The sequence below is a fragment of the Onychostruthus taczanowskii genome, unplaced genomic scaffold (assembly GCF_017590055.1).
Source record: "Onychostruthus taczanowskii isolate IOZ18803 unplaced genomic scaffold, ASM1759005v1 scaffold23, whole genome shotgun sequence".
Taxonomy (NCBI): Eukaryota; Metazoa; Chordata; class Aves; order Passeriformes; family Passeridae; genus Onychostruthus; species Onychostruthus taczanowskii.
Genome location: NW_024499573.1, coordinates 4,010,477 through 4,082,565, shown reverse-complemented (window position 1 = coordinate 4,082,565; position 72,089 = coordinate 4,010,477). Strand labels below are relative to the sequence as shown.

Genomic DNA, 72,089 nt, shown 5'->3' with positions numbered 1-72,089 from the left:
GATTGTATGACACACTTCTACTCCAGAAAAATGACCTTGATCAGAAGGTGTCTGATTTCCTGAATGTTTACAGCAAGTATGAACACATGAATCAAGTCACCAGCCCCTGTGTGGCCCTAGACTAGCAGATCATGTGTGCATATGGTGATCTTAAGCCTGTGCAATTCTTTTGGCTTTAAGAGGCTACTTAGGTGTATGAAGCAAAACAATCCTGTGTTTGTAGTCTTCATGGGAGTTTTGCAGGGTCTTTGTTCCCAAACTGGCTTAATGCAAGTGAGCCCTTGAGCCCTCATGGAAATTGGATCTTGAGCTGCTTCTGCATGTACACACTTTCATACAACTTTTGCTATTGTTGTAGGTAAAAGCTCTGCTCATGCTGGGTGACAGATTTCACCTGGGGCCATGGCAGGGATTGAAGAAAGTGTTCATAACCATCTTCAAAGTAACATCAGTTGAAAAAGAAGCATTTTCTAAATGGGTTTGCTGTTGAAAACTGTGCAAAACTGTATTTTGCACAACTACAGCACCCAGTGGTCAACCAGGCTGTGATGAGCTGTCATGATGTAGTTGCCACCCCACTCTTTTGGCCTCATAATTGGATTTTGCAGGCTCAAACAGCTACATCCAGCAGCTCAAACTACAAGTAGCACTGACTGTATCCTTTCTGCAGCATTGAAGGTCTGGGTGATCTCCTTAGGACCAAAAGGCTTTATCAGAAGTGAGCTGGGTTTACACTCATCATAAAAGATTTCCCAAGAGAGCTTGCAAAATCAACTGAATTTCAGTGCATGTGCTTTTATAGGCATCCTGATAGTCTTTTAAAGCTCGTCTGTTCAATACTAGCAATAGTGTGTAAATAACTTGATGGTAAAATTGCTACAGCACAGCTTTCAAGGAAGGTATCCAGCTGACAGGTCAGCAGAGGAAAGGAAATTAGGAAAAAGTTCCCTACTGCCGTGACATCAACAAAAATTCATGTATTCAGCCTGTAACAACACCAGCTACTCTCAGATGGTTGCTGCTCCCAGAAGCACAGAGACAAAGAAAGTAAATATTCTTATTACACAGAAGAAACACAGCAGGCAGCAGTGTGTGTGTCTCTAAATACACGTGTGTGCATGTGAATACATTGCATGGGCACAAAAGGGTATAATCCATATGTAAATGTAACAGCTTGGAAACACTGGAGTCCAGCAAACACTCTAGTAGAGCCTTACCACGTGTCATTCCTGCATGTGGTAATCTTTTTGTATCACCTGAGTTGTTTACCCAACTGCTGCTAGAATAAGTTATCCAGCCTGTTTGCTCGCTTCCTCAGACTAGGAATGAAATCCTGCTCTACTCCTTCAGAGCAAGAGGTGCCTATGACTCTGCAGTTCCTCAAGCACAACTGGATTTGACAGTAGCAAAAAAGCAGTGCTCCTAAAATATTCATGTAAACATTTTGCTTAAAACATTTGAGGTCGGTCAGACTTCTAAAAATAAAAGCAAAACAAAATCCCAGAAGAAAGTGTGGTTTTCTGTTGTCCTTTATGGCTGTGTTTTTTCCCCTTTCTAACTAGGGAAGAAATACTAGGAAATATCTGTAAATCCCAAGATCAAAACTCTCTTGTAGTCCCCAAGATTCTGCTTCCATTTGTATTAATTGATCTCATCACAGTGTGTTGTTTGAAAAACCATTCTTGAGATTCATCTTGATCAATTATGGCTGCTTCTGAATTTTATGTTGGTCAAATCCTGCTCTGAATGCAATGTACATTTTAAATTAATTTTACAGTAGTTTTGGGGAAAGTTTACCTGAGAAAATCTTCCCCACAACTTTCTCTTCTCCCCACGAATGGGGCACTTTCCTCATGCAGGTTCAACCAGCTGGTGGAGATGAGTTTGTAACACACAAACTGCTGCCCCAGCTCCAGGACAGGAGTTCCACAGTGCCAGAACAGTAACTCTCTGAATGACTCCAGAACAGGCACTCAGGAGGACCTCAGAGCACTCTCTGATTTCAGACTGAAGCAAGGAGAATAGCTTAATACATTGATAGAATAAAAAAAAAAAAATTATTTTAGCCAAGCTCTCTCAGCTATTGAGATAAGATGGACTAAATCCAGAGGAACTGTGAGGTTTTTTTATTAGTGATAAAATCTAAGCTGTTGTTAGAAACATCAGGGGGATTTAATAGGCTTAGCAGTGTCTCCTAAATTCCTCAGGAGGCCTGTGAATTTGGAGCTCAGATCTATGAGCTAGGAAGCACTTGGCCCCTTATCAGCAGTGAGCTCAGCAGTCTTTGGAGAATGAAAATCACCTTTTTGTTCAACTTCTCCTGGTAGCTTGCCAACCTTCTTGTTACTTGCTAAGTCAACTGTCTCTAGAAAATATTGTTTCTGGTCTAAGCCACAGGATTCAAAGCACAGCTGAATAAGTAAGCAGCAAGGTGAGGGAAATTATCCATATCATAACATCTCCTCAGCAGGCAGAGGCAGTTCAGCTCCTTGGCTGCACAATACCCTAACTACTCACTGGGGCTTGCTCAGTGGTGCCATTCCCTTGCAGGCACAGGCTGTTCCCTCACCATGAAGTTGTCTGACTTCTGGAAAGCACTGGGCAGGCAGGGACACAAAGTGGTAGTACAGAGGGATGGACTGTGGAGAGAAAGACAAATAACATGAGTAGGCAGATGAGCTGCTGGCAAACAGTTTCAGAGCTGTGAAATTTCCTTGGCAGACCTCTCTGAATGGTTGAAGTATTCCCCCAAAGACAGCCTCATCATGACCCTGATGGTTCTGCTCACATGACTGAAGTTTCCTTAAGCTGCCCTTCTGATAAGGTCATTTTAATAAACACAAATAGTACATGTGTACTGGTACAATTGCTACCATTTAAAGAGACACAGAATAAAATGGTTTTGCACCAGTTACTAGGAACACTGAATTATAATCGCAGCTATTATTAGTTTCTCTCCTTGCCTTCAAAAAGTCCCAAATTTATATGTATTCTACTGGCATTCAAGCCCATAACTGGAGAAGCTGTACCACAATCAGAGCTGCCAAAGCCATGGTCAAGGCCTAGACAGAGACTCCCATGACGTACACCACAAGGGATGGGAGAAAAAACAAATGCAAGGGTAAAGGAAGGGATGTTCCCAAACACTTTGATTGCAATAGAACATTAAATATCTTGCAGTCACCTTGACCAGTTGTGGAGTGCTCTCCATTAAGAATTCATCATTTGCTGTCCCATCGATCACAGCAAGTGAATAGCTGTGATGAATATCAGATTTATATCTGAAAGCACTGATAACTTTTTTCAAACAAAACCCAGTCTAGCTCTAGAGGAAACACTAAAAATCAGTCCTCACTCACTGAACCAAGCAAAACATGTGCAAGAAACCAGAACTTTGTTGTTTCTCTCATCTTAGGAATTTGGGGGATTTGAGATGCTTCTCTCTTCATTTCAAGTAGCAATGTGAGTTTGCTTGTGGGTTTGCAATGTGAGTCTGCAGCAAAGGGTGTATTGGTGGTGTCATTTCCCTCGAATAGCCCTTTTGGCTGAAATGCAGTTCATGTTCCCTTCAGCACGACAAATAACACACTTTATCTCCCCTGGACTGGAAAATCTGAGATGAGACTGGCAATGCAATATAAAGAGAGATACTCTCCAAAGAGAGACAAAATCATTTGAACCAAGTGGAAATAATCACTGGCACTCCTAGCTACAGACAGTCCTTGGATTTCAAGCTGTATTTCAATGTAAAACATCTTTCCCTCATCACATCCATACAGCACCTAGCACAATGGAATCCTAAACTCCACTATGGGTTTCTGGCACTGCAGTAAAACAAACACTGAGCTTATAAAAAAATAAACAATCAGTCACATGTGCTCTGGCATGAGCTATCCATGCCCTCAGCATAATTGAAATACAGGTGTGGGTCTGTGTATGACTTCAGCTTTGGTCATTAAAAAAATAACACGGTGCCCAGAAGAAAACTTTTCTCAACTAATCCTGCATTTCAGAGCCAGACAAGTTGAGGGTTCTTTTTAAAAGATAAAACATGCAGGTGGTCTGCCATTTGCTGTGGGTACATAAAAGGAGTATTACAGAGATAGCAAAGGAGAAGTGGATGGCTCTGGCAGATGGCATCATGCTCAGGGTTAGCCAAATCCCCTCTCAGGCACTGCAGCCCAGATGGCCAAGCAGAAACACTTTCTGCTACAAACCCTTTGCGTGCCTTTGAGACATCTCTGAACTGGGAGGGGAGGTATGTCAATTCACAGCCTTGCTGTGATAAAACAAAACTTGATGTATTTTGGGAAACATGTTCATTCATAGGCTCCCCTTGGCCCCAAGGCTTTCCTTCCCTCACCTGAGCCTCTGCCTGGCTGGAGTGCTAATCACAGCTCCTGCACACTCTAAAAGGTGGTTACCAATGATTTTGAAAGCTAGATTTGCAAAATGAGGCAGAAAGACCCTCTTGGCAGGCTTCTGTCCATGTACCTCTAAAATCAGTAAGGTCTTTCTGAGAAGCTGGGAGAGCAAGGACTGGGTGCATGCAGCTGCTAAAGAAACTCAGTAAGGGTGATGACACTGGTGGAAGTGCTTTGCAAAATGCTCAACACTTCCCATTTGTTTTGACATGGCTCTTTAGCTTATGTCATTTCAAAAAATCTGTTTTGCTCAAACCTAGTGGAAATCTGAAGCACATGGTTATACAATGGATTCCCTCCACTTCTCTCACAAATGACACCACAGGACGTCCAAGACCTTGCAACTGACTCCTGCCTGCTCCTTTTCACACTCAGCACAAGTTGACAAACACTTGTCTCTGCAAACATGAAGGCACTCTGGGAAATCCCAGCTGGGGCCATTGCACAGGCACAGTGACCTTCCAGTTCTGTGTAGCCTCTTCCAGGGCACTGTTGCATGCCATGGCACACACACTGACCACAATCACCCAACAGTGAAATAAGGCTTGGGTGGGTTCTAGTGAAGGCTACAGACCCCACTCTTGCCAATGTATCCCCAGGCTGCCACTGCCTGGCACATGCAGGGAATGCTCAACACATACAGAGGCAGGCACTGGGTGAGGGGAGGAGGAAGATGAGGAAGAGTCAAAAATGGGAGACAGCAGTGGGGCAGGACAGGGAGGGGAGAGGTAAGGCTTGACTGAGAGATAAGGAATAGAAGCATCATACAGCTTTGTTGGGGGGTGAAATAGTAATTACCTTTGATCTACCCTTTTCTTTTGCCTTTCCTGAAACCTGACACTGCTTCATACCATCCTGTCCTGCTCCAGACTACTTTACAGATACCTTCAATACCTTGCACAATCCAGTGCCTTGCACAGGCTTTCTCTCTCTCCTTCCTCCCTCCCAACCACTGGAGTCTGTGGCTGCTCCCTTGGCACCTGCTCTGCCCCAGCTGGAGGAGCATGTCTGTGCAGTCACTTGAGCTGGGATACTGCCACATGTTCTCTTATGATTCCCTAAAAAAAAATCCAGAAGTCCAGCTCAAGGCAGTTCTGCCTTTATTGAGAAAGCTCTCAGCTCCAGCACACCCTTCCTCCTCCTCCCTGGGAAACCATTCCTAACATAAATCATTTTCCCTGTGCACACATGTATGCCAGGAAACCTCTGCCATCCCTGCTGTGGTTTAGGGACAGTGGTGTTGTTCCAAATCCAGCTTTCCTTGCCTGTCAGGCCAGCTGGGCAGCAGGGGCCGTGCTGCAGCCAGCACAGCAGAGCACAGAGGGGGCAGCCCACCCCAGGGCACCCACCACTCACACCACCTCCTTTCAAACCAGAGCAGCCTTCTCCATGAAACACCTGGGGCTTCAGCCTAAAGCCCAGAGCAAAATGGAGCCAGAACTGAGGGCTGAGCACCAGCTCATGGTCAGCAACTAAATCATCAGGAAGATCCCTGCATGGGTGAGGTGTGGGCAGGCTGCAGTGTGCCCAGCACAGCATGGGCTGGCAGGAGCCTGGGTCCTTGCAGGCTGTTTGGATGCATCCTCTGATTTGGCAAGTGGAGAGTTTGGCTGTATGGACAGGCTGAACCATGCCAGGAGGGCTCCAGGCCAGAGAACAGGGGTTTTTCTAGTAGCATAAATGTAGCCTCAGCATCAGAAAAGTGTTAAGTATTGTCTACAAACTCTCAGAAACGAGAAACACGCAAGAGGATCTTCAGTAAAGTGCAGTGGATATGGTATGATTTTATTCTTTGCAACTTTATTGCAGGATTGAGTCAAGGTAGTCTAAATGCTCTGCCAAAAACTCAACAAGTAACATTCCACACCTAGGTTTTACATTCAGGATTGCTTTGGGATAAGCACCTTCATTCCCAAAGAAGAGAACCCTGCATAGCTGCAAGGCAGTGATTTTCCTCACATCATCTGTCAAACCAGTGCTGCTGCTCCTCCTTCTGCCATCTCTGCCTCTGCACCTTTTCCATCTACCACACAGCCCCAGATCCGACTGGCAGACTGGCAGACTGTAACAGATTCTGAGTGTCAGACATGTCAAGATTATGTGTAACTTTAGGGCTCATATCACTGAAACAGCAGAATGCTGAACGAGAAGTTAATCTTTGAGAAGGTGTGTTTTGAAAGGGCATCTCTTGGGACATGAAGTAAAACCCAGCTGGATCCCTGCTGATGTGCTGAGCTCAGTATGGGGGGATTTATTGAATCTCAGGAGGCACTCAGAAACTCCATGCAGATAAACCCAGTGCTTCAAACTGATCCCTGACAAGGAACTGGGATTATATTAAGGCTAAATCAACTTTTTTTTTTTCCCATATCACATGGAGACAAATATTCATTCTCACTCAAAAGTTGTCTGCCTACAGTGCAGGGAAAAAAAATCTAAAATTGGACTACTGGTGGGAAAACCCCTCTTTGCATTATATTTATTCTGCAATAACAAGCATGTCATATCCTCTTTGAACACAGCTTGCTGTGTCTGAGCAGGGTTGCACATTAAAGAACACTCTTTTACTTTCCAGATTCCTCCTCCCTTCCAACTTGGAACATGCATCATCCTCACCATTTCATCTTGGCTTGGTGAAGGATACCAGGAATGATGATGTGGGAAAGGCTGTGCTGGCTGGCACATCTGTGGGCACGTGGTCCACGCAGCAGGGCAGGCTCTAGCCAGCCAGAAGCACATGTGGAGATGGCAGCTCACATCCCTCTGTTTCCTAGCTGGTGCCAGGAGCAGTATCAGCCTGCAGACGGATTCTGGGAGAGTCAGGGAACAAGCCTTGAGCTTGCTTTTGTGCAAGGACATGTATTAGGAAGAGATACTCCATTTCATGTTCAAACTACCTAAGTGAGCAGGTGGAGCATGAACCTCAACAGGGTGTTGAGAAACATGAGTAGTTGTAAAGGAAAAGTATGAAGTGTCTCTAGCTTGGTGAATTAAAACAATATTTAATTTATTCCTATCTTTGGGACTCAAGGCCCAAAAACTTGTGTGTAACCCTTATGGACTCTTAACCCTGACTGTGATTTCCCAGGGCTCCAGGAGAGGACACAGCTCGTGGTCATTCTAAGCAGCAGCCACAAAACACCACTGAGTTCATGCGGTGCCCAGCTGCTTCCATGATCCTGCCTCCTGTCAGGGCAGGGCAGGGCAGCCCACGCTGAGCTCCACGCTGCCCATTCCCGCTGACCGCAGCACTGCCACCGCAGTTTCTGTGGGGCTGCAGCATGGGCTGGCTCTCACTCCTGTTTACTTGTGAGGGAGAGGCTGTTACTGCATTTGAAAAATAAGAAAATAGTTTCTTCTATTAACATTTCATTGTTCCTGCTCCTGATTGAGTTACACTGGCTTGTCACCCCTCAGCAGGCATGGCTGTGTGACAGAAACAAAGTCTCTTTGTTTGCTGTGGGTCCCTGGGCCCTTCTGGGACCCGTCTCCCACTGGACTGTCTCTAATGCTTTTCCCTGCTGTAAGCTTTGAGGTGGTTCCATTTTATCCTGCTTTTTCAGGGAGTTATCCTGCATAAAAATGCTGCAGCTCTTTCCCTGACAGGTCCTTAAGACATGTTATAACTATTTTTCATATAGATGCAAAGAGACTGGCAGCATTATACTCAGATGGAGCCATTCATCACCGGAGGTTAGCAAGGCCAAACATAATTTAATAGCATGACAAAATTCCTGTTCTGTTTTTGCTGGAACACCAAAGCTGTGGGTGAGAACATTTCAGGCCTGAGATGCAGACCTTGTCACTTCTGAGTAATGCTGGGCACAGCTCTGGGGGCATTGCTAGAAGGGAAGACTGACATATGGTGCTAGCCTGACAACTCTGGGGGTAGCTGTTATTTTCTGAAACTTTAGCATTTATTTTGTTTTATGCTGATCAGGAAAGCTCCGAGCTGAGAGCAGATGGTACTGATTTGCTCAGGGTTATTGCTGGTCGAAACTAAACAGTGCTGCACTCCATTCTCCCAGCCAGTACTAAACTGGATATCATTTATCCCTCAGTGTTTCGTAGGAGTTCTGCTGGGAGTGAAGCCACACTCAGCTGGGCACCATTCACTCACACACAGAGGGCGTTATGGTCCTTCGTTCCTAGAAACCCAAACCAGAAGTGAAAACCCCAGATTCCTTGACCTCAGGCTATTACCAAATACTTCTCTTGCTGTTTCAAACCCCTTTTCTCAGTAATATAGTTTCCTCTTTCTCTCTCCCTAACTTGAGGAGACCAGATGTGGTATTGCAGCAGCTGCTGGCCCACTGGCTAGCAGGACACCCCTTCAAGGCACCTCTGAGCTGCTGCAGCTCTGCTGTTGGGGTTGCTGGGAGTGGCTGTGCTTCTCTTTTCTGTATTAAAACATGCCCTGTCACATTATCATCCAATTCAGCCCTCCTGCATCAATTTGAGAGCTGTTTATTTGGTAAAACATAGGCTAAACTTGCTGTGGACACCATCAAGGTGATGCATCCCTCGGGCAGTCTTTTCCTCCTTATCTCGGGAAAGGGAGATTGCAGAAGGCAGTGTGGTAACAAAAACATTTCCCTGAAGCAGCTATTGGCTTTCTCAAAGCCTGTATTAAAACTACTGATTCTGAACACCATGGTCTAGCAGAGCTTGGAGGACCTCAGCAGCTCAGTGTCCCATGTGGCAGGTCTGGGCAGGCCTCCACAATTCTTGGAGATGGGGCAAAACAGCACTTTGGAAAGACAAAGTGTCTCTAGGAACATGGAGAGCAGAAAAACAGAGCCACAAGGCAATACCCATTTACCTTTGCAAAAGAAATAACAGATTGTGATATCCAGAGGATTTGTAAGGCCAGTTTGCTTTCCCTTTCAGCTTTGGCTGATTTTGCTCCAGTGCATAAAAACATACAAACAGTGGAATCTACTAATACTTAGATGAAGAAAAGCCTAAAGTTAATGTAATGGTTGCCATAATAATTCACACCTAATTACAACTCATTACAAGGCTGTCTTGCTACAAATACAACAGAGGCTAGTGATTCCCTTAAAATAGTATAACTGTTTCATAGGTTTGGATAAATAAAACCTTAACAGCAAACACTGATTTATTTCTTTGGAAAATATTACAATATTTCAGGGGAAATTGTATGATCCAGAATGAATTGGAAGTGTGTTCAATTTGAATAAATTCTTTCAATTAGTAATTCAAGAACAGAGATTTCCAAATCCTACAACCAGGACAACATCTTGAAGTGGCCGGAGCTGTCAGAGTAAGTTCTAAGTCTGAAACTCAAGTCTGTTCCATAGCTGTAAGTGTGGCCCAGGTGGGTATCAGGGCTGTGCCCCTCTGCACACCCTGTGCACTGAATTAATGAATTTCCTGGGTGGTCCAGGAACATCCCAGCTTGTCATCAGCCCAGATGAGACAGCAAAGCTGGTTTGAGACAAGAGATTGCCTTGAAAACAGGTCTGAACTCCTCAACACATCCATAATTAAGTAATTGACACTCAGGACTTCTCCAGATGGGACTTTTGACAGTTCGACATATTCCCCCAGGTAGCTCCTGCTGCAGCTCATCTCCTTTGTGTATCTAAATGTGTATGTGATGATTAACATCGTGGGTGCATTGTCCCTGGCATTCTCATGAGATTCTGCTGCTTTAGTGGTTGCAGAAGGGATCCAGTTGCACATAGATATGACATTTGCATGGAGTCAGTACAAACTGTTCCTGCAGATGCAAAAAAATACTCATGTAGGACAGTATTTTGTACACAGTTAAGATATTTAAACCAGTTTTGTATGTAGTTGTCACAGACAAAACCGTCCAGAATTGGGATATTTTACTTAATTTATTCCCACAAGCTTCTGATAACTGATTTGGATATTAAGAGAAAAAGGAGCACAAACAGCTAGACACTTAATATGAAACTCCACCCTTCCTCCTTCCCAGTTTCAACTTCTTTATTTTTTCTGCAGTCACAATCGTTCCATCAAAACTCCCGGCAATGGGATGGGTGGTGTGAGAAGCTGGAAGCAGAGCATGTGACATTTCTGCTGCCCACCTAGCTGTTTCTACTGTGCTGCCCTTTGTGATTCCTGACACCCTGAGCCATGGCTTCCACCTCCCTCCCTGTGTCCCTGCTCTGGCACAGCTCACTCACCGGTGTGTTTTTTCACCATGTGGTTTCCACTTACTTTGGGACAGGCTGGAATAATTTTTTGGCAGGCAGCAAGGCATGGGCTCACCCCAGAGAGGCCAACACTGCAACCAGTGACACATGAAGCCTGGTGAGACCTGCCCAGTGCAGCAATGTGGTGACAAGGATGGATGGTCACCAGGACAGTGGCACGGTTTGCAGCCAAGCACTTGTACAGCCACTTCAGGGGGGACTCCTGTTGGCTCAGGACAGCAAAATTTACTTTAAACAAACATTCTCTCAATGAGTATCTCTGCAACATTGGCCTGAAAAAAGGTTACTAAAATACTTCTATAGCACTGCATCTGAAAGATGCACAGCTCAGCAGCCCAGCACAGCCCCAAAAGCTAAAAACTAAAAACAAGAGAGTTACCTGCCTGGCAGCAGCAGGCTCACTTCAATTAGAAACTGTAGGAAGCATCTTTGAAAGTAGAGCCAAATATTATCAGAGATAATTTTCTTGTTTATGCTGACAAAGGAAGGGGATCTGAAAAGAGGCTGTGTGTCTGTCCATCTCTCAGAGAGCATTGCAAGGGAGGAAACCTGCCAGCCTGATGCCTGTGGAGGAGCACTCTTACTTTAGGATGAGTTTCAGTGCTGGTGTTGCCGTGTTTGTGTGTGTGTGTGTTTGTGTATAACAGGGATCTGCCAAAATTGCAGAATGGATAATGGGTACCAAAGCCCTGCCCACAGTCAGGCTGATGCAGCTGCCACCCTCTTTAAACAGAAATCTGGGACCACTGAGGCTTGCATAAAGTGTCTCAAGCAACTTCTCTGTGTTGGGAAAACACTCTCCTTGTGTCATGTAAGAGCTGTTGAGGCCTGCTCCAGCTGTGTCCATTTTGGGTAAGCATTAAGAGAGGTTTAAGTCAGAAGGGGCAGGCTGCAAAGCTGGGACATTTGAGGGGATTCCATCCTTCTTCCTTCTGCTGGCTGACTTGGGAGTTCTCACACCTGATAGTTTTTCACATCAATGCTGTTGTATATGAGGGTACAATGATTGCTATAATTAAATAACTTCATTGATCTAAATAATTTCTGACGGCTTTTTTTGTATTTATCTAAATTTATAAAAAATTATGTCAACTCTGGTAGAAGTAATAAAGCCCTCAAATACCCTCAGATATTGCTGTCCAGAATAAGTGCACTGTGAAATCTAAACATTTTTTTCAGAATATGCTTTTAAATGAAGAAAACAATGGCAGCTTCTCAGGGAATACTGTTTGCAAAAGCCAGGCACTTAGTTTTAATGCTAATCCCTAATCCTACTTTGAGTAAATCAAAAGTAGAAATAAAATTGTACTATTACACAATTGCACTATTACACAATTGCGCAGTCAGCTCTGCTGTCAGCAGATGTGATGGCCAAAGATCCCCTTAATCACACACATAGGATGTCTGAGTGATACATGCCTGGACAAAAGAATAAATATCAATGTGAAAGTGAAATAGTGGCAAACCTTTCATGTAAAACCGAAGTTATGTACTGTGACAGAGGGTCTGAGTCATAGATACATTTTACTGTAATATTAGATGCTGCAGACTGTGAAAATGTCATCATTACACAAGTTGTGCCCCCTCATCAGGCAGAAATAAAATACAGAGGTCAGTTGACCTCCACATACTGCACTCTTTTTTACTATTATGGCAATAGTAGCTCCACTGAATTCCTATGTGCAATTTTTTTCAGGTACAGATTGGTGAATCAATATATGTTTATTTTTAAAAGTCTGTATTTAAAATATATTTTACACATATAGTATGTGGATCACACTACTCCAGACAGTTACAAACTTCTACAATCACACCACAAAGATTTCTCAGAGGGACTCACAGATTACTGATGTTTACCCCAGGGTAACTACTGTCACACCATGTGTACCTTTTGCCTGTCAGATACATTAAATTGAGATACAATCTGCCAAGTGATGAATGTCTGTTTTCTCAAATTCTTTTAAAGATGCTCAGTTTTTAACTGTCCCTCTCAGACACCAGATGAAAGCAGCACTCAGACATTTAACAGCTAAGTTTTGCTGCACAACTTGTCCCAAGGCCAGGGTAATGGAGATTCCTTGAGGGTGTTATGAAGGTGATCTCTGACAACACATTCTTGGCTGGCAGGAGTTTCGGCACACAATAAATACCTGGAATATATCCAACTATTTTGGGAGTAGTTGTATAAAATCTAATCTGATTCAGCATTCCTGTGCAAATGTTGATAGATAAAATGGCACAAGATAAATTTAAATAGAGACTGTCTTCTTCATTCCCTGTGCACTCCCTTTTTTTCTTATTTTCCTTAAACCTTCTTTTGGATTCAAAGTCCCCATTCACATTTTCATTGCACATCATTATTTATGTAAAACCTGGAAATGGAAGGGTTCTTTAATTTCACTGTATGCCTACAGACTAGGCTAAAGTCCATGTTACTGTATTCCTCTGGAAAGCCTTGGAAGCAGCAAAGGGCAATGTGTTAGTGCAGCTTGTGAAGGGCTGCAGCTGTCTGTTTAATTAGTCTGAGACTGCATTTTTCCGGAGTGAGTTAAGAAGCTGTGAGCTGTGGACTGCTAGCTGACAAGGCTGTCATACCACAGCTTCAAGGGATTTGAACCTCTGCATTCACAGAGGAAACAAAGCATTTTCATGGCTGCATGCGAGAAATATCCTACTAGAATAGAGTAATTAACACTAGTGCAGATGTGTTAATTATAACACTCCATCATCCCGAACAAATCTTTAAGAGACTGAGTGTCCAACTTTATGTAAATACTTCTCTGCTTAGTACCTGAGGAGTACAAGGAGTCCAGATTGATTGTACTCCTGTTACAAGGCAGGTGCTGAAAAAGGTCTGGTGCAGAATTTACTTATTGTCGGATGAGGAGTAGGTTCAGGAGGATCAAGGAGCTACTGCACATTGTCCATTTAGAGAGGCTGACATTCAATACCCCAGAGAAAAGAAGGGTCTGAATGATCCATGGCAGAAGAGCAAAAGATATTGGGCTCAAATTGAAATTTTAAAAAGCGTACCAGTCTGGACATTGATAAAAGTTTCTTCACCATGAAGAAATTCCCAACAATCAAGCATTAGAACAGATTGTCCAGAGAAGTTGTGGAGCCTTCATCCTCTGAGGATTTCAAGACCCAAGGGGATACAGCCCTGAGGGACACAGTCTGATCCCACAGATGACTCTGAGGCCTCCTGAGGTCCATTCTAACCCAAATTATTCTAAAATGATAAAAGTTTTGTGGAGTTCTCATTGCTGTTGCAGTTTGTGCCCCATTCCCAGTGGGCCTGGTGCCACAGTATGGATTCTGTGTTTAGGTAGGGACAGGAAGGGTAAGTTCAAATGGCTTTTAGTGGAAGTTGTCTCCAGCATTCACTGTTCTTTTGCTGACTAACAATTGTCTGTGCATGTTATAACTCATGCATGTGTAGAATTAAGAGGCTCCTGTCTTGCTTTGTTTTACCTATTTCTTCCAGCCTTTCTCCCTTCTTTCAGCATACCATTAGAAAGGAGCTGCTGGTGATTGCTGGGACTCTTGGGAATGCCAGCATGGCCTGGCAAGGACAGTGGCAGACAGAGAAGGGACATACATCCCAGAAGGTTCTGGAAAAGGAAAAAGGGGGGCATGTGGAAGACAGTGCTGTACTATTTTTTCCCATGTACAGAGAATAAATGCAGTGGCAATAACACTGACAGTAACAACATGATCCCAAGCACACCAGGGTCAGGAAATGAAAGTGGATCCTGCTCAGAGCAAGCTCTTTTCTGCAAAACTGCAATCACAATGTACGCAATCAACACAAATTATTGCAGCATGTTCTTAACCAGAATGACTGATGTGATGTAGCTGGTTTCTGTGCAGGAGTCTTCTCCAGCTGATGTCAAACAAGAGAAACACCAAATCAACAAATCCAGCCCATTCCACTGCCTGTAATTGCTCTACAGCAGGAACAGTGGCTGGGACAGCTTTGGAAAATGCTTATATTGAGTTGCACTCATGTCCCTTCTCCCTTCTCTTATGGTTGAAGCAACTACATAAGGCAAAATAGGCACCACTGTCAGGCTTCTGGGTGGCCAAGGACCATGGCATGAGGACAGGGCACTGCTGGCAGGATGTTCCCTGATTCCATTGGACGGACCTCACCTAGAGCGCTGTTCTTGACCTTGGATGGGAACACCAAGCCCAAGTCCCAGGTTCCCTCTCCCATGACAGGCCTTACATGAAGGTCAAACTACCCGTGGCACCATGATGAACTCGTGATCAAAACTTTTATCTAGATTATTTTAAGTGAGATCATTTTTGACAAGTCCTTAGCCATAGACCTAGTATCCTAAACCTTGAACAAACATGCTGCTAACAAGCACCCCCTTCCAGCACGACTGCAGCAAAACCTGACCTCCCTCTTTCAGCACAGCCTCACACAAACCATGCCAATTCTAAATCCCACATCTTCCTTCTGCAGGAGGATGAAGTCTGGGACATCTTGTCTTTGAGAATAAGGAAGAACAAAAAGTAATCCCCTAAACTTAAACTGGATAAAGAACAAGAAGAAGGATAGCAAAAAGAATGGCAAAAACACCCTGAAAGAATAATAGAAGACAGCAGCAAAATGCAGTGCCCATGGTAATGGGCCCTGGCACCAAAGTGCTGAGTGGGGTCCTTGTCTAAGCTATGACACAGGTTGGGGAGAAAACGAAGCGGAGGGGTCACAGAATGAGGTACACACAGCAACAAAGGCTCCACAAAAAATGGTAACTCCTCCAGATGACCACATGGACTTGAAGATTCAAGCGCTAAACGAAATTAAAGGCTATAAACTGTTCTGAAGCCAGAGCCTTGGACAAAGCTGTTGATTAAAATAGCCCCAGAGGACATTTAAAAAATGGTTACAAATTTGTATGCCTTGACTTCCCAATTTATTAACTGAAAATAATGTTACCTACTCCATATATTTTATATGCTTCATTCCTTCAATGTTGAAAGGGCTCTAAGATCTTAGGAGGGTAGGCAGATACAGAAGTACAAAACATATTCTTTTTGATTACCATCTTATTGATCAAAATTTCTCATATGCTTGGAAATTTTGCCTGACTTGAAGTGACTTTTCAAAGCCATAGAGTAGTGTTTGACTACATGTGGAAAATAATCTGAAAACCTTTGTTCCAATTAAGATGAGGAGATGGGAAATTTATTCAGAATGCTGGATTAATATTCTTACTTAAAAAAACAAAAACAAACCAACAAAACTGTAAGGCTCTGAAAGACAGTAAAAACACAATAAAAAACCTTACAGAGTAGAAATTCTTCTCATCTCAAGTCTCTCTGGAATTCTGATCTGGCTACAATAAGAGATATTAAAATGTAAAATCTCAGTTCTAGGAATAATAACCTATTACAAAAATCTGTGTGAAGTACATAAAAAGGCATTTACCAAGGACTCTATATAATCAACCTTCATTAAAGAAAAGTATGTTTTCAAAACCTAACTATATTGATGGCTTTAACAAAATCTTCCAATAATTTTGTGATGTTCCACTCTTAATAGGAAGGGAGCACCCAAGATCCATAAATGCTTGTGGTTGACAGGAGCAACAAAAGTCAAAGGGTCTGCAAAAACTCAAAAAGTTTTATTAGTAAATTACACATTTTGCATGGAAATTGCTATGTTAGCCCCTGGCCTCTTCCATAAGTACACAGCAGTGAGTTTTGTATAAAGGGGAAGAGAGAAAGAAAAAGATTAAAGAGGGAAGGAAGGAAGGAAGGAAGGAAGGAAGGAAGGAAGGAAGGAATCACTACTCCTGACTCCAGTGTTGATGCAGCTGAGTGGTGTCCAGGGTCCTGGGAGATCTGTCTGGGCTTGGGGGGTACCTTTTATAGATAATTTTCCCCACCTTGAAGACAGATTCTTGCTTTCTATGCAAATTAGTTGTTACGTACAGCCCATTCTTTCAGACCCTTCTGGAAAAGGGTCAGAGGATTTGGGGGTCTTGGGTGGTCTTGTTCCCCCCCACCAGTCCATGCCCACTCCTTGGTCTTATCTCTGTGCTTGCACTGGACTGAGTTGTGCTTATCCCCAGGAAGCCGAACGAGGACATTTGTCCCTCAAAAGTGCTGCACTGCCTTCCCATGGCCCCCTTCCCCAGCCACATCCTGTTCTTTCCCACAGCACGTTATTATTACCAACAAGCCTTGGTACTCACCTGCACTCCTTGGCTGGCTCCACAGCCAACAAGCTTTCTGTATTTGAGACACCACATTAGTCCCTTATCTTCTGGCCTTCTACACATTTGTACATGACAATATAGTGATTTTCACTCTTTTCATTTTGTAACACAAGACCTTCTGATAATGGCATAAATAATCAGTGTTTGATACTTGTAAAGTAAAAATACAGTCAACTGAACAACAGAATATACCTTTCATCTTGCCCACTGTCAGTCCACAGAAGATAAAATTACACTGCTCCTCCTGATAGTGGTTTTAGTACTGAGAGACCCAGTCCTGGTGAGTTTAATCAGATTAAACATGACAGGCTTGATATTGATTTGATATTCAGTGACAATAATATAACATAGAGCAGGTTTATTCTTTATTTGAAAATCTGATTTTATCCAATGTTTTAGAAGAATTTTATTAATGTTACAGGTCTTTATTGATCTTTGAAGGATATAATTGTTATGATTTAATGAAAATGGACATGGATCAGAAAAAAAAAAGGCATTTTGAGTTGTGCTAATGAGGTCTCTTGCTTCTGTTGAATCAGATTTCACACCTATTATCTATTTTACTTAAACCAGAAGAGAAGAAAATTTCAGCTTAAATATGCCTGTTTCTGTAATCATTACACCTGTTTTACATTGCAGTAGCCACCATTGATTTTGGTATGTGTATGTCCATTTTACATCAACATAACAGGCAATGAAACAAGGCCCACGTAATTTGACTCTCCTTAGTTCACACAGTTAAGCTGTAAATAATCAACGTGTATGAAGTGGGTAAAAGCTTATACTCCAGCATAAAAATTAGGGCATCTTTACTTACATCATTGCCACTGACTGCCAGGCAGAGTCATGCAGATGGAGCAGTAGAAGATTACAGCACTTCAGTTGTGCTGCTTCTCTGTTAACTGATAGGTGTTGCTCAGAAAATGCTAAATGAAATCCAGGTTTTCCCTAGGCACTCATAATTAAGCATATTAAATCTAAGCAGGAATTCACTGCGTTTTTCTAAATAACTCAGCTGAAGACCAGAAATTTCACAGAAGTCTTATATACATTAATAAATCACAGCAGTATTTGCAGAAATATTCACAATAGTATTGGTACATCTTGCCTCCTCATGACAAATTGACAGACTCAAAAAGTACACAGGAATATCTACGTAGAGAGGGGGTTCAGCATGTGTTGCTTGTACACACTTGTCCCACCATCATGAGCTCACCTCCTGAACCAGAACTGCTCTGAATTACTCTCACCTGAAGTCAACAATTAGCAGAAATAGTGACTGCAGAAACTGCTTAAAGGAATTGACATGGCTTGCAGTGCCCTTCAAGGGGGGAGGACACCTGCAGTTGCAATCTACAGTTGCTCCTCTGATGCATCTTTCAATCAGCTCACGTGGAGAGTCATAACTAAGAGTCATGAAGAGGTTCTCTCTGCGCACAGTGAAAGGGGAACAAGGGATTAATGTAGCACACTCTAGATACCTTTCTTCACTGTTGGCATAGCATGGAGGATCTTCCATAACCTCTGGTTCTGATGGCAGGAACCACTGGTGCCTGGATTCCCAACACCTGCATTATCTGAGCAAAAATGCTGCATCATCTGAGCAAGTGTTTGGGGAATTTTCTGACTTAACAAGTAGGAAAGAGTGAGTAGCTAAAAATAACACATCTCATTAATACATACAGACTTTAAAGAATTTCTTATTGGAAAGAGAAGCTAAAATGAAACCTCGACTTGTTTGTTTCCAACTTTTTATTTTGCTAGAGCATGCTCAGGATTCCAGATAACCCCAAAGGTATGGATGACCCAGCTTTATTTAGTGCTGACACAGAGTGACGAGCCCTAAAACCCTGCAACCATTGTCTCCGAAGATTCCAGATTCACCAGATGGGTCAGGCATGATCTGCCCTTAGTGAAGCCATGCTGGCTGTCTCAGATCACCTCCTTGTCTTGTATGTGCTTGAACATTGCTTCCATGAGGATCTGCTCCAGAATCTTCCCAGGCACAAAGAAGAGGCTCATCAGCCTGTGACCTCAGCTCCTTGGGTCTTGTTTCCTTCCCTTTTTAAAAATCACGAGCAATGTTCCCATTTTTCCAGTCACCAGGGAGTTTGCCTGACCACTGTGGCTTTTCAAACGCACTTCCTTTGCTCATTCTTTACCAGCAAGGTTTCCTGGGCTGTTGTGCCTAGAGAGGGAGCAAAGGAGAACTGTCTTCTCCTTGGGGGAGGATTGAGGCAAATGCCTCCTGATAAATCTAGACTCATCCAGTATGATCAGATCACACATGCCCTGAGTACCTGAAGAGTTTAGGGAGCACCTAACAGCAGCCTTCCAGTGCCTGAGGAAGGCTGCAGCTGAATACAAGGGTGAGGAGAAGTCACTAGGAGGATAATTAAGGACAGGAACAAATTCTCTACAGACACTGGGGAACCCGTTCTTGGAAAATTTCAAGATCCAACACAAAGTCCTGAAAAAGACTGTCTGAAATCTTCATTGACCTTCTTTGAGCAGCAGGCCAGACTCAAGCTAGAGCTCTTTCAAGGGCTGTTCCAACCTGGACAGCTCTATGAATTGTCATATGGTTTAAGTGGCCTGAGATCCAACAGGAAATGGTTGAAAAAGAAATCAAATCAGGATTTGCCAAGACCTCAGCTCACCTTTTTCTTTTCCTGGTACATCTCTTCTCTTACCAACTAAAAATAACATTATGTTTTTAGAGACTACCATTCTATCAAGGAATAGCTTCTGATTCCCAGGTCTGAATCTGCAGCCATACCACCTCTGCTGACTGCATCGGGAGCTCTCAGAGTGATGTGGATATACAGAACTTCATAGCTGTCCTCCTTGCCCTGGCTGTGCCTTGCACGTCACATTAAATAATCCCAGCTTTGGGAAGCTGATGTGATAGAAGAGATGCTAAACGGGGTAACACAGCCAGAACCCCACTGTGCCATGGTGGGACTCAACACGTAAATTAGGACACAATTCCTCTGTGCATTTCCTGATCTAGTGGAACCCCATAAAACCTGCCTGTAGCCATGACTCATAGGAAGGGCACAGAAGATGACTCCAGCACAAACACGGATGTCTGACTATTTCTTCTACAAATACATTCCCTGCTGTTGTCTTCTGGACATTTTCAGTCTTTAATTTCACTCCTGTTCTTCTCCATTGCTCCATGCTAGTTAGTTGACCCTCACTGTCCTCTGAATATTTCCCTTTGAGAGGAAAAGTTTTGGCTCTTTAGTATTTCAGCATCAAATAGAACGCTGTTGCTTTAACTACATAGTCAGACATTTTCCCCTCAAATTTCCAGTGTTGGATTTCCATTCTCTCTGTAAAGAAGACCTTTGGGATTAGTAAATATTGCACAACATTTATCAGTTAGTTGTTCTTTAAATCTCAAAAGTCTTCTCAATTTAAATCTTTTAATTGGAATAAAATGCAGATCTTTGTGACAATATAGATTAGGTGACTGGTAATACATAGACACTAATAAAGGGACGCAGAAATAAATCCTCTTAACAGAAATATGCATTAATTTTCACTACTATGATCAGTTTATAGAGAGAACACATTACTATGTAAAACATTGGAGGAGGTATCTGTACAGGAAAAATAAATCAGATAACTTCTGATTCCCCAGCAAGAAGAAACTTCTGCCAGCAGCAGTAAAATAGATGCATTAAACAGAAAGACAAAGTGAATGGAAAATTAAAACATAATGAAGGCACTGGTTCAATATTGTAAAATTAACAAGGGCCATGAAAAAGTTCACATTTTATCTGACACCAAGGATTTGACACAACCTATTTATCTCAGTGAGTTCACTGGCCCACATATTTCCCCAAATATTTGTGGAATGATTATTAATTGCTATGTGATAAGATAAATGCCAGCTTTTTTTTTCCTTGAAGATTATCTCATATTCCTGTTTAAGAAGTAATAGTTAGATATGAATATTGTTTTATCCCAATTTCAGTACTGTTTTGACACAAAAATCATACCTCTAAAAATAAGCCATTTAAAATCTCATTTCTGTTTCCACTGTCTTTGAGATCTCAGGATCAAATTTCAGAAAGAAATATAAGATACCTTGCTAACAGTCCAGAGAAAGGACAAGATAAAAACAACTGTGAATTTCAGGGGTGTGTTCCAATACTTGGTTCATTTTTTGAGAACACTGAGGAAGAAATCAGACTACAGTCAGGAACTGAAGTCAGAGAGCTTGGCAATTCAGTGGGGGGAAAGAGGAAACGCTGTGGGCAGGGGCCATGCTGTAATTCAGTTCATTGCAACTTTCCATACTGGCAAACTTTCCAAATGTCACCCCAGTGACAGGGCAAAGCCAGACCCTGCAGGTATCTCTTAGGTAGGTGCAATCCAAATCAAACAGCTCCAACTGGGACCCCACGTCGATTCCTGATGCAGCACAAGCTGTCACACAGAATGCCTGCCCTCTCTCTCCCTAATAGGCACAGGCAGCTCTTCCTTCTACTCCTCAGCCTCAAAATTTAAGATAATCTATAAATTTTTTATAATTTATGCATCAGTCTGATCTGTACTGAAATTGAGGTATAAAGTTAATTCCTGTCTCATTCTGCCACAGTAGGCTCCAATCTACAGTTTCCATTTCATGTTTAATTACAAAGCACTAAATAAAAATTAGGACAAATGTGAGTAAAGTTGTCGAGTTGTTCTTGGGCCTTGGGTCTTCAAAGAGACAAGAGCAGTTGTCGGTTGTAGTAAAGTTGTTTATTGCATGAATACATCAGTCTTGAAGGCAAGGAGTTCAGAGTATTAAAGTCTGTGCTAAAAGCTTTCTGACACAAAGTCCTGAGCAGAAGCAGCAGCAGCAGCAGCTCCCACACCTTTTTCTTCTTCCTTCCTCTTCTTTTCTGCACCCCAGTACAGGGATTCTATTCATAAATTATCCAATCAGCTAAAAGAAAGATTCTAAAACATTCTTCCTAAACCTATCCTGGCTTGATTCTAATGTGTGAAAGTAATGTCAGTTCTTAAACAAAATCTACACATATAATTTTATCTATTTACACAAATGGTTCTAGCTGCTCTATCTACAAATACAAGCAATGTTCTGCTATGTTTTCATTATGTCTGGAACTAATTTTGTGAAAGGTAACACTGCTGTGAAAAACACATTCACTCTCCTGTGAAAATTTAAGAAGTTTAATAAAGGACAGTAGGAGAGAAGGACCATACAGCAAAGTTTACTATGGTTGGGTGCATCTTGGCACTCAGCCAAGAGCACACTGTTATCTTTGGGGATACCCCTTAAATGCCTTTGCCCTTCCATCAGCCTGTTGCATATTCAGAGACCCTATGCATAGTAAACTTTTCCCCCAAACTAGTTTACATGTTCCAAGAACTGGTTAGCATGGCTCCTCCTTGGATCTGCCTTTTTAGAGCAGGAGTATTCCTTGGTTGTGGTTTTAGCCCATTCTTATCACCTCCAATTTTTGGGCCTTGGTCTACACTGTCTTCAGACAGTGAGTGCTGATAGTTGGCATATCAGCAGGTATCTTCTTCATATGTTCATTGGATGTTATCCCATCCAAGCAGGCATTTCAACACAAGCATGCTTATATCAGCTATTTCACTACTATGTCTAAGCTTAATTAACAACAGAAATAAAATCTATATCTTTATAACAAAGTTACTTTAACACTACACATATAAAATCCATTTTAATATTTGCAAAAAGCCAATATTATAGTATGTATCTATAACACTACTGACCTTTAAAATATGCTTTAGGGCCTTTTACTAGCTAACACAGTCTCTTAAGGTACTTCAGATATATTTCTACTTACTTCAAACTAAAACTTATACTTCTCTTTCATATCCGTGTGGCTTAATATATTTCAAATTCTCTAGAGGTTCTAATTCAAACCTTGCATTCCTTTCTCTCTCTGAGGGACTCAGAGAGGTTTCTGTTTCATGCATTCCAACACAGAGTAGAACTTAATAGAAAGAAAAAGAGCTAAATCCAAATGTGCCATGCACAGAGAGCTCTGTACAGCCTGGCAGGTGTCTGTTGGTTTAGCCAAGGAGCCCTGTCAGTGCTGCTGTGTGTGCCTGCAGTCCGCTGCTCCAGCGCCTGCCTCTCCCCAGCCTTTGCTCTGCCTCTCCTTTGCTTACATCCAGAGCACATTTCTAGGCCATGCTCCTTGCACACTAATGGGATTAAGCTCTTCACAAAATGCAGCTGCAATCTTTTCCCATGTGGACAGCAGGAGCAGAGAATTGCCCACGTGTTTCAGCAGCAGCCCCAGAGCGAAGGGCGGTGCAGGGCTCCCAGCCTGAGGCTGCTGCCAGCCCTCTGCCTGTGCTCTGCGGGGAGCACTGAGGGCGGACTGGCTCTGCAAGAAGGCCAGGAAGAAACCTACATCTCACCTACGCTGTAAGGATTGCAGGGCAGTGCTCTAGGAGAGCGTCCACTGCTCCAGTGACTCTGCATTTCCTGTAAATCAGTCCACAGAGATCCTGGGAATCACAGTGACCGGCACAGTGCAAATATTGTGTAAGACCACTTTACAAAAGCCAGCAACTTTTTTTCAGAGATTATTTATGTTTGAGACATCAAAGAGAAAGACCTCCAGCTCTGAAAATTAGTTTACTTAGATACAACTTCATAATTTTTGCAATTACTCACCAAACGCGCCAATTTTAATCCTGATCAATTCAACAGACTGCTAACATCCTAAATTTAAGCACCCAAGGCAGTTTTTGCCTGTTACCAGCTTAGGCTAATATTCTAAGGACAAATATTTTCCTTTCATTTTTACCTTAAGAAGCAACAAAATACAAACCTATAAATTTCCATGAGGATGTCCCTGTTTTAAAGGTGTTCTCCTAGACGATTGTATTTCAACCTCTGCACAGAAGGAGCCCAAAGAATGGCTCAATCCAGCAACAATTTACATGCAGCAGCTCTGAAGGAGCAGAAATGATCCTGCATCTGTGTGCTGGGATTCCTCACCTGCAGCTGGGATGACTTAGCAGAACAGCACTGCATCCTTATGCAGCATCACAGCCCCAGCCTCGTTGCAAACACCCTTGTTGACTGAAATGGTCTTGATCTGTCCCCGAGTCAAACTGTAATCTGTATGAGAATGGACAATGCCTGGGGCTCTGTCCAATCCCCATCAATTCATATTCACTCTCCCCAGGAACAACAGCAGCAAGGTATTTCCCTGATAAACCTCACAGTTCCTTTACAGAAAGGATATCAGGGGAGAAAAAATCACATTTCTTTAAAATTGTAGTGCAACAAATTTTTATAACCTTGTGGTATTTTTTGGCCAGAACATTGTCTGTATAGTAGAGCTTGTCCTCCATACAGTTATTTTAGTAAGCATAAATAAATTATTCAGTTTCTTTTCCCCTTCTCTTTAAAGACACAGTGCACAAGATCCTGAGTGTACTAAAGTCAGTAGCAGCTCACTAGAATACCACTGCATTTTACAGGACCAGGCTGAACTAGAAAGTGTTTGAGCATGTTAACACAAGCCCAGAGAAAACAACAGTTCAAGGCTGAAGTTCACGTGAGGACAGTGGCTGATGTCATAAAGTGTGAAACCATAACTCCTCTAACTGAGGGGTTGTAGCAAAATGCCCACTGTCTGTCCCTCTGCTGCTTTTTACAAATGTGTTGATTTATCATGTGTTTGCTTCAGGTGTTCTCCTGCAAAGCCAGCATGAATATTACAGAAACTGGGCAATCAGTAAATATGTATAATCTTCCATGCTGTCTACTCATCAAAAAAGAAACTTGGGGTAATTGGCGTTTCTAGGGAGTTCCATTTTTTGTTGTTTTTTTTTTTTTTTTCTTCATAGAAGGCACAAATCAAATGAGGAAAACAGAACCTTTAGCTTGCTAGAATGAAAATGGAGACCTGAATCAATAGAAAGTAATTTTCTGTATTTATAAACTGGACAGGTGGCATTTGATCCTCAAACATAGCTGTGGCAGCTTGGTTGAACTTTACATGTGCTGCAAAAGTGTTGAAACCTTGTGTTTTCACCTGGACACACAACTGTGTATCTGCCCCACGTGTCTAATACACACTGTGTATTGTGAAACACAAAACAAGAGTCAATCAGTTTAGCTCCAGGTCTCTGATCCCTGCATCACATAAAGCTCAATTATGCCCTGCAGACACTGTGGTTGCTGTTGCAACTGTGTTAGTGCAGGGGCTCTGGTTGGAATCAGCCCATCAAGTGATAAACAAATACATAACTAAAAATGGTCTCAGCTCCAGAGGATTCAGCATTTACTCCAGAGCAGTAAACATTGATTAAATTATAAACTTACTCTATATAAACAGCAGTAAAATCTTCACACTGTGACAGAACATCACAAATTCTGCATTGGCCAAACACTGCTGAAGAAACATTTTAGAAGTATATCTGAATTCAGAAATAAACAGATTGGAAATATTTCATTATTTTTCCCTATAAAAGCCAGAGGCATTCGTTATTATGAACTCTACTTTATTTGACCAAGCTGATACTAACCACTGTAATGAAGTGAAGGATAATTGGTTTGGGAGGCAGAGAAAATACTTTGTGCTGACTTGATTCAAAACAAAAAGAAACTCAACAGTTTGGATGTTTGGGAATCTCAGTGTGTGGACAAAGTACAGGTGATTGAGTCTAATATTCCTGTCAGCTCCCTTCCTGCACTGCATCCCACACTCCACAGCCATCATTTGACCAGCTGCAGAGGCTTATTTTAGTTGCACATTTTGTCAGGGACACACTCAGTATAGCTCAGAGGTTACAATTACAGAGTTTATTGGCTCAGGTACAGTGCTGCACAAACAGTGCAGTGGTTGGTGTCAGTTCAGGAAGTGGTTTTGCCATTTTTATATGACCTGGGACATAAAGAACCAGCTTTACTAACCCAAGCCAGCTCCATACAACTGAACCACAGTACAAAACCAAGAAAAGCCAGAAATGCAAGACTTGCACCATTAACTTTATAAAGCCCCATTGGATTCAGCAAGCTCCTGCTCAGGAGGGTGCCAGACAGATGCTCTCAAATACCCATGAGCACCATTTACTTGTCACCCAGCTCCTGAGGAGATCCCAGCATGGAAAAAAGAGACAGCAGGTCCACCTGAGTGTCTCTTGGTAGAGGACACCTCAGTACACCCAAAACTGGTAAACTGTGCTGGACCCACAGTGCCAATTCAGAACCAGCAAGGCATACTTGTAACAGTAATTTTCAGCGTGTCCTGTGGCATTTCACCCATCTGTGTGACAGCAATTTCAAGCTATCTCAGCTTTACAATACTCTGAGCAATGAAGTGACTGAACTTCTGTTACTCTTTGAAGAACATGCAAACACCTCAGTGCTGGTTATGCAGTGCATACCAAGAAATAACAATTTATGTGGTGTGATACAAAGCCATCCCCATAATCTAAAATTTGCCTCTTCCAAAATTCAAGGCAAGAAGTCTCACAGCATGTCTGGAAGTCTACGAATCCAAGTGCCAGCAGAAACAGGCACTGGCTTCCAAAGAACTGACCTAGTGGCCAGATGTAGTTGTTAAGAAATTATAAAGAAAAGCTGACTTGCAGTAAGTCACACTCAGAAGCACAAAAACAAACAAATGTGTGAAGGCCAGAAATATTGATTCACTTCTATGGAAAATAAAATACTTCTCTGTGATTCCTTGTGATCAGGATACTATTTAACAGCACTATTGATGGACAGGGTTTAGCAAAGAGAATTAAATTCTCGAGCACATTAAAATCTGCTTGGCTGATTTTAACCAATTATGCACTGATTTATTCTGGAGTCCCAGCCAGGTGAAAGAACACTATAGAACACAACTAGATGTTGCAGAATGGTGTAGGATGGGAAGCTTTAGGAAGGATAAAAGGAGTTTAGCCTTGGAGGAAGAAAGAGTCTATAGGTTCCACTCTGTTTTCCTTACAGCTTCACAGCAAAAAACTGTATGCAGCAAGGTGAAAAGTGACAGATATCTGATAAACTCCAGCTGCACCAGCCTGGCCATCAGGCACCAAGGCACCTGCTGCAGAAATTTTAAGTTTAAACACTACCACAAGCACCTAAAGCACATTTAACATTCTGGCCTTTTGCCAGCATATCTGAAAAGGAAAACAAAGCATTAAGAAACAATGTTGACATTCAATCTGTCAATATGCCTTGGAATTATCACCCAGATAAAGGCGCACAGGGGATTTGTTCAGGCTCAGAAGTAACAACCAAAACAACCAGAAACACTAGGGAGGAAAATTCATGCCCTGTACGTAATCATGGTGTGTGCAGAAATTCCAGTCACAGCAATCCTCTGTGCAGTGATGACAGGGCTCTCACAGATAGGTTAAATAAATATCAAGTTGTGCAGTAGTGATTGAAGAAAGGATGTAGTATAATATCCATCTTAATTTGACTGTCCTTGCATACTTCCTAAGACATCAACCTAAGGACATATTTACAGGATAGCTCTCCTCCAGAAACAGCACTACATTATGGACTTTATATAGACAAAATACTGCGTGCACAATTCTGCTACAGAGCATCATTTATTATCAGAAATCCCTGGGGAACAAAATATGTTCCTGGATTAATATGAATTTATTAAAGATACCATTAGAGCTTTGTTTATTAAAAATATCTAAACAAGTGCCTCTAAAAATCTCTCACATGCCAAAGGGAAATGTTGGACGATAACTGTTGAAGAACCTCACCTCTGCCTGTAGGCAAATGGTATCAGAAACAATTTAGCTGAGCTCACATTTAAATTGAAGAACATTATTTCTTGTTGTGGTTCCTTCTGGAGGGAGAAGTTAAGCCCCATATAAGTTACAAATTCTGATTTCAACAAGCCAGTTGAACAGTCCAAAGCCAGTTTCACAGATAACAGAGGACAGATACAGCACAGAAATCAAGTATTTGAGTTTCCCAGGATTATATCTCTTTCAACATTGTGACAGTTCTCCCACCATCTACAGCTGCAAGAGTTGTATTTAATTTTTTCCAAACTTAAAATATGTTCTCCTCACTAGCCAATAGTGATTTAACATAGTTCTGTTTAGCATAGTACCATTTTCTATTAATACTCTGAAATGCCCTAACTTTACAACATTTCATTATAGATACAGCTTAAGATATGTTCATATGAGCTAAATTAAACCATTATTCAAGATCTGGCACAATGTAAGGGGCCAGAAAGAGCCAACAGGAGGGGGAACAAGATGCTGACAAAAATTCTGTCTGAGCAAATCATCATTAATTATTCCATTGAAGGCTTGAAGATATATCAGCAGAATTCTGTGGTGAGAAATGACATTTAAAAACAAAACAAAACAAAACAAAACAAAACAAAAAAAAAAAAAAAAACAAAAACTGTAGTATTTTTCTGACTTTTCCAATTTCTTGCTAAGGTTTAGATAAAAGACTGATAAAATAAAATAACTTTTGCTTTTTACTAATCAGCTTTATATTAAAGCAGAATTTAAAAAAAAAAAACAAATTAGGCTTTGTCCCTTGCAGCAGAGAGATTTGACCAAGAAACAGATAAGGACAGATAACACAGATAAAGGATGTGTTAAGGGGCAAAGTCCTGATGTGACACCACAGAAGAAAATCTTGTGACAAAACATGGGAGAGTTGCATATAAAGATAATTTCAAATTATCCCATGGTTGTGTTGTCACATTGATGGGACATTCCACAAAAGGAATCCTCAGAAGGAACTAAGGAAGAGTTAAGTTCGGACAATTTCAGAAAAATAATTTTTTATTTAAGGGGAATGTGAAAAAGGTAGAGCAGCTTTCTAAACTAGCAAGCACTTTTAAATCAGTCTTGACAGTGGAAGAGAGCAGACTGAGTTGTCTATGCAGCAACAAACAAGCAGAGATAAAAAGGGGAAGAGCTACAGAGAAACCTTAGAAAGAAAATGGAAATTAAATTTTTTTTGGCTCTGATGGGGGAGTTATGGTAAGAAGATAACTTTGTGTCCATGAGACTGAACAAAAGCAAGCGGAATACCTAAGACAAGAATTAGTTACAAGTTCATGGTGGCTAACAGCAATAACAGCAATTACCATTGCTATTTGCAGATTTTGGTGAAAAACAGCACTCAGACATGATGGCAGAGGGAAGTGTTCAGGAAACTCCTGGTATACGGAGTCTCTTAATGTTTGCAACTTCTTCACAGACTTTTTCCTTTTCTAGGGAAACCCTTTCCCTCCTGAGAAATCTAATGGAAGTAGTTTCCCAGAATCACAGAATGGGTAGAGCTGGCAGGGACCACAGTGGGTGTCTGGTCCAACCTCCCTGCCCAGGCAGGGTCAGCCTAGAGCACACAGCTCTCACAGGATTGTGACTGGATGGGTCCTGAGTATCTCCAGCAAGGGAAACCCCACAGCCTCTCTGGGCAAGGTATATATACTTATATATAAAAATCTGATGCTTTTCTCTCATGGAATGGCATAAAACAAGAGCGTGCTGAGGCCAACAGGGACTCACAAGGGTAATCAAATTAATGTGGCTCACAGGGACTTTATGGATACACCAGGATCTATATAGAATGATGTCAGAAATACCTAGATCTCATTCCTAGATCTCATTCCTAACCTTACTCTTTGCAATTTTTTTGGACATTCTTATTTCTATCAAAATCTGACTGGTGAAACCCAATGTGTCTGAATCATATTAATAAACAGTAGTTGTACAATTTATGGGTTTGTATATGATCGAACAACAACCTAAGTTTTAATTCTCCAGTGGTTTTACAGAAAAGTCTAACCAAGCAGCTTTTTTCTTTTTTTTTTTTTTTTTATAATGCAGTAGATCAAAGAGCCTTTTTTTTTTTTTTTTTTTTTTTTTTTTTTTTTTTAATGCAGTAGAGCAGCATTGTCAATAATTAGTTATTTTTCCGTATGCCTGACTAGCAGAGCGAGAGAACAATCTTCCAGTTGTGGACGAGCCATGGCTATGACAGGAACTCTATTTGCTGCTTGCTCCAAAAGAGTGTTCTCTCGTCTCAGAACAATTCAGAGACTCACAGACCCATTAGGTTGGAAAAGACCTTTGAGATTCCAAGCCCACCTCTGACGGAACACCACGGCGCCGAGTGCCATGGTTCCTTCCTCGAGCTCCCCCAGGGACGGTGACCGCAGCACCTCCCTGGGCAGCCCGTTCCCATGTGGGATCGCTGTTTATGAGGGGAAATTCTCCCCGATGCCCGACCCCAGCCTGCCCAGGGCAGCTGGAGGCCGCGCGCTCTTCTCCAGGCCCCGACCCTCCCCACAGCTGCTGCTGAGGGGAGTCAGCGAGCCTCCTCTGCCTCCCCTAGGGAGAACAGACAAACACGGCTCCAGAACCTCCGTACTGCCTCCAATTGCAATACCACTTAAAGCTATAACGAGTATAAAAGAAAGCTTTTGGAGACCAGGTGTAACTTTATATGTAATCCCTGATCAACAGCAACTTTAAAGAACGCTCGGAAATATTTTCTGACAAAAAGTGTCACGTTCTTCCGCTGAGGCAGCGGGTGCCGAACGTCGGCAGCGGGGGTGGATGGAGACCTGGGCGCCCGGGAAGGGCGGGAGGTCCTTTCCCACACGGGCATCAGCCCAGGCCCTTGTACAAGGGACCGTAGGGCGCAGCGGCTGCCCTGAAGCTCGGCGGGCCGGGAGCGGGTGCGGGAGGGGATCCCCCCGCGAGGCCGGTGCCGGGGCCGGGGCCGCCTCCCCTTTCCCGGACCCGCGGCTGCCGAGAACCGAAACCGGGGCCGCTCCGCGCACGCGCACCACCCCCGCCCGCCTCGGCCCCACCGCCCCTTCGGCCGAGCGCGTGCCGCCGGCCACAGCCAGAGGGCGCTCGCCTGTCGCGTGGTGACGTCACCGAGCCGGCCCCGCCCAAACCCCAATGAAAGAGAACGTGCGGCGCGGGACGCTCCCCGCCCGCCCCTCCCCCTGCACCGGCCAGCGGCGGGACCAATCAGAGCCCTCGCGGCGCCCCGGCCCCGCCCACCTAGCGGTGACGTCAGGGAACCGCCCTCGGTGGCAGAGCGGCCCAGCCAATCGGCGTCCCCGCGCGCGCCCGCCCAGGCCGCGATCCCCTGTTTCCGCCCCGCCCCCTCTCTCCGTGCTCCCCCCGCTCAAAACGCCAGCGGTGGCGGCGGAGCCCGGTTCTGTCGGTGCGGGTGGCGGCGCCTCCCGGGGCTCGGCGACATGGAGTGTGCTGCGGCGGGAGCCGAGTTCAACATCCTCCTCGCCACCGACTCCTACAAGGTGGGCACGGACAGTCGGGCGGGAGAGAGGGGGTCACCTCTGCGGACACCGGACCCGCCGGTGCGCGCCATCCGCGGGACGCCGAGCCAGGCCGGTCCCGCCGCCACCGGCCCCCTGCCCGCCTGCCCGGGGCTGGGAGATCCCTCGGGGCGCCAGTGAGGGTGCCCGGCCTCAGCCGGGCGGTGCGGGGGGCACGGCGCAGGCCTGGCCGGGGCTGCCCCTTTCGCCCCCGGCAGCCCCGAGCCGCCCCCGCGGGGTGCCGGGGGCCGCGCAGCCGGGGGCAGCGGCGGGGCCAGAAAAGAAAGTGAAAGCGGGCGGGGTGGGCGCCGCCATCCCGCCGCCTCTGGGCGCGGGGGCCGGCCATGGCGGGCACGCGGGAGGCGGGGGCCGCCCGGCCCCGAGCATGGTCCGGCCCCGCCGGGCTGCCCGCCCCCCGCCCCGGCCGGGGTCGGCGAGGGCGCGCATGTCGCTGCCGCGGGGCAGTCGCTCCTTGCTCCTCCCGCGTCGCGTCCCTCCCGCTTTGCTCCACTCGCGCCGCTCGCTGCCTGCGGTTGTGCGCCTGGCGGTGATGCAGCGCGCTCCGGGAGCCGGCTGGCACAAAATCCGTGTTTTTGAGCCCTGTGCTTAGCTCCCGGCCGCTGCGGTGTCACATTCGCTCGGCACGGTTCAGAGGGGAGAGGCGCACCGCACGGCCCTCCCTTCGTTTCTTGGAAATAGCGGGGCTGACAGCGGTGACAAAGTGCAGGCGCCCTGTCCGCGCTCCGAGGCCGTGCTGTGTGACCCGGCGGCTCCTGACGTGCCTCGCAGCGGGTGTGCCGGGCCGGGCCGCGGCCCTGCCGCCCCGCTCCGGGGCACACGCGTGCCCCGCCGCTCCGAGCCTGCAAGGCTCGCTTATTTCCTTCGGGAGCTGCATTGCAATGTCGACGAGGTTGTTGGTGGCCTGAACAAAACTACACTAACGGTCCTGGTTTTCGTTGTAAAGCATTTGTTGTGTTTTAGCTCTTTGAACGTTGGGATGCTGGGATGAGTTTTCAGGGATGAGGGTACTTCTGGATAGAGGAATTGAAAAAGCAAAAGCTATGTTGTGACCAGGTCTCGTTACTGAGTAACTACCAAAGTACAAATCTCAGTAGTTGCTGACTTGTGGTGATATTATTATTAATATTACTATTATTTTCATTATTGTTATTATTGCTACTAGTTACATCAAGACGTAAAGTTAACAGCTAATGTTGCTGTTTGTGGGAAGGAATTTTGGAAGGTGGGGAGATGCTGGTAAATCTTGGAGCAGCTCAGTCAGGGCATCCTGACGCTGCGACCGAGGGCTTGCAAAGCTGCTTCCATTCCGGGTGTAATCTGACTACAGCGCTCTTTATGAACCAGGTTTAAGTGGTTGTTATCTAACTTATTCAGATATGGAAGATACACTTTTTTCCATGTCTGAGACTAATCACATTAGATACTGCAGGCCTGGGTTAAAACAGTATCTACTTCAAATCTAATTTGCACACTACTTTTTCTAAATTCTCTGGGTGTGCTCAAGGATTGGTGGTAGTGCAGCACACTGGAGTGACATGAAACCATTTTGCTTCTGTTTTGTTTGCTGTTTCGTGGTATAGAGATGACTTGGTAGCATTCCAGGAGTGGTAGAAATCTTAAAGAGGTCAAATAAAGGCCTAAGGTGTTCTTTTTTTCTTCTTTTTTTTTTTTTTTTTTTTTTTCCAGTTTAAAACCGAATTTGGATGAGGTTTTTTGTGGCAGCTTAGGAGCATTTTGTATTATATTTAAAGCAGTTGCCCCCCTCAGTAGCTTCGTTAGGGCTGTTCAAATTGTCTTTCCATGTGCTCCTTCCAAATCTTAGGAATTCCAATGTCTGAACAATGCTTAAACAAGTAGCTGCTTTTATCCTGTTAGATAATATGAGCAAACATCACTTATCTTGTCCCTGGGTGATACTGTTGTTTCCTAATCAATGAAACACACTTAGTGAGAGCACTTTCAGTAAAATTGCACTAAAGTCTGGTAGTTTGCAATGTCAAGCTTTTTACGGGAGTAACCAAACACTGTTATTAGCAATTAAAACAACAGTGAGAGTTGATTGGGGAATTTTTTCTTTTCTTTTTCTTTTGTTGAGATAGTTCTGCTGTATCCACAACTGTAGCATCTGTTTGTGTATGCAGAACTGTCTGTACATAACATTTAGACTGAGAAAAAACCTCGGATCAGCTCAGAAGTTTACATGGTGATCTAATTGCAGTAGATGCCAGTCCATACAAGCTAATGTTGGTGACAAAAATGGCATAGAAATAAACAGCTGTAAAAGAAAAAGTACATGCAGACCACAGTGAGTGGTACAACCCTAGCTTAGGCAGTTGTCCATCAGAAAAAAGTTGTGGCATCTCAGGGTCGTGTCTGTCACAACTTGTTTGTTTGAGTACTAGATCCAGTGTCCCAGTTCTCTGTTGGTGCAGTTGGAAATTTGGGGTGAAAAAACCAACTCATTACTGGTTTAGTGTCTATACAATTTCAGAAACAAAGTCATTCAGTAGGCAAAGATTTGTCTGTTGAGAGCCTACCCAGCCTCCCCTCCTTCTGCACTATTTTCCTGTCTGCATGTGCATCATAGGACATTTCTTTCTTAAACAATAGATTATTAAATATTCCGTTTCAAAATCTTTCAAGTGTTTTTGAAAAACTGCTGAATATCATGCTGATTGATAGTAAAGTGAATATTTCTAGACAGGATTAGTTCCCAATAGGTGAATATGCACTGGTTCCAGTACCGAGCTTCTATTATAGACTGGAGCTTACTCAATAGTACAAGTGCTCCCGGATTTTGAGGCTGGGCTTCAAATGATACAGTTTATCTCTAAACCCCATAACAAGATGAATGTTTTTGCATGACTTAGATTCTTCTTCCTGTATACTTTGTTTGGTATTCTTAAGCTTTTACAAATTCCCCAAAAGTATAATTCCTCCTGTGTATGCTGGGAATTATATGGCATCCCCTCAGAATCTGGGCATGGGCATTTGGTGTAATATGTGTGTGCAACGTGCTGATAAGTAACAGCAGTCTTTTTAATTCTTCTGAGCATGGGACTCTCAAGAGATTCATCAGTGCAGTGTTATCTGGGGAACCTCAGTGTCTTTATGTGCACTATAGCAATGGCATTTCTCTTAGTGAAGTTTTCTGCTGAAGTCAAAGTCCTCATTCCTGCAAGTGAGGGGGTATCAGCTGGCTCCTTGAAAATCACTGTTCGTGTTGTGTGATGTCTTAGTCTTGTGTCTATAGCAAGACACACTTTATATAGCTCCATCTATACAGCTAGCTATATATACATTATACAGTGTTCTATAGCAGTGTTGCCCCTCTGTGACAGCGGGGTTCTGTTCACTCTCTGCCCTTCCCCAGTGAAAGAGTCCATGCCCCTCAGTGCCTCATTTGTCTGATGTCGTTGGCACACCTCCTCTGCATTTTCTTTCTCTCTGATTCCCAGTGCTGTGTTTAGCCTATATTTGTTTGTTTCTGCACAGGCAATGAATATTCCAGAGTATAGGTAGTCTGAAACTGTGTTGAGAGGATCAGCTTGGCAGCTGTGTTGTTCAGTGGGAAGGCAGCCGTGCCTGGCACGGACCAGGCCTGGGTTGGATGGACCATGAGCTGCAAGTGGGGAAAGGCTATTGACTGAACCTTGTTTGCTGGAGTAATAATAGCTTATTTTGCTTTTGCCCATGAGATCTATTACTGTTGCTTGGCGTGTTTCGTAATTAAGCTGATAGTTATAATAAGCTGCCATGCAATTACCTCTTAGGAGGAGCTGACTTGCTATCTAGACTGTAAATGAGATCTGTTTCAGAATTAATTTATTTCTGGATGCTTCAAGGAAACCCAAAAAGTATGTTTTAGTTCTGTGTGCCTTACATGTTGAATTTTAAGTATTTGTCACTTCTGATGACTTCTTACTCCGCGTGGATGCAGGAGAGCGCTGAGTTCTGAAGCACTTCACGTGAGTGTGTGTTTATTCTAGGCTCTGACTGCCTGTATATTCTTTATTTAGAAGACTAGAGGTATGTGAGGAAGAAACATGAGTACTCTTTAGCCTACTGGATTTGACTAGTACTTAATGACCGCAAAATATTCTTTACAGTAGCCCATATTTATATTTTTTTCTTAATTAAAATCCTGTGGTGGGAGTGTGAGTGTGTTATCTCCTGTAACACTGCCAGTGGAAAGCATCTGAAGCGTCTGGCTCGACACTCCTTGTAAGACACAATCTTCACACTCTCTAGGTTCATTATTTTCCAAGTTTTATTTGCAGTCGCACGGTCCTGTTACAAACCCCAAGACACCATTGCTCGAAAGGAGCACTGCAACTGTACAGTATTCAAACAATTTTTAAGTTAATGGGAAGCAACCTTTCTAGAACCACTGCAGCTTGCATTGTTGAAAAGGTAAATCTTTTTTCTTTTTCATTAAGGAACAGGAAACTTACTGCAGCATGTGCAGTAGTACCGCGGACTAGTGACAAATGTGTAGACAGTAAACATAAGGCATACTGTCATCTCTTTTGTGATAATCTTGGATGTAAAACTGATGGCTTGACTGAGGTAGAGTTAATTTTCTTCCTAGTAGCTGGTATGAGGCTATGTTTTGGATTTGTGTTGAAAACAATGCTGATAATTCAGGGATATTTTTGATTTTGCTGAATAGGTCCTGCACAGAGTCAAGGCCTTTTCTGCCCCGTGCACCATCCCAGCAGCAAGGAGGCTGGGGGTGCACAAGAAACTGGGAGGGGACACCAGGACAGCTGACCCCAGCTGACCCAAGGGATATTCCGTACCACATGACATCATGCTTAGTGTATAAAGCTGGGGGAAGAAGGAGTAAAGGGGGGAACATTTGGAGTAGGGGCATTTGTCTTCCCCAGTACACGGGCTGAAGCCCTCTTTTTCTGGGAATGCCTGAACACCTGTCTGCCTGTGGGAAGTGATGAATGAATTCCCTGTTCTGCTTTGCTTACATGCAGAGAACTTCTGCTTTCCCTGTTAAACTGTCTGTATCCCAAACCATGAGTTTTCCACTTGTACCCTTTGGATTCTCTCCCCTGTCTCACTGGGAGGAGTGAGCGAGTGGCATTTGGGGCTTGGTTGCCAATTGGGGTTAAACCACAACAAAAACCATGAAAGTCTTTAGTGGTAAAGTAATCTACTGCAAAATGTAGCTGTTTTTAAGCACTGTGTTTTGTCTGAGAAATTTAGAACACATTCAGTTCTAATGCTTATACTTGACCTTGTGTTTTAAATGAATGTGGACCTGGTCATGTATAGCATCTCTGCTGATAATGTGCAGCTTCCATAGGAATTCAGTTGCTTGCATATGCTTTCCTTATTTTTCATAGTACTGACTGGTCTCTTAACTTCTTTTTTTCACCTCTGGTCCTCTTATTTTTCAATACACATAAGAAATGATGGATGAATTCAAATATGGAGACATTAGAAGTGGTACAAGGTCATCATTCAGTCATAACCTCCATTAGCTTATCTCTCTCATCTCATAAGAGCCGAGATCTCCCAATATTCTCACTTTGGTTCTTGAACATTGTCTCAGTCTTATGCATTCTAATAAGGGGCCTGGAGTCTCTAAGGCTTTTTTTTTTATTTTTCGCTTATGGTAATCTGAAGTTTGTATAATCAAAATAGTAAGATTCTACTTGACTCTTAGATTTATTTAATTTTTTTTAACTCACTTAAGAATGTCTTGCACTTTACCTGCTGTTGTTGGATGCCCTTTCTCTTGAATTATTAAAGATTGATTCTTCTGGCATTTCCTCTCTTGTTCAAATAAATTTGTCGTTTGACCGCACTGGCTTTGGTTTGGTTTTCATTTCCACTGTCGTGGTGTGCATTCCTTCTGTGATTGCTTGAATGCTACCAAACATCCCTGTTGAATACAACTGTTAGTCACAGTTGTGTTGGGTTTTTTTCTGAAGAGGGTCACAATGCCTTATCACTGCTGTTAATTATCTCATCTCAGTGAGGCATATCTGATAGAGCAGTCCCTTGCTCATAAGTCCTAGTTCTTCTCCTTATTCTTGCTAATAATGTTGGTTTCCATGTAGGTTGTTGGCAAGCTTTGCTTTTAGCTGCTCTGTTGGCTAAATCTCCTAAAGGTTTAGGTAATGCAGTATTTCATCCCATGGCCTCTTTCCATAATGTTTATAAATAATATGTAATACCACAACTCCTGGAGGTCTTGGGTGCTTTGCAGAAGTCTCCCTGGTGTAAATACCAGCAGTACCACTGCACTAAAATTGTCTGACTCAGTAAGGCGTCCGGGGGTGAGGATCCCCCAGGTGTCTCTTGCAGCTCAAGGCTTGCAGTGCCGTGACCAAGCCTGTGCTTTGGCCCCTGTGCTGCACACCTGCCATGTCCTGGCCATGCTGCTTGTGCTTTACCTGCCACCTGTCCCTCCAGGTCTTCATGGCTGCGGCTGTGTGACACCGTGGGTTCAGTGACCAAGTTATTCTGTACCCAGTTAGCACTAAGGATTTTTCAAATAGCTCCAGAAAGTTCGAGTACTGTCTTACTTGAACTGGTATCATCTTATCACATGAGAGTTACAGTACAGGCAAGATCCTCCTGGGTAAATGTTTGGGGGTTTGTTTCTCCACTGCAGACAGGGCTTGGAAGGGCCTTTCTGATGGTTCATGTTGGCATCTGAGCTAAGGGAGCATCAGGAATTGGCACCAGTGGAGATTTTGCCCACACCTGACTTCTCCTGTCCTTTCTGTTTTTCCCATGTTTTCAAATGGTTGAATTGCATAGGCTTTAATAACCTTTTAAAGTTTGTCATAATATCCTATACAGCAAAGCTTGTAGATTATAAGAATATTTATATTTTTATGTCAAATATCTTCTTATCTAGCTTAGAAAAATGCAGCATTTACCTCAGTCATCCCTATTTTATAATGAATACCCATTAATTCCTTTTTATTAAAATTTAACTCTTAATGTTTGGGGTGTTTTTTTTTATGATCTAAATGCAATTTGTAATTCATGTTTTTTTCCTCAAAAAACTTGATATACTTAAATAGATATAGTCCTTGTTGAGAGTATTCTTTGTTCAGAATATACCTTTATTTTCATTAAACTAAATAAGGAGCTATCACAACTGGAATAAAAGTGCTCTATTTCAGTCATAGTACATAATCTTGTAGGTAGTAGTGCCAAGGCTGTTTGTCATATGTTTTATAGACAAAACCTAAACCACAGCCTTTGAACTAAACATCAAAAGGCCTTTGAAGATGCTTGGGAGAGTTGTTTTCTTGTAAGGGTCTCTTAATCCCAGCAGAGGCTTTGTTTGCTTTTCTGTGTGTTGGTTAGGGGTTTTTTTTCCTTCCTGAAGAGAAGGGCTTTCCTACTGAATTTATAGTTACTCCTACTTATCAAGAGCTCATCTGTACAAGTCCTCTGTCATCCCCCAACTAAAGCATAGAGTTATCAATACTGCCTTAATCTCTTAAGTCACATAAAATTCAATATCAAATATTGTACATGGCCTCTGGTTGTTCTTTCTATTTTCCTTTAGGATACAGGAATATGCAAATCTTCATCAGAAAACAAGGAAAGATCAGGCATTTTTTGAAGCATAGTTTTCATTGTCCAAGTGCCTTATAGTGTTGTGTCAGGTTTTTTCTTGTTGGTTGATTTGTTTTGTTTTCAGTTGCATTCTTTGTGTCTTCTGTGACCTGTTCCCACTCCTAGACCTTGACCTTTTTTCACACTTTTTTTACCACCAGGCATTTCACTACATGCCAAACCTCCTGACCACCACTATGGCAGATGGGTATTATTTCCTTGTGTCATAGGAGCCCAGAAATGACAGCTAATACAGTCAGCTGCTGTGACATTTTGTGGCAGATATTCCTGATAAGTGTGGTGCTCTGTCTGAGGGCTTGGGAGCAAAACAGATGGCCAGACAACTCAGCAGGGGTTGTAGGTCTTGTGCTGAACTTCTTACACACCTATACAACATAGAATCAAAGAATAGTTTGGGTTGACAGGGACCTTCAATCTAGTCCAGCCACTTTGCAATGAGCAGGGGCATCTTCAACTAGAGCAGTTTGCTCAGAGCCCCATCCACCCTGACCTTGAGCGTTTCCAGGGATGGGTAATCTGTCAACTCTCTGGGCAACCTGCTCCAGTATTTCACTAACTTCATCACAAAAAAAATGTTATATCTAGTCTGAATCTACCCTCCTTTAGTTTAAAACCATCACTCTTTGTCCTGTTGCTACAGACCCTGCTAAAAAGTATGTCCACATCTTTTTTACAAGCCCCCTTCAAGTAATCAGTGGTAGGGAAGTGTGGTACTTTTAAGATTGTGATTGTGCCTTTAAAAATTGAGTGATATTTGAAAGGGTGTCTCAGCTTTGTAGGTAAAACTAACAGCTTTATGGAATGTCCAAAGAAGTATCTTTAAAATTACAGCTGTAAGGTTTGCTCAGATGTAAATATTTTAATTGCCAGGGATATGTATTTAACTGTTTAAATAGATTTTAATGTGTGAAGAATATAATTGAATACTACACGTGTGACTTGCAATGTTAGTTCCTTATCTCCTTCAAGTACTTACAGCAACTTAATCAATAAAATGATATTTCTGTCAAACACAAAACTTTCATGTATGTTTTAACCCCTAGAAGTAACTATCTTCTGGACACTAGCTAGTATGTATGTTCAGGTTAAGATCTAATCTTATGTCAGAAAAGATAGCTAAACCTGTGATGCAGTGTTGGAGAAACTTGCGTGGGGTTTTTTGAGATTGAAAGTGTCAGCAAGGTAGTCAGGAGGAGCTGTGTCCCCAGGTATGCCATATAAAGGATAAATCTGTTAGCATTTCAGCCTGATTTCCACTCTCAAGTTCTGCTTTGCAGCCAGAGCACTGTGTTTTGTGATCATGCTTCAAAGCAGAGCTAGAGTAAGTCCTTAAAAGAATGTACTTAAATGCAGTAAGAAAAGGTGACACTAACTCAGTGGGTGCACTGTGTACCCTATGTTAATTTGGGCCTGTAACCATTTTGACAGAGAGAAACACATAGCAGGAAGAGATGCCTTTGAACTGTCAAAGCCGAATATATTTTCAAGATGTGAGTGGAAGATGACACAGATTTTCATTACAATATAGGTGTTGGCTTCAATAACTTGCCCATAGTTGGTAAGTGGTATGAAGTTTTTAAAAGAAACCTGAGTATCCTATCTTGTGCAGATGTAGTTTTTGTTGTTTGAACTGTTGTGATGAGAACAGCAGCGTTGCTTTGGTTTGCTCTCAAGCTTGCCACAAGGAATTGAGATATTCCTTTGGAGAATTGGTCCTGTGCTGGGACATGTGCTGTGTACACTTGCAGCTGCTGAGCTCTGTGTCGAGCCTTTGCTCTGAAGTCACAAACTCAAAAGTCCAGTACCAGCTGTAAAACGGAGTGAAATTTTTCATGACATTGCTGTAACTTATCTTGGTGGCAGCAGTGGGAAGGGAGGAATTCCCACTCTCAGTGTCTTTACAGTGCATGAGCATTCTGAGGATTTGTTACAGGATCTTTTTCTCAGAGTGCATTTAATACAATTTCTTGTAAAGGTTTTGTATACATACATGTGTGTGTGTTCATACACCCACTAGTTAGAAAGACATGTCAAATGGAGCCTATTTTTGTCTGTTCCATAGTAAAGAAGAGAGGATGGTGTGTGTGTGTTTTCTTTTGTGCAGGGATTTTGTTTTCCTTTAAATGTGATGATATCATGCAGCGAGTTTTCTTTGAGCTGGCAGTGTGATGTACTTCTTGGAAGTTCTGCATAGAACTAGAGAAGGGCATGTTGTAATTTGTGAAGCAAGACATTTATTAATAGCTAGAACTAAAGCTAAAAGCCAGGTTTTGTCTTCGGGTCTAGCATTGCTACTCTTAGGCATCCTGCTTTTGAGTGGCTGTGGAATTGTAGCAGAATAGGTTTGTGCTCCATTTAATGCCTGTGGTGCCATGCTTTGTTTGAAGTCAGAGCAGAAAACTTGCAATGACAAGCTTGGGTTTTATTTGATTGGCCTTGTAAACCTCATACAAGCAAAGACAATAGAATGATCTTTAAATTGACCTTTCTTGAATGTTTGCTTGCAGCACTGGAAACACAACCATAACAGTCTTGTGCTGGTATAGGAGAACCAAAAAATTCAGTGGAGTAGTTCATTGTCCAGTCTGAGTGAAATACTAAATTTAAATGACATTTGAGAGGAGAAAGGAAACTGTCCTTTTAAAATCCTTTAACGTACATTTTTAGGAATACAGGTAAAGCAACCTTCAAATATTTTTCTTGGAGAATGTGGGAGATATGTTTAAAAAATCGGGACAAGAAAGGAGAACCAGTAAAACTATCCCTTTTCCAATTCCTTGTGGTATTAGAAACAGAAATTTTTAAGGTTGTTTTGAGTAAGTAACAGTAAGAAACATATAATGAATTCATACTCTAACCTGTAAATATGGGAGTCTGAAAAAAATTCAGACATGAGTTTCCAACCATTTGAATTTTGTTCTGATGTACAGTGTTGGTTTGTCAGCTGTAGGAATAGTTTTTTCCTTATGGAATATATAGACTTGGTCACAGACTTCCCACCATAATTTAAGAAAACTCTTGATTTCTTCAACTTTGGGGATACTTTACCTTGATTTGTGTATTCTGTAATTTAAACATTGATAGTGTGAAGTTTCTGTCATTGTGTATTCTTTTTGTTCAGGATTTAAGGATTTTACATGGAGTTTGCTTTTTACACATTAGGAGATAAAATTTTGCAGGTTTGAGGTTTTAGGTGTTTAGAGTGTACTTGTTTCAAATGCTGTTATTACTCAAAGTAAATTTCTGGCTAGATTTACTATGAGGAGCTCTGAAAAACTGTAATTGAATTTAGCATAATGTTTTGTGTTATATGGCCAGTTTCAACGTAGTACACACAGGCAGCAACTTCTCGTGCTTCCTTTATGTAAACTTTTTCAAATTTTGGAAAAAAAAAGCCCATCTAGCAGACTTTGTAGGGAGGTACAAAGCTCAGGCAGATTTTAGCAGTGTTACTGACAGTAACAGGTTTGTGAACTGGCTTTGCTGTAACCAGAGTTTGAGAGACCCGCTCTGCTCACGGGAATGGGACACTTGGGTAAAGGCCATTGCCACTGCCTTCCTCAGTCTGGGTGGCTTTTATCTGGGCTATGGCATGGCAGCTTCAAAACTAAGTCAGATACAAGCAGGTGTTTGGTGGTGGCATGGAATTTTGTGCTTCCTGTAGCTGTTAGGCTTGGCCAAAGGGTGGCAGAGCAAAAACTGACCTGGCACGTTGGTGTTCAGTGCTGCTCCTAAAATGCTAGCCAGTGTCCTTCCCAATTAATCAAAGCCAAGAATCAGGGGAGGGGAAGAGTAACCTGGGGAAAGAAGACTTGATAAAGAAGCAGGGAGTAACAGAGGAAAGACAGTCTTTTGAACTGAAAATTGAAGGGGGTTAAAAACCTGGACATTCTGTAAATACTTGTGTAGAATGTGAATGGGTAAATAATCACAGTCCAGAAGAGCTGGGGGTTACTTTTAACCTTTAATGTATAAATATGATTTCTCTTGTGCTTTGTAGTGATGTTTTGAGTTCTTACTGAAGTTTTTCTTGATGTAGGTTACACACTACAAGCAATATCCACCGAACACAAGCAAAGTATATTCCTACTTTGAATGTCGTGAAAAGAAGACTGAAAATTCCAAATTAAAGAAAGTGAAATATGAAGAAACAGTTTTTTATGGCTTGCAGTACATTCTGAATAAATATTTAAAAGGTAACTGTCTCAAATTCCAGTAAAACCTTTCCTCTAATTAAATATCTAACTTTTTCTCAAGCTTGTAGTCTTACAGCTGAAACAATTCCAGGTTATGCTGATATACCACAAGTAGTGACATGCATAATGTCTTATTTATGTGATTGTGAAAAAAGTTGTCCACCCTCATAAATTGGTATTAACTTCTTAATCCAGACACCTCTCTACTAACTTTGTTTATGCTTTTCATTAAAAATGAAAAGGTGTTCGTGTTGCAACTTCAGTGGGCAAAGTTGAAACTAATGGAAAGAGGCCAAAGCTGTGCATAGAGTCAAAAGCTGAGAAGATTTGATGGAAAATACATTTTGCATTTTGAGCATTAACTTGAGTTCTGTATTTGCTGGTTTGTTTACTGTGTAAACCAATAATGATTTTAAATTTCCTTAAATTTTAATTTTCTTTAAATTTTTGATGGCCCTCAGCTTACATCATTGAGTATGGCAGCTACACGTGAAAGTGATCTTTATAGTGATAGTTTTAAAAGTAACATCTGAAAATTCCTTGGTGCTGTTTAAAATCTTTTTTTGCCTTATGTACAAATATCACCTGTTCTGACCTGAGTGCATGTTGCCTTCTGCCAAGCTTTAAAGGAAAACTTCAGTCATACATCTTATGTGTTTTTGTCTTGATCCAAGAGACATCTGTGCCAATTCCACCAAAGATTGAAATTCTGTTATAACCAAAACACTTGGTAATTTTGTGTCTTTAGCAATTTGAGGGTTGTTCTCTAAGGTAGATGACTGGCCCTACAGCAGTAGCATGCTTATTCAAATAATGTGGTTAGTCTGCTTGTTCCTAGCACAAATGGTCAGTCAAAGGTTGGTTGCAAAGTCTCTCCATGGGGATTTTCCCTGGAATGGCATGGCTTAACCCTTGTGCTAGATATGTCCTTGCTGCATGTACCAGCTTGCACAATCAACACATTCCTCTGTGAAAAGCACTGCTGTTAAACCTCTTGACTGGTTTTTGACCGTCGTAAAAGAGTAATAATCTCAAAATTTTCCTGAGTCATCTGCAAACCACAAGTGTATTTTACCCTCATGGTTTCTTGAGCATTCTAATCTGTATAATAAATTAAAGTTTGGTTTAAACATTCTGCATTTGACGCTTTCTTCATATCTTTGTTGAAGGTGTAGTAACTTTGCTGTGCCTGAACCCTTTTGTTATTTATTTTATCAGTTGATGAATATTGCAAGTTTCTAAGCTTTAATCTGTTTCTGAAACTTCAGGTAAAGTGGTGACCAAAGAGAAAATCAAGGAAGCCAAAGAAGTATATAGGGAGCATTTTCAAGATGATGTCTTCAATGAAAAGGGATGGAACTATATTCTAGAGGTAAAAAAAAAAATGCAAAAATAGTTGGAGATCATTGTGGCAGATTTCTGAATCAACTTTAGAATAAATATGACAGTCTCTCCTTTTAATCTTGATAGTAAAGACTAGATAAATTTAGCTTTTCATGTTTAGTGTACAGGGAGTAGCAGCTGTCAAAGAATAATCATATAATTGTAATTCCTTAGAGAAAAGTAATTTTCATCCTTTCAGATGCCAGATGTGGCTTTGCAGGTAATAAGGATTTATGGCTGCCATCAGCCAGCTCCTGTGAGTGACTGGGGGCTTGTTGGCAGGTCTCCATGTGTGATACAGCACTTAGTGGTTGCCTGCATCATTTACATTTCTTTCTCTAATAATCATTACAGTGTTTAATGCAGAAAGCATTGCAACTTCCTGGGTGTATAAATAGTTTGAGAAAATGCATGTTTTGTTCAGTTGTTTTGTAAATTTTTCAGAGACATGAATGTTGAATTTTATTATAAAATACAAGGCTTGAGGACTTCTGATACATTAAAACCTTTCAACTTCAGTCTTTTCACAATTACCCTTTTCCCCTTTTGTTTAAAAAAGTGCTAGACTTCGAGTAATTGCAGACATCTCTTCTCTGTAAAAGCAGCAGGTTCAGACTAATAGCATTCATCAGAGCTGTACTAATCTCTGCAGAGTAATTAAATGCTTAGTTTGATGGTGGGTTTTGGTGAGTGAGTATTTTTGGCATTTGAAAGCCCCTTTTTTAGTCCTCTGCATTTATATTTCCTGGACACCCTAATTGTATGTACTTTTATGGTGGCATCTTTGATAATGATCTGGATGTCATCCTGCCATTGGGATGGACCATAGGTGTGCAAGAGAAGAGTGACTTTCAACTAAGTGTTGCAAATGGCAGCAAGGTAAATAAGCTCACAGCTTTCTAAGAGAGTTCTGGAGAGGTTTGTAGAGGACTTGGAACCAGTTCAAATAACTACAAATGTGAATTCAATCCATATTTGTGTTTAAGCTACATTATAGATTGTGAATTGCTTTCATTTGTGTTAAAGTAAGCTTGATCCCTCTTTGGATAAACAGAATTAATACACTTTTAATTTTGCATGTCTGTCCTCACTGAGTTGTAATGTGACTTAACTCAGTCCATTCAACTTTTGTTTTAGTCAAAATAAGTATTCCTGCATACCTTCTATGTATTTCTATTGCTTTGTCAGGTTTTCTTATTAAAACTTTGTGTGTGTGTATGTTTATGTATATAAAAACCCAAACATGATTTTCACATCTTGATCTTGTATGCTGGTGGCTCTCAAACTGGAAGTGTGTGTACTCTTGGAGTCTTTGTGTGCCCTTTTGTGTGCACAGAGGGTGCTTGTGCTCCCTGAATTCCAGTGTCTGTTCACACACCTGCCCCTGTTTCTGCCTAGCTCAGTTGCCTCAGGTGTGGTGGGTAAGGTGGAGGGTGCAGGGGCTGTGTGGGTGAAGTGCCAGGATGAATTTGAAATGTACACCTATCAGTTTGTACTTGAGAGTAAATGAATGGGTAAATACTGATAGGGTGAAGGGCTGGAAGAAAGAAAAGGATTTCCTGGAGAACAATGGGCTGGTGTAAAGGCTGGAAGTTGGCAGGAATCGATGATGAGTGATGGAGATGGAAGTCCTGGATTGTGCAAGTCAAGTCTATCCAAAATTTTTGCAAAAGACTGTAATACAGAGCCATGGCATGATCAGATCACTTTTTTCCATGGGCAAAATCAACACCTACAGCAACTCTGAAATCTGTTCAGTCTTTTTTTCACTTAACTATACTTTTGCCTTCATTGGCTCATGAGTAAATTATTTTGAGCCTTTTGAAGGCTTTCTTGTCTTTTGTTAATCCATATACCTTCAAATCTGACAACTAGACCCTGTGTGGTATATAAACAGTTTGCTTCAGGTTACTACAGTTTTGCACAAACTTTTAAACTGAAGTAGAAGAGATTTCTGATGTCTGTTGAGTACTGGAGAATATGTTTTGGTGCTACTTATGAATCTGTAATTTTTCTGAATTGATGCAATTTTTGTTGCCTTTAACAGGATATCTCATGGGAAGCTTTCTGTCAAAATATATTACCATCCAAAACATTTTCAGTATTGCTAGTACAGCTTGCGGAGCTCTTTCAGAAAGTTATAATTAGTCTTCTAGAGTTGCTATTTGCAGGTTACTCTTTTTCAAAGAGCATATTTTACACAATGTTTAGTCCTTTGGGGATAAAAGACTGACAAAAGAGTGACATTCCAATATAAAACTCCATGTTTAGTGAGTAATTGAAATGAAAACATTTTCTAAAATAGTTATTAAACAGATCCTGCAGTAATAAATGAACAAAGCATACATCTATACTAAGCAAAACTAGTGGATTTTTTTAAAATCTGGATAATAGCTGAACTTTTTTTAGCTTATTGCATGTGAAAGCATGGAAGAAAATGAGTAGTAAGTATTTCTTGTTCTATGGGTAGAACTTATGTATTTCTATAGAATGCTTAAGCTTTCCTGGCTCAGTTTGCTCAAGGAATACAACTGATAACTGATGTCATTTGTTTTGATAAAGAGACTGGGTTTTAAGGATTTTGATCCTTTTTTGATAAATATGGATTTTTTAATTTATTTGGCCTGGTGGGTTTATTTTTAGAGTTGAAAGAAATTAAGAAGAAGAAAGCTTTTATTTACCCATAGCCTTCTATCCACTGCAGTTAAGTAAAAGAGCTGTAGGTCCTAATCTTTCCTGTTGTCTAACAACATCACTGTTCCTTATGCAGAAATATGATGGCCATCTTCCCATAGAAATAAAGGCTGTTCCTGAGGGCTCTGTAATTCCCAGAGGAAATGTTCTTTTCACAGTAGAAAACACAGATCCAGAGTGCTACTGGCTCACAAATTGGATTGAGGTAAGTTTTAGAAATTTAACACGTTTTTTCTAAGTAAATATTAATGCACTTAAAGGCTGAATCCTGTATTGCTTTACGGGAAATCTCTGGCAACTTTCATTTTCTGCTTTAATTATTTTCTGTAGTCATCTTACACAGACCCTTTTCCCCCACCTGGCAAGGGATCATAATAATTGTACAGGAAATTCACAGCAGTGCTTTTATCCATAAGAAAGGAGGATGGGGGGAACTGTGTGTCCGTATTTTACTAGTGATAACTCCTGAGAAGGTCAATACCTTGCCTACCTTATAAAGGCTAATTACTTAAGCCCTAAAGCAAACTGTTGGAGGCATCAGTACTTTGAAAATAAATAGACCTTTTTGTGCCTGAATAAATGCCAGGTGGGTATTTTCAAGCTCTAAATAAATATGCACCTAGCATTATGATGGATTTTGTTTTAGACTATTCTTGTGCAGTCATGGTACCCAATCACAGTGGCTACAAACTCTAGAGAGCAGAAAAAGATTTTGGCCAAATATTTGCTGGAGACTTCTGGCAGCTTGGAAGGACTGGAATATAAACTGCATGACTTTGGCTACAGAGGTGTTTCTTCACAAGAGGTACAACTGCTTGTCTAACAATTTGAAAAGTCTGATTGTTCCTAACCATGAAGAGTTGTAGATGTGGCTGCTAAGCTCTGTGGCCTTGTTCTGCTCGGAAATTGTGAATGAATTGTGAACTGTGTTTGGACTGAGTGTGGAGGGGGAGGTCTGGCATGGGGGTGGGTACAGTGTCTGGGCTGTGAGCACTGGACTGGGAGAAGTTTTCTCTGTCTTCCCAGTGTAAGTGAATGAAGGGAACATTGGTGAAGTGGGAACTGAGTCAGTCTTCCTGTTACAAAGTAGTGCTAGGTGGTGACTGGAGGCTTCTGTATTTGCCATGGAAACTGACATTCGCATCTTCTTCAGACTGCAGGAATAGGAGCTTCAGCTCACTTGGTGAACTTCAAAGGAACAGACACTGTAGCAGGAATTGCATTAATTAAAAAGTACTATGGTACAAAAGATCCTGTTCCAGGATATTCTGTTCCAGCTGCTGAACACAGGTAAGATACTGGTCTAAACCTTTCTAAGAATAGCTTAACAAAATGTAATTCTTTTCTTACCCCTCTTTGTATCCAGAAATAGACCATACAGTATTAGGCATGACTGATCCAGCTGTTGAAGCTGCAGTTCTGCAGCCTCAACTGCAGATGCCTCTATATGTTCTAGGAGCACATAAGTAGCATGGTTCTTTTTAGCTATATATGTATTTTAAATGTTTTTAACTGTAACCTTCTTATCAGTGTCTTTTTGGAATAAGCTTGAAGGTGTATAGTCTGTAGATACTGAGCATTCACATTATGAACTTCAAATTTTGTTTTAAATATAAAATCATAAATTGACAAACTCTGAGTTGCTGTTCTGGACTCTCACAGTTCATGTTCTCCCTCCAGAAGAAGCAGTTGCTCTCAAGCTTCCCATCAGTATAACTTGTAATGGTAAATCCTTGCTATATCACTAAGAATGGTGAATGAATTTTTAAGTGTAAGGAAACTGATCTCCAACATTTGAGAGACAGAGCTCTTACTTTTTTCCAATCCATGTCCTGTACAATGTTGGGAATGAATGCAAATCATTGAATTTCTGTTGCATGTCTACACACTGAAATGAGAATATAAAACAAGATTGGTTGTGTGTTTCATAGTGAGCACAAAACCCAGTTAAATATTTACTATTGATTTTAAATAGTTGTTATTCACTTAGGATTGCAAGAAAGGCTTACATGAATAGCCCTTGTAGGGTGGTGATCATCTTTAAAGCAGCACTGCCTCATAGAACTTATGTGCCATTGCTGTAGTGCTGCTCTAGAACTCCTGCCTGACCAAGAGACATGACAGTTTTTGTCTGAAATTTCTGATGATCAAAACTACTATAAAATTCTGTGTAATGAAAGCAAGAAGAAACACATGGAGTCAAGATAAAGTGTCTTTTGCCCAGCATATTAAAGTGATGGTATTAGAGCAGAGAGCTTCAACTGCCCTACCTAAATGCATTTGCAGCACCAAATGCAGACTGCAGTCACCCTTTCCAAGTTAGTACACAAAAAGGTCTCATACAAGAGACCCAAATTTTTACAGAATTGTTTTACTGTTCCACAACCTCCAATACAAGGTGGTGTTCTGAGCATGGTGCTTGCCCCTGGTGTGTCAGCAGGGCTCTTCTGAGACTGCCCCAACCTCTGCGAAATAAAGTTTGTTTCTCTCCCTGCTACCATGATCTGGGACTTGTCCACACAGCAGATAATACTGGAATTTTAAGGTGAAAATTCAATGCCCACTGACTCCTATGTTGTGCATGAGAGTATTTTTAGGTCTTTGCACACACACTAAAGTCACTTACGTCAACTGGTCTGAGCAGCTACTGCAGATCAACTGCATTCAGTAACTTACTGCTGTTCTCAGCAGCTCTGCTTTATGTGCTCACTTGTGGCCTTGTGCCAAGGGTAATGCTCTGAAGTTACTCTAGAGGACTGTTTGTATAAGTGAGAATATTTGTTTTATATCACTGTTAAAAAAGAAAATAAATTCTGTTTTCTTTAGATTTTTCTAACACATGGTGACATGCTTCATTCTCAACTTTCCATTTTGTAGCATGAAGTTGTCAGAGCAGATGTTCTGTTCTTGCATCTGTAGTTCCCTGTCCGAATTAAATCTGTTTATTTAATATATAGTGTATTTCTAATCTGTGCAACACAAAGCTGATAAGCACATAGTTTCTGCTGTTGTGTAATCATACTGCTTATCATTGTCTCGAACTGTTGCTGGTAGGAAATAGAGAATGACATGTAAATGCAATTCTAATATGAATTTTTCAATTGCCTTTGCAGTACCATAACAGCCTGGGGGAAAGATCATGAAAAAGATGCTTTTGAACACATAGTAACACAGTTTTCTTCAGTGCCTGTATCTGTGGTTAGTGACAGCTATGACATTTACAATGCCTGTGAGAAAATATGGGGTGATGACCTAAGGCATATAATTGAAGCCCGAAGTCCAGAGGCACCACTTATTATTAGACCAGATTCTGGGAATCCCCTTGACACTGTCCTAAAGGTAATCCTTTCTTGAAGCCATTTGTATACAAGATTGGGAGGGCAATTGTTTGGTTTTTTGTAGTGACTGGCTAGCAAACATAAGCTCTAACTTGGTATGCATTGTATATATTTGATGCTGGCTAATTTGGACCTATGAAAAATGTGAATGTTTATTTCACCTCAGTATATATATGGAAACTATTTTGCAGTCCAAGTAGTTTCATTTCTTTCGTCAATCCCATTCTTAAATATGGTTCTTGAAGCTTTTGCAAGTTGCCAGTTTTTTGCTGATGTAGTGATGTTGGAATGTTTTTATGAAGAGAAACTTTTATCACTTAACAAATGCAATGGGACACCACTTCAGTGCTAGTAAATGCCAGGTCAGTAACAATTCTTACTGTTAAGTTTAGGTATCTTGGCATCCCATGTTAATGTAATTCATGATTTTGTGCTATAAATACATGTGTAGCCATCTTCTCTTTTATAAGATATGCATTTAAGTCAGTGGCACTGACTCCACATTGAAAAATGCTTCTTGCCTCATTGCTCTGTAGAAAGCATAATGATTGTTTCAGTTTCATAATAAAAGCTGTTGATACCTCTGAATCTGAGTAACTGTCAGCACTGTCCAAGAGAGAAGGTAGGGGCAATATTAGTTACATTGGTACTCTATCAAATTAGATTGATACAGATTTAACACTTTTTTTTTGTCCTTTGGGATAAGTGGCATATCACAAGTAGGAACTCTGGTCTTTATCAGAGCTGATAAGCAGATCTCCTAGCTGAAGTGTTTCATTTTGAATATTGGTGGCTTACAAAATTGTAAAAAACTGAAAGCCTCTTCCACCATCTCAAGGGAGGTCAAAAGAAGAGCAGGATCTTCAGCTGACACATTTAATAGCAAAAAGTCACATCGAGCAAAGGGAGAAAGGGTGGAAGTATGGTTCTCATTAGCTCTTGGGTGCAACTTCTTAAAGACCATATTGTCTGGGACTGCTTTAAGGGCTTCCACCACAATGGCTGGCATGCCTTTTTGTGTGTGTGGATAGATTTAGGCATGTTTATGTGGGAATATTTATGGACTTATTTTAATTTTTTTGGAAAAAGCATTTCTCAAATGTGGAAATTGTTTCTTTATTGGAATGGTAGGTTTTTATTTTAATTTTGAACTATCTTCTTTCCCTTCCAATAGGTCTTGGAGATCTTGGGGAAGAGGTTTCCCATTACAGAGAATTCAAAAGGCTATAAGTTGTTGCCACCGTATCTCAGAGTTATTCAAGGGGATGGTGTGGATATCAACACATTGCAAGAGGTAGGAGATCTGTTCATGTGTCAGGGTGACACTGATAAGGTTGATAGTTAATCTGGATTCTGTTACAGCTAGTCAGATGTTGCAGCAGAGACTGCTGACCCCACCCCTTCCCTTCATTCCAGACACTGGCAGTGATATCATAATGCATAAAAAAAATTCATTAATACTCCACAGGAAATTATTAAGATGCATAAAAAATCCTAAAAGGCATTTTCTAATCCCCCTGTTGTAAGCCTTCTCTTTCCAGTGTCTCTCCTTTTGTTTGCTTTCACCATGCTTGTCAAGTCTCATTGAGATCAAAATCTGGCAGTGTTTGGTCATTTCATTGATGTCGAAGGCACACTGCATCCTCACTGTGCTGCAGCAGTAGTAGTAATTAACTGGTTTGGCTCATTAGTTGTGTACCATCTGAAGTGTGCTTGTCCTCACATATTGAAGGTGTAGTTTTGAAGGAGACTTTTTAAAACCTAGAGTAAGGAAAGCAAATTCCTTTATTGAGCAACTAGTGGACTAAGGATTAGTTGAAAAGCCTGAAAATGTGTAAAAGATTAGGCTGTAGTCTGAGTCAAAATTGCAATTTTACCAAGACATAAATGATTCAGTAAATTCTGCACACTTGAAATAAGTCATAAATTCACCACTATTGACTAGAGGTAGATACTAGGTAATGCAATATGGCTATAAAGGTACAGACTGCAGTAACTACAGATGACAAAGGGCATGTGAGAGGAAGAGGATTTGACTTTGTCTGGTTTGTCCTGACTCTTTCATCTTCAGCTGTATTAGAGTTCAGAACCAGAAATAAGTTGAATTAAGATTAATTTTACTTGAATTTATTGACACTTGTCTTAGCTTTCTAGAGCGACACATCTTTAGGTTCTTCTCAACAAAGCTGACTTTTGCTTCTTCTCAAAACTATGAGCAAGGGAGGTATCAGCTTTGGGTTTTAGTTAGTCTGAAGCCATCTGCATGTCTAACGTGGGCACATGATGTGAACCTCAATGACAGAACTCAGATTTGTCACTCAGATCCCTAGAGAGCAGTTAATACTGAGACTGTAATCTGATAGACCAACTGTAGTGCAGTCATGCTCTGCAGTTTTTTCCCCCTTCCAGCAGCCTTTAAAGTAAATTCTATTCTGTTTTTTTGTCCCATGTGGCTCCTTGAGAATGTACAACTATGCTAATATGCTTAACATAACACAGGCATGAGAGGTTAATAGCTGGGAACAGAGTCTAATCATTACATAGCAGGGAAGGACACTGTTAAAGAGAGCAAAACCCACACAGAAGAAAAACATTTCTGGTTGTTCTGAACAATGATCTAACAGGGCTCATGCCTGTGTTAGACAAGTATGTTATGGCTGAGATTTTCATGAGTTGTGAGAGGACAGAAGCTGGGCTATTCTTTCCTGTAAGGAACTCTGGTTGCTTTTTCTAAGTTATTCTGGACAAAATTCAAGGATGTCATATAGCATTGATTCTAATTAAATATTAAAGCAAGTATTTAAAAATCTTTGCACTAGAGTGAAAAATGCTCTGCTCTCCAAGCTCTAAATAGAGCAGTAAAACAATTGCAACAGCTAATGGGAGAGGATGGGAGGCAGAATAAGCAATCCTTTGTTCAGATGATCTGCCTGTTTATATATTTTCCTTATGGAGCTGCAATTGATTGAGATATCTACCTGTAACATGTAATAAAAGAGAGCAGAAGATCCAGTTCCTCAAGGCGTACAGAGCAGGCAGATCACTGCTGCCCAGTGGCATCTTCTCATTTCTTCCTGACTCAAGTCTTGCTGTGCCTCATGTCATTGAACCACTAGTCATTAAAACAGTTTAGACCACACATGTAGCAGCAAACTAACTTAGCCAAAAGGGGACTTTGGGCTAAACCACTTTTGTGGTTTAGTGAATTAAATTGTACCCTAGAAGGGAGCTAATACTCACCAGCACTATGCAGAAGAAAACAGACTTGTTTTGAGCTGGGAGAAATGGGCAGGGAGGAAAGTGACATTTTTCATTTGACAGCAGCAAATTAGGTTGGAGCAAAATGACCATGATTTTGCAGCCTAATTTTAGTTTTATTTAAATATCGTGAATCTCTTAATCCTTTTATGTCAGCAAACCCCAGGTTTCACCATGCTGACTTGTAGAAGATTGGATAATAGCATAACATTAAAAAAATCCCTAAAACAACAACCAAAACCCAAAATAACACACCAAAACTGGGCCAACACAATAATTCATTGTTTTCCAAAAGGTGTTTACATGAATAAATACAAACGTATCACTGTGGCCATCTTTTTTGCCCCTCTTGTAGCCTGTGCAAGATTTTTATTCCAAGTAATCTGTATCAGCTTTCAATTCTAGGCATGAATTATTGTTACAGATCAGATGAAAGGTAATGGGTACAATAGGAAAGTCTAAAATGGGTAATGACCAATAGTCTGATTTAGCTATCCAAAATAGCTGAAACAACAATATAGAAAACAACTCAGAGTATAAACTGGATTTTAAAATTCTTTGTTTTAATAGGGGATGCTGGTAGAACAGGTAAGGAAACTTTTTTGACTTTCTTTGCATTTTCACTTTTAAAAATCATTCCAATCTGCTAACTCCACAATATACTACACTTTCAAAGGATTTTCTTTGAACATTCAATTTCCAGATGTCTTTAAATTTTTATACAAAATAAATCCTCTAATCTGGAGTCACAGTTCATGTATTAATCATGCTCATAATGGTCAGAGGAAGCTGGTGAAAACCTTGACAGCTCAATTGTTCTCCCTGTATAGGTTTGAAAGTATAAAGCAAAAAATTCTTCTGGATTGTTTTCCTTTGGGGGCTGGCTTCAGTTGTTTCAGATCTCTCCCTTTTCTTCTTCCCTATTAGCTCTGCTGTTTGACATCACTCCTCCATACCTAAGGCAGTAATAGTAATGTCTGGGCCTTGGCTGTGGGTCACTGGTGCAGTCAGAGCTGTCTTTCAGCTTGGTCTGGATTTGCCTTCCCCTCCTCACCAGACAAAGATCGGTCTAAGTAAGGATGTCCCTTGAGAGAGTGGAAAGCTAGAAGCCAGTTCTTCACCCAGAGCAAGTGAGTTGTGCCTGTAGCCTGAGATGAACAAACCATCTGTAAATGAGAGCAGGAACACGAGCTGAAAGGGGTTCACCTTTCTTCTCACCCAGGCACAGGGTTGGGCAGCCGTGGCCCAGCTGTGCTGTGCTTGCACCAACATCTGTTAACCTGCAGGTAGCAATGAACACGAAGCCTCAGCATCGCGTGCCGTGGGGTAGGGTGTTGTTTATACCAGGCAGCTGTTACCTTGCAGGTGTGTTCAAGTGAGTTCAGTGTCATTCCTGGCCTTTGCATCTGCACAGTGAGGTGAGCAGAACACAGTGGCTCAGGCTTGGCCAGCAGTTCACAGAGCTCCAGGCTTGCTCAGGGTCTGGACACCACCAGAGGCCATGTGGATTTTACCTGTATTTACTCTTAAAAGACAGCACATATAAGTAGAGTCCATATCCAGACCCAGTTAAATCTCATTTCTTATGGTACTGCTGGGCATTGTTCTCAAGTAGAAGGTGTACAAAATACCATTTCTTACCCTTCCTTTGTCAGCTTTAGTTACTTTTATGTACTTAAAGGAAAATTTAATTAATGTCAATTGTTTATCTTCCCTGAGTACCTCTTTTAATTGCTTCCAGGAGAGTCTAATCACCTAAAAATAAAGATTCCTTTTGCTCTTGGTCACTGAGAGGGTATGATGTCTACTGCTAAAATCCACAGGACTGTCCTGTTTTTAAGGATACAAAGCTTTCAAAGGGTTCTCTTCGGTAGGAGTCATGGTGGTAGAGCTTGAGATTAATTTTGCTTGACTTGCCAAGTGAGGCTGACTGAGTTGGTACCATTGGAATGGAAACTCACTGGTAAGATTTCTCCTGGAGAAATCTGTGACAGGGAATCTGTGTAGTGGGAAGGTGTTGCCAGCATGCCCTGAGAAGGGCATGGACTCTGCTGTCCACGTGTCCTGTTGCCTGGCTCTGTCAGGCATTCAGACTGAGAAGTATCTGTGAAGATAGTCTGCATGTGACTAAGTGCATAAACTAAATACTGGTGTGCTCTTTTGTTTACACTACCAGTTTGTTACAGTCTGAAATTGGAATTGTGTTTTCCATTTTTTTTCTCCCCTCTTGTAGATTCTTATAGCTGCCCCTTAAAAAAGCAGCTTGACATCAGTAGCTCCTGAAACAGTCCTGTTCAGTGTTACTCTGGCATTTCTTCTTGATGCAGGACACTATGATTGCCCAAAATATTACCAGATTTATGACTATGCTGATTTTTGAAATTCTGCATTTTTCCCCATAGATTGTATTTTCCATTCTGCTTCTCGCCTTCCTGTTTTTCTAGATGGATGGTACTTTGCTGTCTCACTCACTCTGGTTTTCTCACCTGCATTTGATAGATGTTAGAAGAGAGTTTGGACTCCTATTCTGGGGCTATAACCATCATTTCAGACTGTCATAAGAGTAACAGGTCAGGGAAACAAATCCTGGCCCTTTATGAGCATGACTAAATGAGCACCCATTACTGCAGGCTAGAGGATGTCACATATGTCAGGGTAGAATCCGAGTGGAGGGAAATGATACAGTAATTTTTGCCCCCACTGTTGGTAGCAGCACAGTTCACATTGATCTGTACCTCCTGGAGAAGGTGGCAATGCAAACTCTGTGAGCAGTTTTGTGTATTTTCATTTCCCATCTTTGTCTAGAGTAAGATCAGCAAGTTCAATGAGATTTCCAATAGAATTACTCTGTTCAAGTCATTGGTCAGAGAGGGTGATAACTTTCTGGAGTTGAGCAGGATGGCTGCATTTTTTCAGGATACAGGCTCTGCTGCCACATCTTTCCATAATTCTGAGAAATTGGAAGGCTCTGAAATACTCCCATGAAGTCTTTTATTTTCTTTAGAGCTCTGTTTCTCTGGGCATTGCCTCACTGTGCCACCCTTGCCAGTTTGGAAGTATATGTGCTGGCCTGGTAATTGTGTTACACAAAAGCTTTCCAGTTCCACGCTGGAGCTGTAAATAAAAGTGCAAACAGTGTCCCAAGTATTGACCAAATTATTACGTGCATCTCCTGGAAACTGAATGTTAGTTGGCTTAATTGTCTGTAAAAGCATCTTGTTAAAGTAGTATAATATTTCTATGGGAAAATGGCATGGCCTAAAAGTATTCTCCATCATAATTTTCTTTTTCTTATTAGATTGTGGAGGGAATGAAGAAGAATAAATGGAGTATTGAGAATATTGCCTTTGGATCTGGTGGAGCTTTGTTGCAGAAACTAACCAGAGACCTCTTAAACTGTTCCTTCAAATGCAGTTACGTGGTGACCAACGGCCTTGGGGTATGTCTCTGTACAACTTGTACCACTCTGCTTTCTGGAGAGGCCTCCCCATTTGAAAACCCCTTTGACATTTCCTCTTACGTTACCGCCATCTGTGTTAGGTCCCACAAAGCCCTTTCCTCCTAAAAAAATCCTCTTCATTTTAGATAAATGTCTTCAAAGATCCTGTAGCCGATCCCAACAAAAGGTCAAAGAAAGGACGGCTGTCGTTGCATAGGACACCTGCTGGAGAGTATGTGACACTGGAGGAAGGCAAGGGAGATCTTGAAGAGTATGGACAGGTATGAATTTTCAAAATCTATTGCATCATTCTTCGTGCAAAAATAGACTGAGAAATAGCAGATTATAACTTAATTTCAGAAGTTATTTCTGATCTCTCATTTTGTTCAACTTCCATCTTATTACTTCAAAAATTACCTCAGTAACAGTAGAACGTTAGAATCACAGTAGAATGTTCAGGCTTTACAATTACAGATCTTTGTCTTTTTTTTGCCTTCAGAAACACGAGAACATTACCACTTTTCCTCAAAACTAAAGTCTCAGTGTTGCAGAATATATACTGGCCAAGTAATTTTGTTTGGCCAATATTGCACAATTTGAGTAGTGACCCCAGGTAGAACAGCTGTAACTTCTTTAGCAAGAGTGTAACTTTAATTACAGCTGTAACTAAAATGTGTTTCTACTTCCCTGCTGAGATTTTTTAAAAATAGTTTCTTCAGGAGTTCGTGCCCTGTACACAGAGTAGTTCCACAGTTTTTAAAGATGCACATATTAACCAGGAATTCAATTTCCCTGTGAATTCTTTACAATTGCAAAATGGAATGCTATTTCCATGAAATAAGCACAAACTGTATGCCAGTCTCAGGCTTTCAATTTGATATGTCTTGTGTTTCAGCGTCCAGCAGTGAATCATTAAACGGCATGTTGAGTCTCTTCCCATATTAAGAGGACTGAAAATAAGTTGTCAAATTGCACTTCTGCTTTTAGAAGTTGAAGGTTTTCTGGTATACAGAAGCTGGTTTTGTGCTACTAGGCAGAGGGTACTTACTAGGCACACTGCTTTACATAACTGTGAGCCTAAAAGTTAGATCTCTGAGCAATTTCAAGATGAAAAAACCTGAGTTACAGACATTGAAGATATTATGCTCTGGACACAAAGACCTTACATAAATTTGAAACTTTTTTCTGTGCACATATTCCTATGCATATGTTCATTATGAACATTCATATGTATGTAGAGAGGGAAGGACCTAATGGTGAGAAATCTCTTCAGCACAAACTGCAAGACTTTGGCTCTGAAATTAGGCAATATGTTGTCCCTTCATTTTTGTCAGGTGAAATTATTCATTAAAATTTTTTGGTCCCAGGAAATTAGAGAGGGTCATTGGTGTGGTTCCAGTTCTGGGACTCCCTGGAAATGACAGAGAAATGTACCCTTCTTTGGGCCCATTTCTCTAAAGCCACAGGTCCTTGCAGTAGGTCACCAAATGCAGGGACTGCTCAGTGTTGCTGCTGTGCTGACTTTTGAAGAAAGATTTTTTTTTTAAATTTTTTTTCCTAGAGGAAAAAAATACTTCATTTAAACCTCTATAATTGAATTGTATTTGGCTGGTTGTGTGTCACCTTTGTTACAAACTGCTCTAGCAAGGTGTATTTAGTGTGTATTTTGCTTTGGCCAGGTGTAGATACCACACTCAGGGGACTGGTCAGCACAAAGCTGCTGTCTGTGCACAGGATGACCCAAACCCTTTCTTCTGTGTAACCACTAGTGAAAGGTGTCAGAAAAAGCTGTAAAGATCTGGTATCTTGGCAGTCTAAAGTTCCAGCCTTTTCAGTTTCCAGCCGTTTCAGTGTGCTTGCTTTGGAGTTTGTGTAAGCTGTGTTTGCCAGATCGCTCTTGCTAAAACAGTGGTGTTTCTTGCAGGATCTGCTTCACACTGTATTTAAGAATGGAAAGGTAACGAAGTCATATTCATTTGATGAAGTAAGACAAAATGCCAGGCTGAAGAACAGTGAATTACAAACGGCATCTCACTAAGCTCCATTCCATGTCTGTGTATGTGTGTGTAACTAGTTCGTACTGCATAGCTACTGGTTTATTGTACAGATTTGTGTGTTTGTGTTTTATGACATTGTAGCCAAATTATTTGTTGGTTTATGGACATACTGCCCTATCTTTTGCCAGTCTTTAGAAGATGAAATCAGGAAATGGTACTTAACTTGTAAAACATATTTAATGCTGAAGTGTGCTTTTTAGGGCCCTTTGCCAGTAGTGATTCAATCTGGTATTGATCTTTTCACAAATGAGACAGAGCTGCGAAACTTTTTTATATATAACAGAATATCACAAAATGGATTTACATAAAATTATCATGATTGCTTTATGTTTATATTTAACTTGTATTTTTGTACAAACAAGATTGTGTAAAATATATTTAAAGTTTCAATAATTAAGTCTTTCCAACTTTTCATAATTTTTATGAGCACAGACTTTCAAGAAAATATTCAGTGGGGGGGAATCCATTGCCTTTTGTCCATTAATCAGCAAATAAAACATGGCCTTAAAAATTTGTTGTGACATTGTTCCATTTGACAACTAAATCAGGACTCGTATCTCCTTAAGATCCCATAGAGTTGCTGACCTCACCATTTCTTGTAGTTGTCTGTATTAGTAAATCTGCATTAAACAAAATTACTGTTCTTTCTAGAAGGTCTAGGTATTACTGGCCTTGCTGGCACAGTAAGGTATGTAAGTGAAATGCCAAATTTGAAAGGATTCTCTACTGCAACTTAACTTGCCAAGTCTATCCCACTTGGTATATGCACCTCAATATTTTAAGAGTAAAGTTTTTAAGAGATCTCCTCTTCCACTATAGAATATATGTGTAAAATACGGAAGCGGTGTATTTTAAAGTAATTACACTTCTGGGTTTATTTTTCATATACTGTAAGTGACACGAATTTAAAGCAAAATACTGGACTGGGTAGTGCACTTTTTTACTTTTTTGTATTTTTTTCATTGATTTGCCTTTTGTCAGACTGGATGTTAAATTGTAAAAATGTTTAACTATTTTTGTTAACAACTTTAATAAAACTATGCTAGCCAAACTCCTACATGAATGGCAGACCTGTTTCCCCTTCTCAGCCCATCCTTTTGGGTTGAGGAGGGGCTTTTATTTTGCAGAGGGTAACTGTAAAACAATGTGTTTGAGAGATACTTTTGAACTGTCTGCACTTGATTGTATTTGCTCTCTGCATATGCTTGCTATAAGTATCTGCTGGAAAATGAAACTGTTGAGGATTTTATTTGAGAAGCTATGTAGTAACCTCTGAAATATTTGATAGTACTGTAGGATGGCTCTCAGTAGAAAAGTACCTCCCTTACTTAAAGACAAAAAACAGCAAGAGCAAACAGTTCCTGTTCTGCTGGTGATCAGCCAATTGCTTAATATAGTGATGTTATTAATGCTTCTAATTAGTAGATGATGTTACTGGAAAATGTTAAAGCCTAAGATAATTTAAGCCTACAAAATTTTATAAAACATGCTTTTAAAGGAAGATTGAAAAGCCATACTTCATTGTTCTTACTCTCTCACCAAAAAGGGCCACATCAAGGCATTCATAATATTTCCAGGGTTTGTGGTTAAGATGTTTATGCCCAGTCTCAATAGTTCTTGTTAATAAAAACCTGTTTTTTCACTTGTAGTGTATGTAATTATACATTTAAGTGATGTATTGTTTCAAGAATAGTGTTTTAGTAAAACTCTAAATGCTGACCTTTGACACTGAGGAACTGCCTTCCCTTAGCTATTAATTATATTGTTTGGTTTTGGCCCGGAAAGATTTTCAATCTGGACTTAGGATCAGTAGCAGGTAAATAGTACAGAGCCTATTTCACTCCTCCACATGTGTACTAGGGAATTTTATGATGTATGGTTTAAAAAACAATAAAGTAAATGCTGCTTTCATTCTGTACCAATAAAAATTTTGATAACTATTGACTACCCATAACTGATATTTTTGTACTTGAGAACTAAGGATATACTGTGGAAGCACTGTTTTCATGTGTACCATGAAATACATTATAATTGTTCAGTATTGTCTAAAACTTTTCAGCTTATTAGTTGGAAACACAAAGCAAATTCTCTACTTGTGCATGTCACTTTCAGAAAGTTGTAACGTCACTCATTTTGTTAAATGTTAATAACTTTAAAAGGGGGGGAAAAAAAGAAAAACACCTGGTGCTATTCTGACCTGAACACTTGTCTCTCTGTGTTTGGCAGTTTGACATTCTGGGCATCAAGGGGTTGACAGAAATTACTGCAGTGCTTGAACCGTACAATATCCTAATTCTTCCACATGAAAGCAAACAGCATGTTTGTTTGCTTTAAATTACTAGATTTGTAGTCATTGATATATTTTAATTATCCCCATTTCATAATATAATACAGTATTTGTATTTAAAAATAGGAATTGGGAATTTTGTGTTTAATACTCTGATTTGTAACCATATTTAGAGTAAGAAATGGATTTTGTAAGACTATTTTTTTTCTTCAGCTGCATGGTTATTAAAAAAAAAAAAGACACTTTTTTGGTACTTTGAAAGATCTGAGGAGAGGACAGAAGAGTACTTAACTGTTTGATTTGCCAAAATCAAAACAAAGCTTAAACAGTTCTTTTCTTATAGGTTTTTACATTCCTTCTTGTTTAGTGAAGAATAAGTATTCCTCACTTAAATCCTCTGTTGAAGTAATTTTAATGTACTTGGCATCAAATACCAGTATGTAATACACATGGAAATAAAGTTTAGTTCTGGCAGTGAAAATCATAGCCATCTGACTGTGTCTGAAAGTTCTGATGTTGGGCATCAGATGTCATCCTGTGCTCCTTGTTGCCAAGCACGGGCCAGAGCAGGGCTGTGCTGGCATTGTGTTCCTTCAGGGAGAGCTGCTCAGCTGCCTTGCAGACAGCTGGGCTTAAATTTACAACCAGCTCAGCTCTAGAGAAGAGAAAGCAAACTGAGCTCTTATTTTCTTGTTTGGGGTGTGTGTGTGTGTGTTTGTGGTTTGGGGATTTGGTTTGAGTTTGGGGGTTTTTTTTCCTCCCTTTTTTTTTGTGTGTGTGTGAGTGCATCTATGCTTCATCATTTTGTCTGTGTTGAAAAGTAAAGCACTTGGTTTTGAGTTTGATATAAGAATTTATCCTTTATATTTGACATAATCCTTTCTCAAATAAAGTTTCATTATTTCAACTTTAAAGTAACTAGAATGCTTGTCTAAAGGCAAATTAACCATCAGTGTTGCATCCTTCAGTTTGCTGCAGCACTGTGAAAAACAGCATCAGCTGTGTAGCAGAGAGTCCTTTGGAGGACAGGATTTTTGGAACTAGAAGTTACACTTCAACTCCTGCATGACTGTAAGTTGCAGCAGTAGGGTGCCAGCAGGAATGTGTCAGTCAGGGTGGGTAAGGCACCTCCTGTGATGCTGTCAGTTTGTTGCTGGTCCCTTCAGCCCTTGCTGTAGGAAGGGGCTCTTACAGCCCACAATAATGCTGGAATTGAAAGGTTCTGTTCCATGATTTGCAGCCAGCACACACAGCCCAAGCGCCAGGCGGGCTCCTCTGCCTCCTTTCCGTGGGGTTAAAACCCAGGAGCTCCGGCACTGCTGCTCTCCTCGCTCCTGTCAGCCTTCCTGCAAGGCAAGTCACTCACCAGCCCCGAGAGGGTGGTGCTGCCTCCCAGGTCACCTGCGGGAAGCAGCAGGGGAATTCCAGGCCTTGGCTGTGCAGAAGGCACGGGACTCACAGGAAGAGCTTTATTTATGTCCTCCAATCCTACTGTAACAATTAAAATTTCATAGCATGCTGACAAAATAGAGCTTGTTGCCTGCTGCTTTCCCTGACTCTGGATTAGTGGGGAAGGTAAGACATGGCTTGGAAGAGAAATCATGGATGATTGAAATCAGGCCTAGATATTACCAGCTCCTGCTCACAGTGCTGATGTTTGTGAAGCTATTGCAGCTCAGCATAGGTAAATTAGACTGCAGGGAAATCCAATATTCTGTGGTGGGAACAGATACTCTCCATACTGGGAACAGTGTCAGGATGAGGACAAACCCCACACAAACCCTTCTGTACTTTTCTTTACTTTGACAATACAGCTGTGACTGTATATATATGTGTGTGTGTTTTATATATATATATATTATATATACATATGTATTATATATTTGTATATTTTATATATATATAAAACATGTATGTATAAAATATATATATAGCTCTGCTGAGCTGCTTGAGGCAGGGACTGTGAGGGTGCATTTGTGTGATGGTAATTGCATTTCTGCCTGGAAATGTTTGGGTTTCCCTGAGTCCCATCAGGGTCTTGTAGGTGCACATCTCCATCAAATTTGTAAACATCTGAGTGAGAGATCATACTCTTAAACCTGATTAATAGGGTTGAAACCTGATGAATTCATCACATAAGATGAATTCTTAGGTGGAGAAGCACATGCCTTCTAAAGTACCAGGTGATAAAGAAATAATGAGATTAAAGATGCTTTGTAAAGTCACGCTTACTAAAATCACAGTTGCCAGCTGTGGATGTTACGTTCTTGGGAGGGTTTTTCCTGTTTCACTTGCAGCACAGCTGATCTTGGTAATGATTTTAAAACACCCTTCAAAGAAAGACATTTGGTTTTAATTACTCCAAAGAGCTGAAAAGCACTTAGCAATAGAGTATTTCCAAAAAGTATTTTCCTGTGGCACCATATTTTGTTGAAAGGTACCCTGATGTCTGGTGTAATGCAATCCAGAGCAATCCAGAAGATACATGAGTGAAGTCAGCAGGATTCTTCTCAAGTAACATATTTTGTTCCATATAATTTCCTTACTAATCTTTGCTTGAGTATTACTAATTGCTTTTTGAACAGAATTTCTAGAATTTTCAAGTTGTGGTGAGGTTTCCTGGTAGGCTTCTCTCCTGCTTGTGGCTGGAGCAGAGGTCTTTTAAGGACAGATAAGGAGCCATCAAGCCTCTAGCAAGGTTTTTACTTCCCTCTTACACGACTCTTCTCACTTCAAGGGCAAAATTATTGTTTACCATTGACAAAAAAAAAAATCAGTGACTTTGGGTTGTATAACTCCTTTTTTTCCCCAGCAGTTTAATTTATATAGAAATCAATCCAAGATATTTCACAGGATCACTAGATAAATTTACAGGAGCATACTCTTAATTTTTAGTATATGTATTTATGCTTCATTGATAACTTGTTAGGTCTGAGGATCTGATTCTTGGTAGTTGATCCAATGCTCATGTCAAGTAAACATACTGCATATAGCCAGGTAATTATAAATTGCTGAAAATGGCTTCAGAATCTTCATATAATTACAGTACATAATAAATTAAAGTGGGTAGATGAAGGATGTATGGAAGGTTCTGAGGGGTGGACATTTTTACTTCTTTGTCATTAATTTTGGTTATTAATGTAGCTGTTTAAAGCTTCCACATCATCTCTTCTAGGAAACTTGTTTTATAGTGTCTGAGTACGTATATAATCAAAATATTAATATAAGTAATACACATGTCAATCAAACTGCATGGACTCTGAACCTTATCTCTTGTAAGGTAAAGGGAAGAACTTCAGCCTCAAGCTTAATTCCCTTTCCTGCAAACAGGAGAAGAAATGAACTGTTTTCTTCAGCCTTTGGGACATGCTTTCCTCAGCTTCCTGGTGAAGAACAAGGCTGGTGTGCTCTTCCCTTTCAAGGAAGTTTTCCCTATTCCAAAAGATGCCACCCTATTTTAAGCATAAGGAATTGCAGCTCGTTGTTGGATGTGTCAGAAGGATGACATACCCCAGCAATTTAAGAGGATAATCTCTGGGTGAAATGGCTTTGGTAGAGGTATGTCTGTAAGTCACAGAAAGGTCAGTCAGAGCATGACAACTAATCTCCCTCTGGTGGGGCTGCCTCCTTGCCATTTCTGTCTCAGCTGAGCAGGTTCAAGTCTATCCTGTAATCTGCTGTGAAAACACTGAGTCTGTTCAACCAAAACAAAGTTTTGCCAGGCCTCTGTGATTACAAAGCAGTGGTCTGTTAATGTGCCCCAGTCTAACCTTAATCCATTTTTCAAGCCTTGTATCTACTTAGAGCAAATGCCAGTGACAAACTCCATAAAGCTCCTGTTCTTCCCCCACACTGTGGCTTTTGTAGTCTCACCTCCAGCACTGCTGCTTGAAGATCATTATTTGTTGTTATTGCTACTGTAAGTCTCCAGAAGAGGAAAAGAATTATTTCACCTCTGCACAAGGTTTTGCAGTTGTTGCACCTTCAAATAAAAGCAAATAGATTCATGCATTAAGATCAGATAAAGGTGACCCTTTGTTACCTTTTGTGTCCAAGTTGTGACCATGAAAATGTTAACAGACATGAATCTGGCAAAAATAAAGTTATGTTCTCTTGAAAACTGGTTTTCGTTTAAAAGCCCTGTGTAGCTATGATATTATAAAAAATCCTTTGCTGGGATTTTTCCTCTCCTGAGAAGCTGAGGAGCCTCAGGAGAGAAATGTAAACAATTACTATCTGCTGCTGTGGAATGCAACAGGTGCATCTTCCATTGGTCCATGTGGATTGTTTTCCATTGATGACCAATCACAGCCACCTGTGCCAAGGCTGTGAGCAGTCACAAGATTTTGTTATTTCTATTCTGTTCTATTCTTGTTGTAGCCTTCTGATCTCTCTGTTCTTTAGTATAGTCTTAATGTAGCATTTTACTATAATATTTAACATAATAAATCAGCCTTCTGAAATGGAGTCAAGCCTCGTGTCTCAACACACGGAGAGTTCGCCGCAACAGCCCTGTACTGAAACATGCATTTAGAACTTTAATAGTAATTAGCAGTGGTGAATACTCAAGCACCTTAGCTTGGTGTCTGCAGGTGCTTCTTGACAGTGCAGTCTCACCCATGTCCCACGTGGGTTATCCACAGGTAATCCCATCAGACAGGGGCTGCGCTGGCACATGGAGTAGCCAGATAAAGTTCTTGAGTTCATGGAGACAACAATCCTGGGTCTTGTGTCTCTGGGAAAGTCCAACACTAGGTGAAAAACCTGTCCCACTGCCATCCCGAACACCAAAGGTGGGTTTGCTGAGCCTAGTTCAGCTCCAGCTCTGGTTGTAGCTGTGCAGACTATTCCCATGGCTGTTTTGTTGGAAGACAGCACTCATGGTTAATCCCTGGTCTGTCTTTCACAGCCCATTGTGGATTAGGCAAGACCTGGGAAGAGTTTCAGTTCTTTCTTCTCTGTTACAACAGAGTCCTGCCCAAAGGCATCTTGAGCCAAGAACCCATCTGGTTATTGAATATGTGGTGTGCTGTAACCCAGCACGAGAGCAGGGAGTGACTTTGGGGGCTGTGGTAGGACTGTAAATAATAATTCCTTCCCAAATCAATTGATGAGACACAAGTGCTGTCACAGGGATGGTTGCTATAGCATCACAGCAAAGACAGGGCAATCGAGGCAAGTCAGATAAGGCCTCTGGTTCTTTCCCAAATGACTTTCTCTATCGACTACTCTCTTAAAACACATGGAATTTGGGAAGTACCACTGCCATCAATCACCCATTTGTTATTTTCCTACAATGGCATAAATCTCTGTGTCACATTCTCTGTCCTTGCGTGGCATTCGAATTGCCAGGGTTTGGTTTGGTTTGGTTTTAGTGCTTCTGCACTTTGTACTGACATTTCTATTGAGCTATTTTTTATAACACCAGGATTTTCTGTTTAAGAGGTAGTAGATGAATCATAACATGTCACTTTATGTGAGGTCAGGATTATTTTCTCCTGTGCACATTGGTTTATGCCAAACTTCATCTCCTATTATAATTTACATTCACAGTGTTTCATAAAGTCCTTTTGCAATTCTTCACAATCAGCTCCCACCTTTATTACTGTGCATGACTCAGCACCTCCAGCAAGCTGTCACCTCCTTACCCCCCCTTCCCTACATTGCTTAACATGTTGAGCAGCAGGAGCTCCAGCACAGATTGCCAAGTGGAGTTTCACTCTCTGAGAAAGCTGAGTAACTTCCTATTATTTTCTTTGATCAATGTTGTGTACATGTAAGGACCTCTCCTCGTGTCTCAAAACTTCTTAGCTTCCTTTAAAACTTTATTATAAATCTTGTTTAATGCCTTTTTTTAATTAAAGTAGATTATATCCACCTATTGACTCCTTCAAAGGACTTCAAAGAAGGTAACTTTCTCTTGCATTTATCAACCAGAATCTCCCTCAGGAGCTTAAATTCCTTCTTTCTACTGTAATTTCTCCCTTAGTCTTACTGTGCCTTTCTCCACAAGATCAGAAGTCCTTTGAAAAATTGGAAAATCCAACTCCAGAGAATTCAGGGAATTTTATGAAGTGGATTCTTGTTCTCATGCTGTCTTTGTCCTTTTGCAGTACAGGGCTTGATGGTGAATGGCACAAGATTCTGCAGTGGGGTACCTTGGGATAAGAAAAGCAGTGAGCCATTGGGACAAATCTGCTCTTCAGGATTGAATTAAAGAGGGACAATTATCAAGGAACAGACCAACTTATGGGAGGCTTCACCTGGTGATGCCTCTCAGGGACTTGCATGAACAGGAAAGCTGGAGGTAATTACAGAGACAGCCCCACCGAGCACTGTGGGCTAGAGGCAAAGATAACCTGGTTTGCACAGTGCTCATCCTTGGACTCTAAAAAAATTCTGTTCAGCAAGGGACTCAGAATTAAACCAGATTCCAGAATACTTCTGAGTGAAGAGCCATTTGTTTTAAAACCACAGGCATCATCTTCATGTTCCAAAAAGACAGATGTATAAACCTGGTCCCCTCTATACTTGAAAAAAGGATGTATTGGAACAAGGAGTTCCAATGTGGGCGCCTCTGTCATGTTTGTTGAGCATCAAGTGAGCACTGGCAGTTGGTGTTTTATATAATACTCATTGTATAGGGGTCACATACACATCTGTACATATGTACAGTTTCTACACACAAAGATGCAAATCTATCTATATATTAATAAACAGATGTTTACAGATATGTATATATTCTAACTATAGAACGAAATATCCATAAATACTAAGGACATTCTATTAGTGATTGTTCATGGGCTGTGATCTTTCATAAACTCTGTGTACCTGGACCATACTTGCTCTGTTTCTTTCTGATAACTTCATTTCCTACACCAAAGGGTTGTGTAAGCAGCCTTTTTAGCCACCAGCTGACTGGCAGTTTAAGCTGAAATGATAATATGTGGTTACTCCCAGCTCTGGTTCTGAATTGTTTCTTGCCAAGACACTGCATGTCTGTCTCTGGTGTTATGTAAGTTGGTATTTGGCTACCTGCCAGTGGATGTCATGGGACTGTGATCAGGCAAGTCAGGTTTGCATAACAATAACCTTTGTCCCTCGTTATTACCCCTGATTTATCAATGAAAGGTTTATGTCATTGTCTAGGTCACCAATGAGCAAACAAATTGTGGTGAAGAGATCCCAGTCCTGTGGCATCGCTGCTAAATGTGGTCTTGCTCATTGGTGACCTGCAATGCTCAATATTTTGAGATCAATGAAAGAACCAGTTTTTAATCCACACAGTTAATTACCTGGTAGTTATATATTATTTGAGTTTGCAAAACGAAATGCAGTGTTGTACTAATGCCTTGGAGGAATCAACATTGCATGATGATGGTTTTCTTTATTCAACAGACCTGGAAAAATAAAATAACAAAATTAAAAACAACATGCCAATTTCATTCCCTTTTTACTACCAGCTAATGGAATGCTCTGAATTGCAATGTTAAGGACAATCTTCTTTCTCCGCTTTGGATCTCCTTCTCCTTTTAGCTTTGAGCAGGACCTGCTGCTGGCCAAATCTTAATTTCTCCTGCAATACCTAATGATGAAAAATAATGTCTTTAGGTAACGAATGTGTTGGGAATATTTGGCTGCAGAAAACACAGCCCCAGAGGAGAAGTGGGGTCTGTGCATTAGCTAGGTAAAGCCACAGGAGAAGCAGGGTGGCCATCACCTGGGGACAGCCCAGGCCTCTTCTGTCAGCCTGACACTGCTCCAGCCAGGGCCTGACACCCCATGGAGGCTCAACAAACCCTCTGGGAGGGGAGCCTGTGCAGGTTTAGAGCAGCTCAAATGCAAATGTGTGCTGTTTTTAGGGATTGCCTGTAGTGCATCAGAACAATAACACACCTCCCAGGGCCTGCCCTGGTTACCTCCCTGGTTCCTCCAGTCCTGCTTACTTGCTCAGGGTCAGGAATGTTCATTTTCTGCAGAAATGCTCAGACACCCACTGCAGCCTCCACGAGCAGTGTCCTGGGGCCTGTGAGATCCCCATGGGGTAACAGAGAGCTCTGCCTGGGTGGTGTCCACCTGTGCAGGACAGACACAAAGCAAAGCAAGGTTGTGCAGACCAAAGGAGTCTACAGGGAGCCAGCTCTGAGAATGCCAGATCCCTCATCTGGCATCTAAGGAAAGCCAGGGGGATGAATGCTGCTTTGTGTATCCTGTTAAGCTTTCCTGTGTAGCTCTCACTGGTGACCTATCAGCTCCTAAAATCTTGGCTATAACTTACTGAAATACACTTTGCCTTTACTATCACACCTGGCCAAGTGGAGGTGGAAGGAAGGAAATGACCTGGAGCTGGCTGAGCACGCTTTGAGCATGCTGCTCCCCTGGAGATGCCAGGCTGCAGTCAGCAGCAGGGCCAGGCTGTCCTGGGCCCTGCAGCAAGCCCTTTCCATCAGCAGCTGCCACCCAGATGCTGCTCTCAGAAGGGTCTCTGAACCTGCAGCCAAGCAGCCCTGGGGTGATTCCACTCGCAGATCAGCAAAGCCCAAAAGGTTGGCTCAGACTCCAAAAGGACAGCACAGCCCTGGGTGATGGGCAGGTGTGGCAGAGCCCATGGGAGATACTCTGTACTCCTGCCTCATTCATTGGCACTTCCTTCCAGGTAAGATCCTCTCCAGTGGGCTCAGTGTCACCTTGGTGCTGGTCAGAAATGGGCAGCAGCAACACCTGGAAGAAAATGTAATTTCAGAACTGGAAGAATCCGGGATTCCCTGATGTCTTTCTGTGCTGTGTGAATAACACGCCACACAACCAGAGTCTTTGTAAGTAGACTCTGTATTTTTAGCAACTGATCTATGAGATCATTTTGCTATTTTCAGTTGTTTGTGACTTGGGACTTTTCTGCTAGGAACATTGTGAGTGGGAGGAGCACATACCCTCAGCTTCCAGTGAGGGCCTGAGCAGACCCTGTAAATAATACTCATCTTCTGAACAGCTTACCTCCCTGGAGCACCATCAGTCCAGGGCATCTGCTGCCGTTTGAGAAATGCCCTCTAGTGTTCTACCAAGATGCATGAGAATGAGCACATGCCCAGGAAAACTCCAGACAGTCTTCAGTGAGCTGACCAACAGATTCCATATAAGCAGGGAGCCTGCCTGTGAGCCTGGACAGCCTCTCCCATGCCCCATTTGCCAGCAAACAGCCTCTTGCTTAAAGCCAGAAATACAGTTCCTGCATGTGCCTCTTGGTGCCTCGGTGGATTCAGTGCAAGGGGTCTCACAGCACATTTCCATACCCTGCAGGTCCTGCACCATTCCCAGTGTCCACACAGTGGCTACAGGCACGTGTGTCTGCCAGCTGGGCACCATTAGCAGGCCTGGCCTTCCAAAGGGGCAGCTTGATAATTTCCCTCTTGCCTGCCCCTCTCCTGCCTGCCCTGGGGCATTGCAGTGTGCCTTTACAGCATCTCTTATCTCAAAGCTCAGAGACTCTGACCCTGAGTGCTGCTGCTCATTCATCGAATAAGGATGCAATAATTAATTTACTGAGGGATAAACCACAGATTTAATTGTACATCAAGCCTGCAGGATTCCCTCAACACCGCCCACGCTGTGCTAAAACTGTTGATTCCTGCACTGATGGCAGAATTTTAACATGTATTAAACAGAGACATCCTTTTTCCTCCAGAGCCAGGCTCAGAAGAGGTGATTGACCTGGGCTGCCTGTGCATGGCACAGCCCTGGCAGTGCAGGGCTTGGAATGTGGGGCTGCCAGCCTCAGCTCCACACCCTCCTGCCTGGCACCTTAGACACAGCCTTAGCCCCTTGCTCCACCCAACAAACTTGTTTCCCGTTGTAGGTGTGATTTCCTGGGAGCAGCCTCAGTTCTCCATTACCTCCTTTTTCTCCCCTGTTGTCAAGGTATGGATGTGCACCCACCTCTCTCATGGGATAAATAATCTCCCACTGCAAGGGGCCTTATAAAAAGCCAAGTTATATTCTCCTTCCCCAAAACCTGCTCCACGCCAACCACCCTCCCCCAGTCCCTGCAGCAGCGGCAGCACCACCATCCCCTCTGCCCAGTGTCCCCCCAGCCAGGCTTCGGGGGACACTCACAGTGTCTGTCTGTCCTCACAGGGGCTGTCTCACAGCAGGACATGTGGACTTGGCTCACACCCCAGTCCTGATGACCTTCAGACCTTGGCAGAGCAGCCGGGTTTCCAGCCAGGATGAAATTCTGGCTCTGGAAACCCAAGGGCAAACCTGGGGCCAGAAAAGCTACATTTCATGGGAGCAGACCCCCAGGCTGCAGCTCATTTTTGCATGTTGAGAGCTTTGGCAGGACTTGCACGAGTGATGTCTGAACAATGAGCCAAAAACCCCACACGGAGCCACAGGGCACTGGGGGTGTCCCAAGCAGTCTGATTGCCACCTCTGGCTTCTGCGAGCCAGTGAGAAACTCTCTGAGCCTTGGCAGCTTGGTGCTTCCGCAGCTTCACGTTCACCAGCTCAGCCACAGGGGTTTTAAGCTACTTTACTACATTTTTATAGAGATTATAAGAATACAAAATGGCAGATTTAGTACCAAAAGGAGACTGTTTCTCTAATTTTATTT

At 41.7% G+C, this 72,089-nt stretch overlaps 1 protein-coding gene across 4 annotated transcripts; it reads left to right on the top strand.

The window, feature by feature from the left end:
* The first annotated feature begins 31,013 nt into the window (after window positions 1-31,013).
* Window positions 31,014-68,874, top strand: NAMPT (nicotinamide phosphoribosyltransferase). 4 transcript variants are annotated; one of them, XM_041405289.1, is made up of 12 exons: window positions 31,014-31,169; window positions 42,868-43,024; window positions 44,293-44,396; window positions 47,178-47,306; window positions 47,748-47,906; window positions 48,255-48,391; window positions 50,215-50,440; window positions 51,614-51,733; window positions 54,268-54,285; window positions 56,996-57,136; window positions 57,283-57,417; window positions 67,594-68,874. In XM_041405289.1, the coding sequence occupies exons 1-12, from the start codon at window positions 31,110-31,112 to the stop codon at window positions 67,603-67,605; spliced, it is 1,398 nt and encodes a 465-aa protein (XP_041261223.1). In that variant the 5' UTR covers window positions 31,014-31,109; the 3' UTR covers window positions 67,606-68,874. The 4 variants fall into 4 exon arrangements, with proteins under 4 accessions (XP_041261223.1, XP_041261222.1, XP_041261219.1 ...); XM_041405288.1 differs by lacking the exon at window positions 67,594-68,874 and adding an exon at window positions 64,811-65,604; XM_041405285.1 differs by lacking the exon at window positions 67,594-68,874 and adding an exon at window positions 59,061-61,961.
* Window positions 68,875-72,089: the final 3,215 nt, after the last annotated feature.

Bases quoted from the DNA above. Each gene is read 5' to 3' on its own strand.
- NAMPT (XM_041405285.1), top strand. From the start codon at position 31,110: ATGGAGTGTGCTGCGGCGGGAGCCGAGTTCAACATCCTCCTCGCCACC. The intron at 31,170-42,867 runs GTGGGCACGGAC...TTCTTGATGTAG, and splicing joins TCGCCACCGACTCCTACAAG to GTTACACACTACAAGCAATA. The intron at 57,418-59,060 runs GTATGAATTTTC...TGTTTCTTGCAG, and splicing joins ATCTTGAAGAGTATGGACAG to GATCTGCTTCACACTGTATT.